The sequence below is a fragment of the Cryptomeria japonica genome, unplaced genomic scaffold (assembly GCF_030272615.1).
Source record: "Cryptomeria japonica unplaced genomic scaffold, Sugi_1.0 HiC_scaffold_843, whole genome shotgun sequence".
Lineage (NCBI taxonomy): Eukaryota > Viridiplantae > Streptophyta > Pinopsida > Cupressales > Cupressaceae > Cryptomeria > Cryptomeria japonica.
In genome coordinates, this window is record NW_026729578.1 from 1 (window position 1) to 54539 (window position 54539).

A 54539-nucleotide genomic window follows, 5' to 3' on the forward strand; every position below is an offset into this window, starting at 1 on the left:
AACATACAAAACATAAAAAGCACTAAAAACTTGTAATTGGGTTTTAAATTTCCAATTACAATTCTTAAAATAAAGAAAAATAAAAGGAAAGTAGGAACCTAAAAGAAAAATTACAAGTTCTCATAAACTTGTATTTTAAAAATTCACTTGGAGTATGACCAAAAAGTTCCTACAAAACAACATAAAAGGCAAAAAGGGAAAATGGAAAAGAAAAGACAAGTTACAAGTTATACATATCTTATAAACTTTCACTTGCAATTGTTTGAAAAAGCTCCTACAAAACAACTTAAAATCAAAAGTCTCTTTACTTGAAAAGGAAGGAAAATTTCCCATTGGCAGTACAGAGAACAAAACCCGATTTTGGAGAAAAGACCAAGCAAACGAACTCAGAACGTGATGCAATTTGAAACGTGGAACAAGGATGAACTGAAGATTAATCCAGTTCAGAAAGGAGCAATAAATTTGCCTCGAAAAGCATGCCTTAGAGTAAAATCTTCATTTTTGAATAAAAATTTAAAAGGGTTGTCCAAATTTATGAATACAAAATTACGGACAACAACATCTTCATTTTGTCATGTGCACATGTAGAGATTGCAATTAGAACGCTTCTTGGGAAAGATTGACTTCTTACTCATCCAAATTCTCTATATGTGAAAATAGCATCTTTGTTATCATCCAATTGTATGGAATTGCTATTAGATAGGGCAATGGTTTATGCCATTGCCAACTTATTTGTCCAGCCTTTCATATTCAACCTTTCAGAATTGGATTTGTGTCTTCATTCACATTGCTTGTTCATGAGTTCGTTGTTGATTGGAGGTTTCTTAGATAAGCTTGATTTGTATTCTAATGCAATATGTGCAGAGCTTATGTTCGCTATCTGCTCCGAGCTAATTTGTGACACTTTTGAGGATACCATTTGATCCTTCCTTCATCATCGTTTAGTCATTGCTCAAAATATTATAGATGGTGCATTTAACAAATTCACAACTTTGCACCTCCTTCTAAGGGTGAGGTTCCATGGAGGGGGGCTTCCTAAAAAATAGAGGTGGAGTTGCTGAGATTTTTTAGGAAAATTTTAAATTTGTTGGTCCCATGATTTTTGTAGTGTGGTTCAACTTAAAAATTTAAGCTCCACGATTTAAGGAAGCTAGTGGTCTCAAAAAATATAATATCCTTGTCTTTTATACTATGTGCATAATAAAAACAAGTAGAAATAATTCATTTCCCTCCTAAAATAATTTTTAATAGAAACTACATTTAGATGTTGACAAGTGGCAGATAACATCCCTAAGCTAGTGGGGCAGTTTCTATTTTCCACCCCTTTTTTCACTCGCTCAAATTTGAAGGCCTAAAGACCAGGGGCTTCTATTTTTTTGGAAAACATTCCAAATAATCCCACAACACAATTTTTTTATTCATGGGGCCACCTCTTCCTTAAAAATAGAGCTTAAGCCCCCCTCATGGGACCCCTACCTAAACCATTGTGTACCCATTTCGGTCACCCCAATCACCTCGACCTCACTGATGAATTCAAGTGTTTCTATTCATCCTTCTACTTCTTGGTCTTTATGTCTAATTTCCTACTCTAAGTTCGCACCATTTGCTATAAAAATTTGCTTCTTCTTTGCCTTGATTCACTGGGATCTGTTGTTGGTTTTCTTTGAATTGGTTTTAAAAGTGATTGTTTGAACTTTTACTTATAGGCCTTCAACGTTGCAATCACCTATACCCTCAAGAAATTCAGCTAGGAAGAAATTTATTATTTTTCAAATTGTTTTATTGAATTGCAACCAAGTCGGCTATCTCCTTCATGATTTCGAATCTAAATTGGATTTTTTAGAGGGAAAATTCATTGTTTTTTATTCAGGACGAATTTATTGAAGAGGGGTTTTCATTAACCTGAATGTTATAAGGTGAGTGCTCACCTTAGAATTCACACCTCAAACCCTAATTTCCCATTGGAAATTTGACCTAGGTTTGCCCTTTCGGCGAGATTCTACCCTACTTTACACATTTCACTTTAGGTTTGGCCCTAATTTCACACACGTTTCATTTCATTCTTGCCTTCACACGTTTTGTTTTAGGTCCTCAAAATCTAAGCCGACCTCTCCTTGATTCACTACATCAAACGTTTCACTATAAAATCCACACACCTTGAGCAGAAATATGACTTATCCTAGGACTCCTTTGAGCAAATTTTTTACTTTTTATCCACAGAACGATGCGCACATTTCGACTTAGGAGAAGGAATTTGTGAGCACATTTCCTTGTGAAGAAAGGATAAATAGATAATAATAATAATAATGATAATAATGTCTCTTATAGTCCACGATGCTAGCCATTTATGTATGGGTCTATAGAAGGGTTAGAGCAGTAAGGGACTACCTCATACTCCTCGCGGGAGGTACCTAACTGCACTACAAACGAGGTGTACATACCTTACCCCCTTGTTGGATTTGAACTTGGGATTAGTAGAGCGGGATTTCATGCTTGACAAGGACAAAACAAGGGCAAAATTCTCTCGTTGACAAGGGCAAAACAAGAGCGCTAGGAGAGGGTAGTTATGGACTATGGGACCTATAGTTCTAGATTATAGGTCCCATGGGGCCTATAGTTTTGGATTGAAGGGCAATATAAAAAATGATTTAAATTTTTTTGAGTGCACCTCTAATCAAACTAAGGATCATTTCAACTAAAGCAAACTTGCAAGAACTAATCCAAGACACCTAGGTGCTAGAGATGATGAGTCTTGGACTATGGGCCGCTAAACACATTTTGATAAGGAATTCCAAACGATGATTAAGGTTGATCATGAAGTTGCAAGCACTAAAATTATGAGCGCGAGGAAAATTGAGTGCTAAAATCATATATGCAAGGAATGTGGAGCACTAAACATGGGTATGCATGGACAAAATGACTTTGTGATGAAATTTCAAATGTAACCCATGGATTTTCTAAGGAAAAAATAACTTTGATTGGGAATCCACGTTGAGACCTTGCCCTAGAATTTTAATTTGAAATTCCACACTTCACACAAGGATTTGAACTTGAATTTTACATTTTGACTAAGGATTTTACAAAAAAAAAATATTTTTCCCTCTTGTCGAGGTCAAAAAATCCAACCTTGACAAGGAATTTTTCTTATCCAAGCACTGACCTTCATCATTTTCCACACTTGATATTTACAACTTTGACAATATTTACAACTTTCAACAACTGTCTCGCTCTTTGGCATCAATTCTCACTACTGATGTTCCATTTAGGGATTCTAGACCTATAACTTGAATTCCCAACTTGATTGCACACCCTGAAGGACAAACTTTGTATCCTAAGTCATTTCAAGGACCGATCAACACACTCTTTCCTGAATTGACAAGACAAAAAACACCTCTCACAAACACAAGCAAAAGACTACGAAATTATTTCCAAGCTAAAACTAAGCAAACATGACTAAGCTAGGAAGGGAAAAAAGTGGGGGTCCCCAATTGCAATGGGGAGTGTATGTTTGCAACATAACACTATGGAAAACAAGGAGCAAGCGAGTGAGCGAGAGAGAGAGAGAGAGAGAGAGAGAGAGAGAGAGAGAGAGAGAGAGAGAGAGAGAGAGAGAGAGAGCAAAAAAATATGGAAAATCTAAGAAGGGTGGATCCAAATCTAGAGTAAGGTTGAAGTGTTGGAATTGTGGGAAGAAAGGGCACTTTAAGAAAGGTTGTTGGTCTCAAAAGGAAAAACAAGGAGATGGACAACAAGAAAATAAAAAGGAGGCAAATGTAGGAGGTGATGTGTTGCAAGATTCTTTAATTTTTTATTTATTTTTAAATATTACTAATTCTTGGGTGTTAGACTCAAGGGCTTCATTTCATGCCACACCCATAAGAAATATTGTCTAGACTATGTTCAAGGTGGTTTTAGATAAGTTTATTTGGGTGATGAGAAACCATGCAGAATTGTTGGAAAGGGCAAGATAAAACTATCAAATAGAAATCAATAATTGCTAGAAGAGGTGAGACATACTCTTGATTTGAGAAGAAATATAATTCAATAGGAAAACTGGCAAGTGAAGGTTTTAGAGTTACATTTATAGACAATTAGTGGAAGGTCACAAAAGGATCATTAATAATAGCAAAAGGAGAAAAGGTAGGTACGTTGTATTTATCTATTGGTAATTTTGATTTTTCTATTTCCTTAGCTTCCAAAGGAACAAATATAGCATTATGGCATAATAGACTTGGGCACATGAGTGAAAAGGTGATGATGATTATCCATTCAAGGAATTTTTCGCTAGATTTGAGGCAAGTTGATTTGGTTTTTTAATAAAACTATGTTTATGAAAAGAAAAGAAAAAGAGAGATTTCTTATTGGCCCTCTATAAATCTAGTATCAATCAACTTGTGCTGACAATATCTACTTCAACCGCAACATGATCTCTTGTGCCCTATGGCAACTATAAAACTTGTAGCCCTTGACCTAGGTCCCTAACTTGACATGAAGATGATCATCATCATGCACATCCCATCCTTTTAGCCATTTATACTACACCATCTCAAGAATACTCAACCACATTGATCCATGCCTCAATGATAATTTTGTATCTCATGTATGGCACATCTCACCTAATGTCCAACAACTCTAACTACTTTATAAACACATCCTATCTAAAGATTGATCAGAGCTAAAAAGTCCTTTCCCCCCAATACTTGAGAGATAAGAAGTCTATGCAATATAGCACTACCAAATAACTCATCTACTCCACATTGAAAAACCAAAATCAAACACATTGAAACACACTCTAATACTATATTAGAACACATACCACTAAAACTATGAAAGAAAACCATCTCCTGTAAAAAAATGTTATTCAAGCATTTTAGCCAAACTCCGAGTGAATAGCCAACTAGAGAAGGGAATAATCCCCCATCCTCCTAGTAGGTCACCGGCCTCCATTTTGACCCTTTGATTTTGCCGATCACATTGATTCTAAGTGACCTACAACCCAAAATGTAATGCATGTTTGGCTAAAGTAGTACAAGAAACAAAAAATGTGATACAAATTAAAACACACATTGCAAAAGATAGGGATGTCAATGCACACTTACAATAAAATTTTCATATTACAATAGACCATTATATCCCCATCTCAATTTTTTTATAACAAATATTTTGATTATGTATAAATACCAACCTTATTTCACCTATCCTAGAAGGAAATTGTTTGAACTCTTTAACTACCCTACTATAAAATCTCTTATTTAATATCATTTTAGCACTTGAACTATGTATCTATTTAAGACACATTTTATGAAACTAAGATATGACACACTCCATGTGTACTTCTTTCAAAAGAACAATAATAAGTTTGTGATGTTCCCTAGAGGAAACCTTCTTCCTTGATTGATTGAAGAAAGGTAAAGCGAAGATGACAGTCCCAATATAAGTCATTCTTGAAGATTCTTACAATTTAATTATATTGAATTTGAAAATGAATGTCCTTATATACAATATAAATGCATAATACATGTAGTCACACAAATCTGTCCAGCTTAATTAAATAAATATTCGCTATTTATTTGATTAAAAATCCACTAGCCATCAGTTAATTAAATAAATATTTAATTAATTCATCTCCAAACATTCTTCTATTAATTAAATAAATTATTCAATTTATTTTAATTAATTCATTAAATCAAATTCCAATCAATTAAATAAATAAAATCTATTTATTTAATTAAAATCCCCCTATTCCTCTTTTAAATAAATTAAATAAAACATTTATTTAAATCATTATCTCCACCCCACTTGCATTTTCCTACAAATGCAACTTGCACACATTTATTGAGATAAATGAATTTTTATTTTAATAAAATCCTATTTTCCCTCACCCACCAAATCCACTTGTAAAATCTAATCCCCTTCTAGATTCTTCTAACCCCTTCCTAATTAGCCTAATCCATCCCCTAATTATTGTCACATTCTTAAGCAAAATGGAGTCACTTCTCAAAGACTCCAAAGTCTTTGAAAAGCATTTAATGCTTTGTGTGTTCAACAAATTAACCCCCAAAGTCTTCCAAGACCACTAATGGCTCTTACATGACCATTTATGGCTCTTACATAACCATTTATGGTTATTTCAAAATTGTCTTCCCAAACATTTATTGTTTTGACCATATTCATCCATTTCACATTTGCACAAGAGTTTATCCATTGGATAAAAGCTTTATTCTTTGAATAAAGAGTTTATTCATTCAACCAACCTTGACTTTAACTCCCAAGGTCATATCAAGCATTTAATGCTTATTCCCTCCCCTCTCAACCTATCTCACATTGACACTTGTCATCCTGGGATTGGGTTGAAAGCCCTCACATGGATTTGAAATCATTCAATCCTGACCCTTGTTGAGATTGCTCAATCTCAACCATCCATTGCTCCATTTTTCCTATAAATAGAGCCCATTTTTTCATAATCCAGATCCTGAAAACTTGTATGCATTTAAGCTATAGGCATTTTAAGAGAGCATTTTTAGCATAATTAACTCATGTATTGTCATTTTGGATAAAATATATCATTTTAGCATCAATAGATTAATATTAGCTTTTCATTTCAGATTTGGAGCACAATACTACAATCTCAATCCTCCATAAGCATCCATAGTGCAAAAAGCTGCTGAGAGCTACACTATTTTGGAACTTGGAGAGGAGAGGAACAAGGGAGAAAGAAACTAAGAGCATGTTAGGAAGTATTTGGAGATGCCTCATCATGTTTGCTTTGATAGTTAAATATGCTTGCATGTTTTTAGTGTCTCTCTTGGTATGCCTTTTTAGATTAGTTTTTGATTGACTAACACTAACGATCTTTTGGTTTTTGTGTGTTGTTTGTCATTTGCTAACCTTGTCCATTTAGGAAGGCATCAATACATATATCGAGTCTCCAAAGAATAAGATTGTTCTGATGTTTGTTTCAGATTGTCATTAACATGTCCAAATCAGTTGGGCTATGGCAGCGATATGATTCCTGCTCCACTCTACGTATTATTGGTGTTGAGTGTACCCTTAGCTTCTTATTCCTTAGACACAGATCGGTCTTAGTCTTAATTTCTTTGACAGCGAAGTTGATTTTCTGGATCCTTTCAGCATTTAACCCTATAACCTCTATGATTCCTCCTTACCTTCATTTGGCACGACCCCCTCTCCCTAACTACTTATTGAATAGATACATTCCTTTGTTTAGAACCTTCCACAGCACCTTTTAGTGTAAGGAATAATTAATGTTTGTTAATTCGTGCCTTTTTCATCACCACGTGTTTCTTAAGCAAATTGTGACTCTTCTCCTTCAATCGTTTTAGTTCCTTTATCATTGCTAGGGAAAGGACCCAATAGTTGAACATGTACCAATTGTTGTGAGGGTTGTTGATACCTTTTGTTCCAAAAATTGAACAAATAAAACCTATTGTTTGAAACAAAAAATATCAATTTTTGTTAGAAAATGTACCAACAATTGTTAGGAAATGTACCAATAGTTGTTAAGAAATGTATTAATATTGTAAAAATTAACCAATCAGGTGATGCCATATCAGCTGCACAACTATTGGGGTCTCTTTTGCACGCCTATTGGTCTCACTTTTTTTGGGGGCTGTTTTGGACACCTTGGCAAAAAGCATGCTGATGTGGCATCATATTTGATGATGTGGCCCTGAAACCTTAGTTATAAGCAGGGGACTTGCCAAGTAAGCTGCTGTAAAAAAATCAGAGTGATTTGAAATTTCCAAGGAGGATTTTGAGAAGCGCAAAGTGAGGGTGCACAACTACTGGGTCCTTTCCCCTAATCTATTTTCTTTAATCTAATTGCTTACCATCATGTCTTAGTCACTGTTGTTAACCTATCCTCCTTAATCCGTATGAATCACGTCCTAATTAATTTCGGTCTCCCATAGTGGCCATGTGTTAGGCAGTGACTGTCCAATTTCATCTCTTAGAGACTTCACGAAATTGGTTTGCAGGCTGCAAGAGGACATCACAAAGTTCCAAGTTTGGTACCTCTTTAAAACCTACCATCTTCAAGCATTTTGTATAGCCTATAGTGACATTTATATCAAGTACAAAGACAACCTAACTACCTTATTTGAGACAAGGCTTGCAGGCTTTCTAATCAAGATCCTCAATAAAAGATCTCGCAACAAAAGGAGTATACAAACTTCATTAGGCTTTTAAGTGGCCCTTGTGTTTTGTGGTTGGGTGTGCATGGTGCTCTTTTGTTGTTTCTCTTGATCTCATGGATGTTATTAAAATTTAACAGTCAATTCATTATTTATTTCAAATAATATAAATAAATCTAATTTGTTTGACCTCTTAAAATCAAAATCAAAATCATTACTCATACAACTCCAACATGGATTTTTTAGTTTGGAGCATCTAAAATCAAACAAAACTATCTTTGCTCCCAATGCTTTCCACCAACATAGAATAATGCACATCCCAACATCAAGTCTCAACGGATTTTTCATTAAAATCAAATGTCTAACAGATTTGCTACATTTAATTTGCCTTCTATTAGCAAATTACAGCCAACAATTTTTAATGCCCAACAAATCTACAAATAATTTAAGAAGAAATCATACCTATCCTCCTTTTTGTTGCCTCTTAGCAAATTTTCAAGTGCAACAAACCTCTTTTTTGCTTCCTTTCAACAAAAAATACTATTTATTTTGACAGTACTAAATATTCCAATGCCTCCAACAATAAATATATAAGAAATTTCAATCTTACCAATAATTTAATGGAGGCTCTTGCCATTTTGTATGTGGTTGATCGTAGCTGTGCTCTTGGCTGGAAACGGAGTATTTGTGAATCTGATTCTTAGGTGGTGGTGACTCTGTTGAATGAGTGACAGTTAGACAAGGTTAGCTGGCACTTGATTGTGGTGATTAGGTAGATTCTTTGTTTTTGTAACTCCTTGGAATCTGTTATGTTTAGGCACATTCCTAGGGAGTGGAATGGAGTTGCTGATTGTTTGGCCAAATGGTTTCTGATCATGGGCAGGGTTGGAATATAGTGGATAAGGGGCAACTTTCTCCGGATATGACTCAATTGTTGGACCATTTAGTAGATTTTGATAAGAGTAGTGTAATTTTTCTCTGCTGGGTGTGTGGTCCTTCTTGCTTTGTATCCCTTTCTTTGATCTAATAAATTTTTGCCCCTCATTTAGTAAAATAAATATAGAAGAAATTTCAATTCACAAATAATTTTTGGTGCCATTTCACACCTCATTCAAGAAATGCTAAAAAACCACCAAATTTTGACACCTCACAGCAACAACACTTTCCAAAAATGAATTCCAATTCTTTTCTCTTGACTAACAACCCCTCTCTTGTCAACAAACAAACAAAGTTTCACCACTCGATCCTTCCTTGCCAACTAATTTTTCATTTCCATTGATCTGGAACCCTCTGCTAGTGTAGCATCATGAAGGCTTTGATACCATATAACGGTTACCCCTGATTTTTCTTTTCTTTTCCTTTTTTTGAGAAATTATCTACAAATGAACTCATGCAAAATATGCAAAGAGAACACTTGGCTGCAATAGTTTGATATTGATTTTATTTCAGTTCACAGATGCATTATTACATGCTCTTGGTGAATAAACAACTGCCAAGGTATGTTCAACACATGGGTTGAGAAATACATAAAACCAACATAGAAAAGTACCTTATATTGAAGACGAATTTGAATGTTGCAGGTTTGATACAAATCTTCTGAGGGCTGCTACAAGCAATGGAGCCAATCAACACCACCCAACACTCTTCCAATTCACCAATTTCACACACCAATAGACTGTTTTGAGGTTGTACCACTGAAATATCACCTTCACACCCCTAGGAAATGAATTGATAATATGTGGTTAGGTCTACAACATCAAACTAAGTTGATTTTCAGGTCTACAACAGCTACCCAAATGCCTTATTCCAACCCCCAAACACTCTGCTATCACCCTACCAAATATAACCAATAGGTAAGAGTACCTCCAGCTCAGTGGAATATCACCAAAATGACAAATGGAGTATTCAACAAATCTGGAAACACCTCCAGCAAGATACCCATAAAATCTAAACCCTTTCTAGCTTCTTTTTTAATGCCAAAGAAGGTTCTACAACTAAGGCATCGTTTGAAACCCTTAGTTGCATGGCCAGCAATAAGAGCACCTAAAAAAACACCCCAAAATCTTTGCTAGTCACCAAAAAAAAAAACCCACAATCTGCAATCAAAATACCTTGTAAATTTTCATTTCCTTCAAACCCCGATTTCAAAAAATGTGTAAAAACCAATGTGTTTCTTGTGTGAAAACACTGAACCAGGTAGGGAGAGTAGGCAAAACTAGTGATTTGATGAGGGTTTCTATCTATAATGAATCTTAGAAGAACTTTACTTTGTCCATCACAACCACATTTCATTAAGTGTGCAAACTTTTAATAATACAAATGAGAGTCCCAATCCTCTTTTTATAACTTTTGAGAGCTATTTTAGGAAAAAAATAATATTTCTTTTTTTTTGTTTTTGGCTACATTAAAAAAAAAAAATGTTTTCTGCTTTTTTGAAAAAACACTTTTTGTTTTTTTAGCAATTTTTTTTTTTAATGCTATTTTTAGAGGTGTTTTTGTATTTTAATTGCTTTTTAGAAAAAACACTTTTGCGGGGATGCATCCCCACCCTTGAACCCGCATACCCATCCCCTGAGGCATTTCAGGGATAGGGGAACATTAAGGACGTCCCCTAGCCATCCCCCCTGATATGAGAAAAACTAGAAATGTCTCAAAATGCGTCCCCAAAATTAGAGATGGCAAGAAACATGTAGGGGATGTCTAGTCGTCCCCAAGGTGGTCGGGGACATCTCAGACATCCCCTAGCCATCCTAGGGACAATTAGGTCTCCCCTACAAAAAGCATTTTTTTGTAATGTTTTAAGAAAAAACAATTCATAACAATTAGAAAAACACTATTAAATATATCATGGCAACATTATAACAACAATTAGATTAATCATGACAGTAGTGAACAACAACTATAGTATAACATTAATAAATATATGACAATTCAAATTCACAGTTGATGATATAAGTTATATAACAATTAATAATAACAACAATGATTTGAATTTTTTATTACATTGTTCAAAAAAGTTGCAAACTTCAAAATTCTTGATATAGTATTAAAAGAGTATTTGCTATAGTTTGGTAATGTGTGAGAAGTACAAACAAATAATTTATTTTCGAAATGTAGTTGGCATGTAGGGTTCTGCAATCATCGTTGACATTATTTTAACATTGGCATATTGTATTATTGTTGTTATACTGTTATTTATTGACTAATACAAAATTTGTCTCTCTCTCACTCTCTTATATATGTACATACATACATACATATATGTACACACACACACACACACACACACACACACATGTATGTATGTATGTATGTATACCATTCCCTCTCCATCCCCAAAAAATGGCCCTCCAGCTGCCATCCCCAAAATGCATCCCCTATTGTTCCCCCATCATCGTCTTCGAAATGTCATGGAACTAGATTTTTTGGACCTCTTTGAAATATTAATAACATTTTGAAAACTAAAACTAAGCATATTGAGACATTACTGGTGCTGAAGAATGATGCCCAATACCGGAATGAGCACATACTATAAATAGCAATGTGCTTCGAGAACCAAAGAACCCAGAAAGATCGATGTTGTGCAAGAACTTATAATAAATAACAACCACTTTTGAAACCCACTAAAACTGAGAACTAAGCTCACTAAGAACACTAAAACCCTCTTAATGCATCAAGAAATCTATAGAAAACCTTGAAAACTAGCCAACACTTGTTGAACAAGATGGTGTAAAAATGGGGACATTACATACCATTGTTAAGTTTTCCATGAACCAGCTAGGACTCAAACTTAGGACCTCCCTTTTGTTGCTCAGGTGCTCTACATTGAGCTACTCACCCACTTTGTAACTGGTCCTTTTACAGTTTGGATGCTCAAGGCTCCTAGCCTTGCTATGATACCAAGGCCAGGATGAAAAATTGAAGAGCATAACATATTAGAATATTTTCTTATTGTCAAATGAAGATTTACAATCTTATTTATGGGGCAGTGATGAAACATCAAAGTGCCCCCAAATAAACTGAAAAAGTAAAACTACCAAAACTTGCAAAACTGAATGCTATGTCAACCCATAGAATTAACATTACAACAAGAGTCCGATAAATCATCTCATACCATGACATTATTAAACGGGCACACCAGTCTATTCATATTTCATTCTTGCAAACTTCAAAGCATCCTTCTAACCCTAGGAAAAAAGAAAATAACTTTAGATGTCCTCTAAAAATTGGCAACCTTCTTTTCTAACCTAGCATGACCAAATATTTAGAATTTCCCAACCAAGTAATTCACTTTTGGAATAAACAATGACTCGAAGCTATGCCACAGTTTTCATATGGCGTACCCCCAAAACTATGTTTGACAAAGATTTTCTCTCCCATCCAATTACTATTTACAGTTTGGCCAATTGCCGCTTTGATTGAGGATTTTGATACAAACAAATACACTTCTAATTGTTCTCTTATAAACAAGAAAATTAAATTGTTATATCTATTTTATATTGTGCCTTTTTCAAAATTGGTTTTGATGAGATGGTAATCAAATTTGACTTTTGTTTGATGATTAAATTACTAAAACCAAATTAAAGAATGATAATTGAGGACTAAGCCAATTATTTTCTCTATTCCCCAAATATGAGAGATCACATTTAGATTTGAAACAATAAGAAATGAGAAAATTAGAAATGCTGTAACACAAATAATCAATTTTACCCATCATCGCTTGAACAATACCTGCATAAAATATTAAAATGAATGTGAAGGAGAAGATTACTAGACGATGTAATACAATAATCAATTTTACACATCATCACTTGAACGATACCGGCATGAGAAATCAAAACAAATGTCACAAATTGCTGATAACAAACTTTATAATGCAAGGCATATGTCAATTTGTCATTGACAATCACAATTTCTTTATTTCCATTTGTTTGCTAAGACGAAAATCATCATCAAGCCTGTTTGACCTTTTATAAAGGCTGGATAGTGTCATATACAGATCCTTTTTACCAATAGACTCATCCAGCAATAATTTTTCAAACAATGACACAGCTGCCTCTAAATTGCCCCTAGCTGCGTGGAGGTTCATCATTTGAAAATGCACCTCCTGTGCAAAAATGCAACCCTCTTCTTGCAGTTCATCATACAAGGCCTCTCCTTTTTGGAAAAGTTGAAGCTTCCCATAAGCATCTAATAGAATCGCTACAGTTTTTGAACCTGGCAAAAGCCCAACCTGTCTCAATTTCTCATACACATCAACAGCATTAGAATAGTTCTTGTTTCTTGCAAAAAGGTCAATCAGAAACTCAAAAACAGATATATCTTTTACTTCTCCAGCATCAAATTCTTTGCAAAAAAGCCAGCCTGCTTCTTCCACTTTACCAGCCTTTGCTAAGATAGTTATAGCTGTCTCTCTTGAGACATCATTACACTGTTTAAGCTCTAAAAGGAGGCGATTTGCATGGCTCACTAGGCCTGCCTTCTCATATACGACAATCATGCACTGATAGAGAATTTCATCTATCTGGACTCCAGATGACTGTAGCTTCTGAAAGATATATGCAGCCTTTTCATGTTTCCCAACCTTTCCATATAGGGGGATTATAGTGGAAAAGGTAATTGTATTTGGTTCTATACCCTTTTTCTGCATCTCCAGTAAAAGATTTGTAGCCTTCCCGTCATCAAGGATTTTTGCATGGATGCTGATCATAGTATTATATGTGATGATATTCTGCTCTATATCATTTCTCTGCATGAGATGGAACAAATGAACTGCTTCTCTAATAAGCTCTGCCTCTCCATACACTTTCAGCATGGTATTATAAGTTACAATATTAGGAAGGATGCCCATTGACTTCATGCTCTGGAAGACTTTTTCTGCCTCATTTACCATATCCAACTGTCCAAACACATTAATCATGATATTGCAAGTTGTCAGATCTGCAGCACATTCTGCAGACTTCATCTCAAAGAAAACATTCCCTGCTTCAATAAACTTTTCATTTTCTGCATAAGCATTAAGAAGTGTGCGGTAACTCTCAGTATTTGGGGGAATTTCATGGTCCTTCATCTCCTGAATAAGATCCTTAGCTTCTCTGAACAATTTTGCCTTCCCAAATACTTTGATCATTGTATTGTATAGAATTAGATCAGGACAAAGATTCGCAGCCTTTAATTTCGAGAAAAGTGAGACTGCTTTTAAGTAGTTCTTCTGCTTTCTAGCTAACTCAATAAGAGTACTATATGTTATGAGATCAGCAGCAATTCCTTCTTGCTCCATCCGTTGTAGCCACTTCAAGGCAGAATCAAACTTACCTACCCTAGTAAAATTGCTGATCAATGTGGAGTATGTGAACTTATCAGGTGAAACATGTCTCTCACACATCTCATCAACAAGACCTTCTCCTAGACTCCATTTCCCTGCTCTCAATATATTTCTTAAAACTATATTGTAGGCAAAGATAGAAGGTCTGTAATTCCCCTTCTCAATCATCCAATCATGTAATGCAAGTGCTCGCTGCCAGTCTCTTTCTCGATTCAGTACCAACACCATTAGCCTCAAAGACAACTTCCCTTTCCAATCTGCCATCAATTGATATAGTTCTTCTTCACTGCACACACCTTTTAAAGACTTTAACAGCTCATCAATATTGATATGATGCTCAGGTTGGACGGATTTTTTACCATACTTATGTGCAACCAAATTTCCCTCTGGAAGCTGAATACTCTTTTCTGTTGATGAACTAGATCTGCACCATAATTTTCTCCCAAGAAATCCTATACGAGCACCTTCTCTGTGTGTTAAAGGTTGAATCCCTTGGCCAGCATGAGCAGCCTCTGTTATCATGCTCATATTTACTACCAAGAAACCCAGGCAATAGAAACAAAAATGTTAGTCAGACAGTAATGGTCAACTGCTATATTACAAATCCATGCATATGAACACAAGAAAATGTGGGTTTCTTGACTGTACCTCTAATCTCCTGAGTTGTTGCTTTTAAGGAATTCTCATGACCTAAAACACAAGTTGAATGTGCCATGGGATTAGCTGTGAACGCTGATGACATAATGCAATTGTCCACTACCACAAGGGATTTCTCATGTAACACAAAATAGCATGGACCCTGTGTAACTATTCCTAGACAACACTAAAGAAAGCACCCTTTCCACTATCAAGCTAAAGCTTACAAGAGATTGAAATTTAGATTTTGATTTAGAGGGATTGTAGTACACCACTCATAGTGGCCCACAAACAATAAGGTCGCTGAATAGCCATAGAATGAACCTATCAGGTTCATCTTAAATTCCATAACCTGGCAAAACATGCATTTCTCTTTTGATACTGCTGGACTCAAATTTGGTAAACAAGAATACTTATATTCTGCATCTGCATAAGATACTCCCTGCAAAATACAAAACACAACATTATTTATTTATTTCAGATTTTTTTTGAGTATTAATCAACAATTTCTTTGATACAATCCTATTCTAGAAATTATATAAAAAACTATTTCTCAAAAGTGTAGTCCTCGGAATGTTACTCATATTGTTAAGGAGTAGCTAGAGAAGACTCTACAATTTATGAGCTAGAGAACTTTCTTAAGTAACTAGAAGAAAATACCCCAGCCTGAATGGCTTTCCTTGTGAATTCTTTAAAATAATGTACTATGTTCTTGGAATATATTATTCCAGTCAAACCTAGAAGAAGACCAACAGTTTGCCTCAATATGCTTATAAATGGTTGAATAAATTAATTACCAAAGATGATAAGAGAGATCAGATTGCCAGATGGTCATGCATCTCCTCAATGTTTCCTTTAAGATTATACAAAATAGCTAAAGCCATTGTTCTTAGGATTCAAATTCTTCTCAAAAACTTGACAAGCAAAAACAAATCGATTTCTTCAAGAAAGATATATTTTAATTTTTGGATAATATCCTCTCAATTTGGAATCTTTAGAATGCACGAAAGACACTTGGATCACATCCGTTAATAGTCAAGCTGGACTTTGCTAAACCATTAAACAAAATAGCATGGGGCGTCATCATTGACGTGGACAGACTAGCTAGCCTACCTGTTAGGCATTTAATATTGTCATATGTTGTGGCTATACATTTTGTATCAGGTCAGCCACAAAGATTGAATAATGATTATATTAGAATAAAGAAAAGTAATATAGCTAAGTTTAAGTTATGATAACGTACAGAATAGAGCCACAACAATTGGCCTTGAGTGCATATATGGTTGTGGCCTAGACTCAAGGTAGGATCTCTTGTGGGTACATTCTCCCTGGCCTATATCATGATGTGCTTTGCTATTTATATAAGACAATCAATGTCACTTTTGAGTTGTGCTTCTCTGTTATGTGTATTCAGTATTGCATTGCTGTTTATATTTGTCTGTATGCTACATCTATGTTATTGGTTTTATTGTACATTTATGCTAAGCAACCTATATTTCTAGCAGCATTGCCTATACAATCCCTGAAAAGTGAAGATGATGTACAAGAGACATGTCTGATAAAGAGTTGAAGGATGGCCAAATGAGAGTCTTTTGAAGAATTTAGCTTGGAATCATACCATCAAGAAATATAAGACAGCCTAGCAGAGGACATCATATGGAATGTTACTGTTAGACAGTTGACGTATGTATCTACAGGAGTATCCTTGGGCCGATTCCACCAAATGTGCAACTAGCCTTCGGCTTTGCACATTTGGGGTTGGCCGACTATTATGGATGTGCGACTTCATTTTTTTGTAAATAAATATAATAATTAAGGGGGGGCGACTTTTGGGAAAGTCCGCCACCCTTATTAAAGGTCACCATAGGGTTAATGAAAGGTGGCATTGGTTTGAAGGGAGCCAACCCTTGGTGAAGGGTCACCTCCACTAGGATATAAAAGGAGATCAACTCTCCTCACTTTGAAATGAATACACTCAGCAGATCGTACTCCTAAGGCAGATCGAATATCTCCATCAGCAGTTCTATATCCTCTACAGCAGTCCATGGATCATCCTGAGATTATCGATTCATACACACAGCAGTCTGCACATTCAGATCAGACTGTGTATTATCAAGTGTACTTATCTAGCTTCAGGTAGTGAAGCAATTCAGATTGTAGACACATCTTACTATTTGACATATATAATATTAGATACTTGTTGCTGGGTTTTTCTCCCTCATGTTGGAGGGTTTTCCCAGGGTATATCCTGTGCAAATTTGATTGAATTATCTTCTATCTGCTTTCTCCTAATCTGACCATAAAATTAACATAGACAACACATAATACTAGAAGCCAAAGAACTGCAAATGGCATCAGCAAAGGTCAAAGACAATTTCAGCTTTAGCGAACCTGCAGAGGGATTGACTGTCAACCTGCCCAATATTTGGTACATCACTATGTAAAATTGAAAGACATGAAGAAAAAAGATGAATGAACAATAGAAAGCAGATATTTAGCATCATCATGACTGAAACTGACAAGAGGAGCAACAAAGGTAAGAATAGTGGTGTTGAGGCAGCCAACAATAAAAAAGCAACAAAGAAAGTCTAGCGACCCATCACTGGAACCTTCAGGATGTGGGTTTAGATTCAAAACCCAAATCATTTTGCTGAACAAGGACTCTTGGTGACATCGTTATAAAAAAATAAATTAAGCATGTGGTTTAAGATATGCCTCTGTTTGCATACTATCAATCTTAATGACTTGAAATTTGGATGTTGATGCCTAGTAATATGTCATAGGTGAGAACCAGATGAGCAAGTAATGACCTGAGAGATCAACTGAGCTAGACCGATATCATATAGAATCATATTACACATGATGTTGTGAGCTGTTTGGTTCATGTAAGAGCATAGTTACAAGACTCGAACTCGGCTCGGACTTGACAAGATGATTTTTGACTCGGACTTGGACTCGGCGCCCAAACTCCGCAAAGACTCGGCAAATTGAAAAACCCAAGAAATTCAAATTTTTTTGAGGATTTAAAACCTGTTTCATGCATCCTTTAATAAATAACATTAAAGACACAATAATCTCATCAAATAGAAGCACATACACAAGTTTACATTGATCACATAAGTATAAATTCAAATCAACAACATGGACTGTGGAAATCTGATGAATCTAACTCATAAGATCTTCCCGATATTTGTGGAACACCTGCAAACACTTTATAAACTCTATATTGAATTCCTCAATGTGATTCTATTTGGACTTCATCTTTGTCTAACAACTGCAACTCTTAACCCGACAGGTTGGCAAGGTCAAATCTCTGATACCTGAAAGATCCCTGATGGATCCCCTTGCTGATCTGCTGTAATTTTTAAAATAATAAACTATATTTTCCTATGATTTTGCTGATGGTCTTACAGAATAGAGAGAAGTTGTAGAATGTTTAGTATCTTTTTGTATTTTTTTGAATATATAAGCAAGTAATGAATAAAGAACAGCAAATAAGGAAGGAAGCTGAAACAAGTAAGAACATTCAATTAAATCAGAATTGATACAAATTGTACCAGGCAGATTTCTGATTTATAATATCCAGATTATTCCCTACGCATTGGGGATGTGCTTACATCCAATAATGGCGCCAACTGAAGGGTAGATGATGAACACAAACCAAGAACACCAGCTATGGCTGAATGAAAGTCTTCACCACTTCCAGCGTAAAGTGTACCTGCTGTAATGGTGGCATCAAGCTGAAACAATCACGCCCCAGCTGGGAAATTCAACCACCCTGCTGAAACCCTCACCAAGCAATCTGAATCTCCACAAGGAATAGCGCTTACGCTCTGACCAATAATGCCAATGCCAAAAGAATCCACTGCCAATCAATAGCTGAGGGCTACATCCCAGCCAATACCAATCATGGGGTTTGCGTCCCAGATTGAAGAATTGCTCTACCAGAGCAATATCGCACCAAACAAGTTTTCAATATGTAAAAGATTATGAGAAATTAGGTTTCCTTCTCCTTATATCTCTTTCCTTCCAAATCGAACCCTAAAGATATATGAAAAGTGCACTTTAATATAAAGTCATATTTCCCAATATTGGGCGCCCAAGTATAGAAAAAACACCACTTTTTCAATATAAAATAACTCCAAGCGCCAAAAGGACCCTGGCAAGTGAAAATCATTTAGAAAAGTTCAAGACCTTTCCAACGAGCTATAACACATGGGCATACGAATCCAGATGAAGCCAAAAACCCCTTATTACTCCGAAATGGCTATAGACATAGCCTTATTTAAAATATTAAAACGCTAACTTAGGAAATATTTAAATATATTAAAAATATAACCCAAATAGCTACAGAAAGCTCGAAACGCACCAAAAGCCTGAAATTGAACCTGTCACCTGTCTGTGACTGATGTCGGAAATCATGGATCAACTTGCAGTCTCATCCCTAAAATCTAGGGATGCTCCTAGAAACTAGGAAACACACCCAAATCTCCTGAAACTGAAACCATCTGAAAGGTCATGAATAACCTCACGACTGGCAACTGTCACGACCTCCTAAAATTTAGGGATATCCCCTAAAATCTAGGAACTGCTCCAAACTGGCTCCAAACTACCTGTAAAGCCAAAATCTAGTCACTATATGCACTGAATGAGTCCCAATCAACCTCTGCTAGCCTACGAGACTCCAATGATAGGCCAACTCCTCCGTCTCTGATGTCCACTCTAGAAAGGGGACATGACAATACCACTGTGAGATACCCTTATTGATTTTACCCCAAGTCCTTGTAATATATTCCGAACAATTATAAAAAACATTTGCAAAATGTCTAATGCTCAGAAAATAATATTTGCAGAGCAGACTTGGTTTGTAACCAACTTGACATTTTATAAGAACTCGGAGTATACAACATGGTGCACCTTATCAGCTGTGTCTTCCAACATATTTGCATTCAATCTTATTCAACTAAACAAAGATATTTGCACACTAAATAGCAACTAAATCATAATAAATGAACAACTATTACTAGACAGATTTTTAGAAATAACTTTAATAGAGAATCTCATAAATCTGAGTTTGATATAAATATTGACCAATGTTGGTATATGGATCCTAATCAATCTCGAAGGTTAAATTTTCTCCCCTTTTATCAGCGCAATTTGCCCCCAAATTATTCAACGAGGGTTTGGGGGTAGCGCCCCTTACGAAGTCCAAGGGCTGATATCTAATGCTCAGAAAATAATATTTGGAAAATATCCATCAAACTCCAAGGTTTGCGTTGGCTTTATCACTCCTCACGTCCTTGAAATTTGTCTCTAATGGAGACTTCACTGACTTTTTTATTTTTTTTGCCCTTTTTTTACTTGTTGGGCGGCAGAGTCCAGGGCTCGGGACTCAGCGAGTCTGCCAATACCCGGCCAGACTCGGCCGAGTTTGCCAAGACCCAACCAGACTCGATCGAGCCCGAGTCCAGGGTCGCCTGGCCTCGGAAGAGGTGACCCGCCTCGGGACTTGCCGAGTCTTGTAACTATGTGTAAGGGTGACAGGTACACCAGGGTGCCAAGCATAGTCGAAGTGAAGCGCCTAGATTTGAGTGGGTTAACCAAGGTGGCAGGACGCTTGCATACCAATCAAGTGAAAGGCAAGACAATCAATTGATGGCACACTGGATGGTGCAATCAAAGCCACGAAAGGAAATTATTTCAAAGGATACCATATCACATAAAACACCAAAATTGAGACAAGGGGATTACGAGAAAATCACCTAGAGGTATAAGCGTGACCCAAACAATAAAATCCAAGAAAATAGGTGGAGGAATAGAGAGTGAGTCAACAAAAAATCCATATGGTCAAGAAATCAGTGGAGTGTCAAATGTTGCACAGTGAATCCAAGAGCGATTTAGAAAAAACCCAATGAAGATCAGACAATTTAAGAAAAGTTCCTCAAAGGAATTAAGGTTTCCAAGTCCAAGGAATCCAAGAATGATGGTAATACAGAACAAGCAGATTAGTTCCAAGATGTAAAAATTGTTGGAGAAAAGAGCCAATGGAAACAAAGAACATGTCCATGAGAATTAGAGGAAGTATGCTATAAAGCCATGAGTGCCAAAGGTAATGTAGGATTGCCATTTTAGATCATTAGCCAAATGTTAAGTTGCTAGGAGGGGAGAGCTAAAGTCTAAGACAGTAAACTTACCATGAAGAATTCTTCCAAGAATGCATAGAGAGAGGTTTAGATGTCAAGATATTATAGGAGGAAGTAGATAGGGAGAACTTTGGATTGGTTGAGAGTTGCTAACTCATAGCAACACTCAATTACCAGTTCAAGTTACTCATTCTTGAGTTGGGCATTCACTATGAGGGTGGAACGGTAGAATAACAGACTTTCTTCCTTTGGTTGGCTGCCAACACAAAAGAAATTCAAGGATGGGAATGAGACCATCAGTTATATAATTTCGACCTCCTTTATCTATGATTAATATGATAATAACAATGTGGTCTTTTGCAAGGTGATTCTAGCCCATTGTGTAATATATGCCATAATTATTAAATGCTAATGTGCAGGTGGAATTTCAACTTAGACTGACCTGGTGGAGATGACTAAGTAGATTTTGTTAACGCAAAAGGGAAATACCATGGAATGCGAACAATCCTCAAATTATAGTTAAGGAAAAAGGGAGATAGTGCAGTAGTTGCACAAAGGGTTTAGATATTAGGCTTATAATCTTATGCATCTAGAATGATTGTATTAAATGAGTACATGTGTTGGAATGGTGAGCATATTGCAACTAAAGATCCTACCATTGCCCAAAAAAAACAGTAAACTGAAATTGATATTCAAAAGATTCATCTTACATTGCTTTTCAAATGGCTTTATAAGGCCTTTATTTTCCATGCAAAACTAACTTATGGGAATGAACTTCCTAACCAGCTAACTAACCTAGCTTAATTTATTAAATGTAATAAACTGAAATTGATATTTAAAAGATTCATCTTACATTGCTTTTCAAATGGCTTTATAAAGCCTTTGTTTTCCGTGCAAAACCAACTTATGGGAATGAACTTCCTAACCAACTAACCTAAATTTATTAAATGTAAACCTTATTTCCTAACAACTCCTGTCCCTTTCTTAAGGTTTACATTATGAAAAAAGAAACTAGGAAAACATTTGCATCAACATTAACCTAAACTTCCTAGTCTAGGCAAATGGCCTAATTATCCAACTTTGCATCACATTAACCCAAACTCCTCTTGTGTAGGCAAATGTTCTAACTCTGCAACAGTATCAACCTAAACTTTTCTATCTAGGCAAATATCCTAATAATCCACAAGCATACCACTCCTCTTGTGAAGAGACAAATTCTATCATCCACAGTAACACATCTACAAAACTATGAACCGAGACAAACTCAATGATCCATAGGTACCACTCACCATGTCTATAGATCGAGACAAACTCAATTATCTACAAACTAAAACAACTGCTATGCAAATCGAGACAAATACAATTATCTATAGCCCAAAATTACTGCTCTGTTGAAATATCCCCTGCAGTAGATAGACTGAATATACAAGGAATATTTGCTAATAGATAGCTGTCAAACTGCGTGTTATGCGGTTTGTGTAATTTGTGTGTTATGCTGTTTTGTTGTCTCGGAGTTTTGAGAATTGTTTAAGATCAATGGATGACTAACAAACAACTTCTAATAGATAGAATAACTGCCTAGATGATTATGCAACCAATTCATGATGTCATTACATTCATTGGACACAAACATATATCTTCAACTAGCTGACATTTCATCAAACAATTGCCAAGTAACCTTTAGACAACATACAATTAAGATGCAGCCTTATTTCTCCTTTTTATTCAAATGATAATGATCAATAAGCTCATACAATAACTTCACTAATGACCAAGCTCTTAGCATACATTACTTAGAAATTCTGAAGACATTAGACAGCCATTGACATTAACCATCTGAAAAAGTACATGAAGTGATGCCAAAAGAACCTACAAGATCCCCAACAAGTTTTTTTGTTTGTTTTTTAACAGCTTTACAAACACACCAATCACCCATTACGGTTAGAATAATACGATCCAAACCAACTGAAAGGAACCCTACACCTTTTGATCACCGAGAGCCCAGACTAAGAGGTTGAGAGCATACGGTGATAGGGGATCATTAGATGCAACACTGAAAAACTGATTACAATATTGGGCGGCAAACCAGCGCCTTCCACTTTCCAGCAGGTAAAAACAAGGAAACTTGGCGGTAAACCAGCCAAGGAAACAAGAACACAAACAAACACAAATCACTCTACCGCGATATTTCAGCGGGAAGACTTATCACTAAACGAACTCAACTCAACCGCTTATGTAGTAGGAGGACAATTACAAACAAAAATCACTCAACCGCTTATGCAACGCGAGGAGTGAACTACAAACGAAATTACAAAAACTGAAGGCGGCCAAGCCAGCCTCTTCCACTTATGCAGTGGGAGTTACAATGAAGTTCTTTAGATATGATAGAGGTTAGTACTTAGTACTTCTAACCAACAATTACAATGATGAGTACAATGAAGTATCAATGAAGAAAACACTGAAAACTCAGAGAATTACAAGATAAAACACAATTAGACAAATCTGATATAAATATACCAGCACTCCAGCGAGAGTCCAGCAACACTAAAAAGCTCATCAATTCCTCCAAACAGCTCCGAATCGCATGCGAACACAGGAAAACGAGAGATATGATCTAGGCGACCAAAAGAGGAGCAGAAAACCACACCAAAAACACTGACAAAGAGTGGCACACAACCTGAGGCATCCCTAGAAAGGGACGGCTAGCAGCAAAAGTTCGATTTGCCACTAAAAATCAGAATGCACACCAAAAGCCATGCCAAAATAGAAGAATGATCGTCCTCCAAATAAGCTTCCAATAAGCCGATACCCAAAATGATGGGTCGCATAGGCAGGGAGATATGAACAATTCTTTGCTTCAGCCACACCAAACCGGCAACATAGGAAAATACTCAACACTCTGAAATTCTGAAACACACACTGAAATCTTCACCAATAACACACCACTCAGCTAGGTACTATATCTCAAGTACAAAACTGTGCAAGCTAGAAAGCCACAACTTCGAAGCTCAAATTTATTCACCATTCCGACAACATAACGGTATATTTTCTCCAAGATGCCCAAATGAGGTGCCCAACCTTGTATTAATAGATTTCTGAATCTGAAATGCAAATGCAAATGCAAATGGCATCAAACTCACTTGAAATTCATTTCATTTCATCACATGACCCCCTCAAGACATGGCGTCCACTTTTCCAAGTATGCCTAGTCGCACATTTCCCAAGGCATACACTTGCAACATAAAAAATATTAAATAAATGAAATATATGCATTTTGACGCCAATACCTGACTTAGGAAATATGATATGACTTAGGATAAATGATATTATTTTTCCCTCCTAAATCATTCTACCCAAAAATAATCAGTGAAATAATTAAATATCAAACTTTAGGATAAAGTAATAATATTTAACTAAGCAATTATAAATCAACCACTGATTGCTGCCAAATCAACCATGTGAACTGAAATGCAGAAAACACTAATCTAAATTGGATTGGAGCTCTGCTCAAGACTGCCAAAAATAGCACTGCCTGAACTGACACTTACTAAAAATAGTAAGTCATGAAAACAACTCCAAAAAACATGCTTGTCGAACCCTGAGAATGTGCTCGAAAAACCAAAAAAAAACTCAAAATCCAGTCAACTACCACCAACTTACTAAAAATAGTAAGTTCAGAAACCACTTCTAAACAAGATGCATGTTATACCTCTGTGAAGTTCTCAAAAAACCCAGAAGGAATCCACAATCAGAATCGAAGAATCCCTACCAGATCATCATCAATTTGCTCACGCAGAACTCCACAAAAATAGGATACCCTAAATCCTCATTCCAGTTAGCCTACAGGTTTTCGAAATAGGCTAATGGACCACTGGTAACTTGCTACTGAGAAGGGGACATTACAGTCCGCCCTCCCCAAGATTGCTTGCCCACAAGCAATCGCAAGCCTGGATACTGCAAAATCTCCTCATTCTCTCAAGTGGCATCCTCAACTGGTAAGTTCTTCCGTTTGATCAAGTACTCCTTGATCACCCTTTTTCTCAAAGAATGCTCCCTGAAGTCAATGATAGCTTCAGGAATCAAAACCAACTCTCCCTCCTCATCTAGTGGAGGCAACTCTGCTGAAGCTACTACATTATGTCCAAGAGCCTTCTTAAGGCAAGACACAAGAAATACATTATGAATTATGCTGCTCGTCGGAAGTTCCAACTCATACGCCACTTCCCCAACTCTCCTGTTAACTCTGAAAGGTCCGTAGAAACGTGGCTTCAGTTTCGTAGCTCCACTCTTCTTGAGAGTAGACTGTCTATAAGGCTGGAGCCTCAAGTAGACCATGTCGCCCACCTCAAAGGTGCACTCAATCCGCTGCTGATCAGCATACAACTTTTGCTGATAAAGCACTGAGAGGGGGGGGGTGAATCAGTGACAGCAAAAACAATACCACTTTAAACACAAACCGGTAAAGATACTTAACCAGTTTACTTAAAACTATGCATGCAATCCAAAATGATATTAAAGCATCCACAAGTAGTAAAACATCCACCATAACACGAGTTTATATGTGGAAAACCCAACTGGGAAAAACCATGGTGAGATGGGACTCACAAGTTAACTATCTGCAGAAATAGGTAACTGACCGGTTAAGGTCTACAAAAATGCTCTGCTAGGAGCGAATCCTGTTAAAAATCCCAAAGCTCTGTTAGGAGCTATACCCTGTTAAAGGTAGTACCCTGTTAGGAGTAACCTTGGTAGAGGATTTCAAATCCAAACTAATGGATCACCTTGTTAAAGGATTTGTACAATGAAGCTTGTTAGAGCTTACCCGGTTAGGAGATTTGATTGTTGTAGTGATTAGAAAACAACAGGTGGTGTGATCTAGAAGTAGCACAACTTGCTTGAATAGATCCTCTTCTACTCACTCAAAACTGCATCACCAACATACTTTGCAACGCCTCCAACAACTTAACACTTCTATCTTGCATCATGAAAAATATATTTCATCATAATGTCATTATATAGACATTAGATTTCATGTTGGCTTAGGAATCATATCACAATTTCCTAGGTGCAGTGTATCTGGACAATCTAACATAACTCATCACAGATTGCCGCCAAATCTGTCGGTTAGGGATAACTCATCACGACCGGTGATAACTCATCACACAATCAGTGAAACCGATTGGAACACCGATATCGGTTAAGAGTTAACCACTTCCAACTCATAGACCGATTGTCCTCCTTTTGCTTCTTTGAAAATCTTCGCTGAATCTCCATGCTAGTGTCAAGCCATTCTTGTATATACCAGTTGTCTACATATACCGGTTAGACACCCTCTAAACCATTTGAACTTAACTATACATATAATACAGGTTTTGCAATACAAAGACTTGGGAGTAATACCGGTTTGTCTTAACTAAGATGACTATGACAATGTGAACATATGTGTGTGTATACATGTGCCATCAATGACAACACATGAAGTCATCCATTACAATCATCATCAAGCCAATAGGAGATTGTTCCTCAAGGACCTCAAAATATCCTGACTCTGTTGCATCATGTCCTTCGCCTGAGGGGTTTTGTAATCACCAAATATCAAATCAGCGAAGCTAGGAGCTTCATAACCATATATTGCCATGAATGGTGACATTCTAATGGACATGTGATAGGAGTTATAACAATACTCCCCGAAGTGAAGCCATCTCACCCATGCGTTCTACTGCTCCGAGACATAGTTTCTGAGATAGTCTTCCAACCACTTATTCACAATCTCAGTCTGCCCATTAGTTTGCGGGTGATAACTTGTGCTTGGAGTGAGCACAATACCACATAATTTGAAGATCCCCTGCCAAAAGGTACTTAGGAACTTGTTGTCCCTATCACTTACAATGTTCTTCGACAATCCATGCAATCTGAACACCTCGAAAAAACACATCAGCAACTTGAGCTGCTGTAAATAAGCTGGTGATGGAAAAAAAGTGAGCAAACTTGGTCAATCTGTCCACCACAACATATATACAATCCTTCCCCATGGCCCGTGGCAACCCTGTGATGAAATCCATGGATATACTTTCCCATTTCTGACTAGGAATGGGCAAAGGTTGTAACAAACCAGCTAGTAAAGTATTCTCATCTTTGTTCTTTTGGCATGTATGACACTCCTTGATGTAGCTCAAGACATCATTTTTCAATCCTTTCCAACAAAAATCTTTCTCAGATCTGCCTGTATGTCTTGAAATAACCTTGGTGACCAGCAAGAGGAATGTCATGGAAGGTCTGGAAAATCTTCTCCTTGAGCTTAGATTCGGGCACAATGAAGATCTTTCCCTTGTATAAAATCAACTCATCAACCAATTTGTACTTTTCATCATGAAAAGTACCCTCAATAATGCTGGTTGCAAACTGATTTTTGGCATAATCAGCAAGCAACAAGTCCCTCCAATCTGCAGTAAGCTCACACAAAGAGCTCAAGTGGGGTCTTCTAGACAAAGCATCAGCCACAATGTTATTTTTCCCTTTGACATACTCAATGTCAAAGTCGTAAGCCTGTAGCTTACTCACCCATTTTTGTTATCTTTTATTCAGGTCCCTCTAGTGCATGAAATGTTTAAGATTGTTATGATCAGTCTTAACAACAAACTTACTCCCCACAATGTACTATCTAAATTTCGCAAAAGCATGCATTATGGCAAGCATCTCTTTGTCATATATGGAATATAACCTTTCAGCTCCTCTCAACTTCCTGCTTTCAAAGACAATAGGATGCTTGTCTTGCATGAAAACCACACCAACACCTTCTCCTAATGCATCACATTGTAGCTTGAAGGGCTTGGTGAAATCTGGTTAAGCCAAAACAATGCACGAGCTCATAATCTCCTTAAACTGATCAAACACCGCTTGTGCCTTTTCTGACCATTCAAAGGCTCCTTTCTTAGTGAGATCCGTGAGGGGGGCAGCCAACTGAGAGTAACCCTTCACAAACCTCTAGTAGAAACCACATAGACCCAAGAATCCTTTCAAATGTGTTATGTTTTCAAGTGGAGGCCTATCAATGATAGCCTTTATCTTTTCAAGATCAACCTTCACACCCTCTGCACTGATAATGTGACCAAGATAGAGCAACTCTCTCATGCCAAATTCACATTTCAACTCCTTTGCAAACAATAACTCAGACTCCAGGATGCTAAGTACCTCATCCAAATGTTGTAAGTGCTCGGTCCATGATTTACTGAAAATAAGGATGTCATCGAAAAAAATGAGCACAAACTTCCTTAGCTACTTCTGAAAAATCTTGTTCATGCAAGACTGGAATGTGGCAAGAGCATTAGTCAAACCAAAAGGCATGAATAAGAATTCAAAATGCCCAAAGTGGCATTTGAAAGTTGTCTTCTCAACATCTGATGCCCTCATTTTGATTTGATGGTAGCCTGATCTAAGGTTAATCTTTGAAAAGAACACGACACCATGTAGCTCATCAATGAGCTCATCTATCCTCGGGATAGGGTACTGATTTTTTATAGTTTTCTGATTGAGTGCTCGGTAATCCACTCCCATGCGCATGGTCCCATCCTTCTTCTTAACCAAAACTACAGTCAAAGCAAAAGGGCTCTTCCTTGGCCTAATGTATCCCATGTCAGGAAGCTCCTTAATGGCTTTCTCAATCTCATCCTTTTGCTTCTTTGGGTACCGATAAGGAGTAGTCATAATAGGCTTAGCTCCTTCTTCTAGCTCAATGATGTGTTCAGTACCTCACTCAAAAGGTCTACCAGGAGGTGGATTCTCAAACACCTTACTCCTTTTTGTAATCAAAGCTTGAATGTCATCGGGATAACTTATTTTCTCTTCAAGTGAACTAGATGGCATGATCATGCACTCAGGAGGTATACCAAGAGGTGGATTCCCAAAAACCTTACTCTTTTTTGTGATTAATGCTTGAATGTCTGCAGAATAGCTTCCCTTTCCTTCAAGTGAACTTGATGGCATTATCATACACTTTGCTTCCCATTCCACTTGGTCATGGCGGATCAGTCGCTCCATCCTCTTCAGTGATACAATTCTTAGACCACCAGTAGACATTCCTCGCAACACTACCCTCTTCCCATCGGACATGAATTTCAACACCTAGAGATCTCAGCCACTGAATGCCAAGGACTGCATCATCAGTCCCTCCTATGCTCACCACAAATAAGTCATCTCGAATCTCATGGTTTCCCAACTTCAAAGACGTGTTGGAAATCATCCGATTGCATGATATGGTGGAGCCATCAGCTACCATGACTTTGAATCCTTCAACTTCCTCAATTACTAGCCCACTATTTGCAACAATTCTTTCATCAATGAAGTTATGAGTGGCTCCTGTATCAATAAGAGCTATGACACGGTGCTCTCCCAGCACTCCCCGGACTCTAAAAGACTCATTCTTGTGAAGGCTAGTGAGTTGAGCAACCACGCCTCTATCATCTTTTCCACTTTCAGGCCCTTCAGGAGCCTCTTCATACTCGCTGTCCTCATTTTCATTCTGTTGTTCGAAGATTTCAGAATCTGATCCATCAACTGAATAGGACTCCATTTGATGTAAATTACCTTTCCCATGACACTTATGTCCCAGGGCCCAAGGTTCTCTGCAGGAATACCACAAATTCTTCCTCTGTAGCTCTTGGTGGAGCTCGTCATCCATCCAAGAAGAAAACTTCTTGGTCTAATTTGAAAACTTTTTTTTGTCCTTTCAGAAAGGGAAAAGCTTGGACTGAACTTTAGTTTTAGGAGCAGCCAACTCCATACTCCTAGACTTCTTGATTGCTTCAGCTAAGGTGGGCGGATCAAATGCTTTAACCCAACCTTTCAAGGGCTTTTCAAGTCTTTCAGTGAATAGTACCACTAGCCTCTTCTTAGAAATACTATTGACCATAACTAAAAGATTCTAGAGTTCAGTTATGTAGTTGTCCAAGGAGCCTTGTTGTTTGAGTTGTGTGAGCTCTCTGAATTTAACCTTTGGGTCCTTAGAATCAAACCTTTCAATCAGCTTGTCTGTGAACTCAACATATATAGTTATCAAATTATGACCAAGGGTGACCAACCCATGGTACCACCATTCGTGAGCAATACCATCCAAGTGCAAGGTAGCAAACTTGATGGCGTCTTCTTTGGGCATTGGCCTTAAAGACAAATAATTGTACAACTTCTGAACCCAAGCTCTAGCTGTGCGCTTATTGCTCCCATCAAAATGTGCTAGAGTGACCTTCCCAAGAGCTTGTTGATAGTCTTTTGGGGCGGAGTATCGGTTATCAAACCTCCCTTCCCTTTTCTTCTTCTGAATCATGAATTGAGCAAGAGACAAAATGTTTCGGATCTTCGTGGGAAGTGATGCATACTCCATGTAACATGCCCTTATCTCATCATCTACTGGGACTTCTACTACAGGTGGCGGTGATTCCTTAGGAAGGAATGCAGGTTGCAAGGGTCTTGACACCGAACCAGCTGGTATTCCACCATTGTTACTACTATGGTTGTTGCCATTCCCATTACCTCCTGAATTGTTAGAGGTGCTAGCATTGTATCCATTGGTTTTTGATTTTGACTTCGACCCCCACTAGTATTCTGATTCAGTGTGGCCAGCAACTGGGACATCATGTCCATCATAGTATCGAACTTTTTTTCAACTCTCTCCGCAGCCCCATTGGCATAATTTTGATATGATGTTCTCTCTGCCATTAAATCCACTAAATCGGTTGAATCAACCTCTTTCTCTCTGTTTCTCAAAACCTCGAAAAAGGTCTCTTCCACTGCCACTGATGGTATCTAATACTGCTGCCTTCTCTGTTCTCTGTTGTAGTAGCTAATATCTCTATCACTCATGGAGAGCCCTTAACACATAGGCTGGCAGGAAGAGTGGCTCTGATACCACTGTAATATCCCCAACAATTTTTTGTTTTGTTTTTTAACAGCTTACAAACACACCAATCACTCATTAGGGTTAGAATCATGCGATCCAAACTAGCTGAAAGGAACCCTACACCTTTTGATCACCGAGAGCCCAGACTGGGAGGGTGAAAGCATACGGTGTCAGGGGATTGTTAGATGCAACACTGAAAAACTGATTACAATATTGGGAGGCAAGTCATCCCCTTCACTTTCCAGCAGGTAAAAACAAAGAAACTTGGCGGTAAACCATCCAAGGAAACAAGAACACAAACAAACACAAATCACTCTACCGAGATATTTCAGCAAGCAGACTTATCACTAAACGAACTCGACTCAATCGCTTATGCAGTGGGAGGACAATTACAAACAAAAATCACTCGACCACTTATGCAGCGGGAGGACTGAACTACAAACTAAATTACAAAAACTGAAGGTGGCCAAGCCAGCCTCTTCCACTTATGCAGTGGGAATTACAATGAAGTTCTTCAGATACGATAGAGGTTAGTACTACTAACCAACAATTACAACGATGAGTACAATAAAGTATCAATGAACAAAACATTGAAAACTCAGAGAATTACAAGCTAAAACACAATTAGACAAATCCAATATAAAAATACCAACACTCCAGCGAGAGTCCAGCAACAAAAGCTCACCAACTCCTCCAAACAGCTCCGAATCGCACGCAAACACAGGCAAACAGGAGATATGATCTAGGAGACCAAAATAGGAGCAGAAAACCACACCAAAAACACTAACAAAGAGTGGCACACAACTCGAGGCATCCCCAGGAAGGGGCGGCCAACAGCAGAAGTTCAATTTGCCACTAAAAATCAGAATGCACACCAAAAGCCATGCCGAAATAGAAGAATGATTGCCCTCCAAATACGCTTCCAATGAGTCGATACCCAGATTAATGGGTCGCAAAGGCAAGGAGATATGAACAATTCTTCGCTTTAGCCACACCAAACCAACAACACAGGAAAACACTACACACTCTGAAATTTTGAAACACACACTGAAATCTTCACCAATAACACACCACTCAACTAGGTATTGTATCTCAAGTACGAAACTGTGCAAGCTAGGAAGCCACAACTTCGAAGCTCAAATTCATTCACCATTTTGGCAGCATAACGGTATATTTTCTCCAAGATACCCAAATGAGGCACCCAACCCTATATTAATAGATTTCTGAATCTGAAATCCAAATGCAAATGACGCCAAATTCACTTGAAATTCATTTCATTTCATTACATGACCCCCTCAAGACATGGCATCCACTTTTCCAAGTATGCCTACTCGCACATTTCCCAAGGCATACACTTGCAACATAAAAAATATTAAATACATGAAATATACGCATTTTGATGCCAATACCTGACTTAGGAAATAAAATGACTTAGGATAAATGATATTATTTTCCCCTCCTAAATTATTCCGCCCAAAAATAATCAGTGAAATAATTAAATATCAAACTTTAGGATAAAGTAATAATATTTAACTAAGCAATTATAAATCAACCACTGATCGTTGCCAAATCAACCATGTGAACTGTAGTGCAGAAAACAATAATCTGAACTGGATTGGAGCTCTTCTCAAGACTGCCAAAAGTAGCACTGCCTGAACTTGATAACTCAATGATGAACGGATAGTACCAAACCGATACTGAGAGGGGGGGTGAATCAGTACAGACAAAAACACATTCCTAAAACCGGTTTGTCAGCAGACATTGTGCTTTGGCAAACAAACAATAACACCGGTCTTAAACAAAGTACAACCGGCAAAACCCAGAATAACTGAGACAAGCATAAACCGGTTGACACTTATCTTTTCATACAATCTAATACATCATTTCCATTTCACCCTAGTGCATGAACAGATAATCTATCATCAAAAATATAAATAGCTAGATCAACATGATTTACCTTCAGACACACATCACTTAAACCATCACATGAATAACACCACACATGACACACAGATTTTTCACGTGGAAACCTAACTGGAAAAAACCACGGTGGGGATGAATACCCACAAGCTATTTTTGAACTCTTTAGAAGTCCGCTCTGTTAGGAGCCTTGTCCGGTTAAAGACTGATACAATAGGTTCTGTTAGGAACCGATCCTGTTAGGGATCACCCGATTAAGGGATGGCTAGAATACCCTGTTAAAGGTTACCTTGTTAGAGGATTTCAAGAACTCAATGGTTTTGAGTCACCCTGTCAAAGGATTTACAGTAAGCCGGTTAAAGCTACCCTGTTAAAGGATTTCCCAACTGTTGAAGTGGTTAGAGATCAACAGGTATTACAATGATTTGGTAACAGCACTCAATGCCAATGCAGATCTGCTTTAGCTCCTCTTCACCTTCTGCACTTACACTCTGCAGGTATCACTTCTCTCCTCTGGTCTGGCAAGAATCACGTATCTCTTCACTTGGATACACACACACAACTTTTGCCAACAACTTCAGAAATAAACACAACATCGACCTTATAGGAAACAGATAGGTCGGTAGCATAAACCCTAAACCCTAAACCTGTTAGGTTAAGCAATTCAAATGGTTCAATCCTGACCGTTGAGCACATTGCATTAAATGCAACAGTCTTGAACCGATCTCAAGAAGTTCTCCATCGTTCGTTTTTTCACCGCTTTCATGGCGGCTGATAACCCTTCACGCGTTTTCACCATTTACAGACTTTGCACATTCCTGAGGTAGATAGGAACAATCTCCTTCATGCAAGATCCTTCACGCGCACAAGGCTGACGTGGCAACACGATCTGTTCTTCGTTACAATGCTAACTCATCACACAAAGTCACCGATTGAGTCACACAGGCTTGAAGCACTTGAACCGGAAACCCTGAAGTTAAGACTACCAACCGGTAGTCATACAAAGCTTCCATGTACCGGTTTCCATATCAACATGCCGGTTTACCTTGAACAAACACACCGCTTCACTTTGGCACATATACCGATTCACAATGTTATACCGGTTCTCACATATACCGGTTCTTGGTAACATACCGGTTCTCTCTTCTTCACCAAATTGACATCAATGACAACATACAATGTCATCATGTCCTCATACCGGTTCACATAATGCCAACAGAACTGACACTTACAAAAAGTAGTAAGTCATGAAAACAACTCCGAAAAACATGCTCGTCGAACCCTGAGAATGAGCTCGGAAAACCCAGAAAAACCTCAAAATCCAGTCAGCTACCACCAACTTGCTAAAAATAGTAAAATTTTGTAAACTTGGGGAAATATACAAAATTGTGATTTCAACCACAGTGTGTGAGTAAAACTCTCTTAATTAAGGGAAGGCTCCCCCTATCTAACTACAACTTTAAAAATAAAATAGGATGAAACAACAATCTTTCTTCTTCTTTCAAGAAAGACAATATCCTTTTCTCTAAACAGAAAAGTGATAGCGATTTGATATAAAACAACAGTAACAACTTTTGAAATGAAATGAGAGAAAGGAAATGAAGTTTCCTAAAAGCTCAAAGACTTCCGTCACTTCCTTCGGGACGGGAGAGCATTATCAAGCTCAAAGACTTGATTATGTGAAGTCCTATCTACCCTTTTCTATACTAATTTGATTAAGAATTATAACATCACAAAGACTGAAATATCTTATCCTTTCTATATAAAACAATGGGAAGTAGTATAAGCTCAAAGACTCACAGCTATTTCTCACAAAATCTACTCCTAAATTCTCTTAAGAATAAGTGCAAGCACAAAGACTTACAGCTTTTCTCAAAAGAATATTTATTCTAATCTATATTAACCTCAAATATTTGCAGCACAAAGACTGCAAATCAAATTCAATTAAGTTCTTTGAAGAAACACTTGCAAGAAAGATAATATAGAACACAAACTCAAGAATGTAGCACAAAGACTCAAAGCTTGAGAAATTTCCTTATATTTCTTTCAATTCTTGAATTCACACATGAAAGCTCAAAGACATCTTTGCTGTAAATTTGGTAGAGTTTTTGCTTGCTTTCCCAAAAGATAAAAATTACAATAGACCCCTCAAGTATTTATAGAAGAGGAGTCTTGAGGAAAAGGTGGGAGGATCCTAACTAACTTGAGAGATTCTCTCAACCACCAAGACTTATTCGATAACTAACTAAGACTTATTCCAACTACAGTCCTAACTGAACACAACTTGTAGTTGTCTTACATGTAATTACAAAAGTGCAAGTAAAGACTTAAATTGCATTTTACAAAAAGGCTTTTACATGCAACTTGTCAAAAGAAAAACTACAACTAAAAGATTACAAATCTGGAAAAATACAACTAAGTGTTGAAAAACACTTAAGCTGCAGCACGTGAAAACATGAATCCTTCGAACTTTTGGATGATCATTTGTAGCTCATCAAGGTCCGGTTCATGGGTGTTCTTGGCAACGATCATGGTTTTGACGACAACATCGCTGCAACGAAGGATTGTGGCATTATTTCTCTCAAAGGAAGACTGAATCTCTCGTAAGTAACCTTGATAAGTCACTAAGGCTTGAATGGATGCTGCTGAAAATGGTTCGCTTTTCCACTCTTGACGGATCTTCAACTGTAGATCAGAAAGAACCTTTTCTTCTATCAACAATTCTCCATCATGACCTATGATGGTGCAAGAAGCTTTCTGACAATGAGAGACCATATCCTGAAAAACTTCCATTCGCAGCCTCATAGCATCATCAATGTCTTCAATAAGTGACTGTAAGTGTAAGTTATATTCATTGAGAACATGATTGTAAGAAAAATATCATACTTTAATTATAGAAGTTTTAAAATGCAAAATAAGGAATTATGATGCAAATTGTTAAACAATATTTCATTCCATTAATTTAGCATTGGACTGTGATGATCAAACTTGAATAAATTTGGTTGTGATCAAAAAGTCCTGAGCATTAATTTATGACCAATTACAAATTCCTTGATTGAATGAAGTAACTCGTATGCACTAGGACACAAATTTGTTTCATGAAGTGTTATAATTCAAGTTGTAATAGTATACATCTTGAGAACTTGTTGTCAAATTTTACAAAATGGGTCATAAATAGTTGGTGAATAATTGGTGAATAATCAGATAACACAGTAGTTCCTGCACGTACCAAGCATTCATGGAACAGAACAATTGTACATCGTAACATAAATGACAAATGATAATAATTAGACCAGAAAGTTATATCTTTATTCCAATGTCCAAAATTGTCCATACATCATCTCCCCCTGCTGAGGTTCCAACCAAACAATATATAGACCCGACGATTGGCCAAGTTGCCAACCGTCACCAACTCCCAACTACCCGACGGGAACCTCTCGGCAACAACAAAACATAACCACACATAATACACTTATAATTATTATTCATACTAACATACGTTTTTACCCCTAACATTAGCCCCCCCAAAAATGTAGTCGTCTTCCAGACGACTCAGACAAGATAACCGAAAAACATAACTAAGACCGAGAAGAGGGAGGAGGCGTCCCTGTAGTGGTCGTTGTAGGAGGCTGCTGTCCGGCCTGGAGTTTCAGGTTCTTTTCTGCCGTTCGCGAGCTTTCTTTACCATGTGAGCAACTTCCAGTAGCTTTTTATCCTTTTGTTCCAGCTGTGAAGTGAGCGCCGCCACCTGGGCTGCTAATGCCTATGCCTCCTTCTCCTGTATGCTGCAGTGGGCCTCATAGGTAGTCATCTTCATTTCCATCTCCTTCCTCAGACTCCTCTCTACTGTGGCCAACTCTGCCTGCTTCTTACCCTCCTTTTCCAGGGTTGTTATGCATGAGCCTCTTTCTCCACTTGATGCTGCCGCATCTGTAAGTACACCTCTCGAAAAACCCCCTCCATGCTGCAGAAGGTGGTGCCTAAAGTGCCTGTACCTCCTATCAAGTGCCTGTGGGTCCAATTCTGAATCATATCGGGCGTACTATGGTCCGGCCACCCCTGCTGCTCAAAGTGTTGTGTGAACTCATCCTTGCACCCCTCAGTCATGAAGTGACACAGCTGTGTAGCATCTACTGAATTGCAGGCCTCCATCTGTCCAATATGCTGAGCCATGCTGCGTGCAACATCAGAGAGCCCTTGTAGCTCCTCTAAGAATCATCTGAGTGAGCCTGCTGGGTCATTCGGGTCGGGTGGTGTGATATGAAGTCCTGTGAAAGCTCCTGCCCTCTGCTTGTCCCTTCCCTGCTGCCGTTCCTGATCAATGGATCTCTCTCCTACCAGATCTGGGACAGAGGTCTCTCTATCTGTGGTCATGCTTGGCCCAATGGCCATGTTAAGTGGTGCAGGAGAGGGGGGAAGGTGAGGGGCGAGGGCGAACTGCCCCAGCCATCCATCCATCCAGTGAGGCGTCTATATCGTCATCTGTCAGAGTATCCAAGGCTGCCTCTAAGTTAGCTGGTACCGTACTGGTTTCTGCTAGCACCGTACCTGTTCCTGCTGGCACCGTACCGGTTTCTGCCGACACCGTACCAGTTTCTGCTGCCACTGTACCAGATTTTGTCGCCACCGTACCAGTTTCTGTCGCCACCGTACCAGGTTTTGTTGGTACCATACCGGTTTTTGCCTCCAAGTCATCCATACCGGTTTGTGCTGGTACTGTACCAGTTTGTGATGGTACCATACTAGTTTCTACTAGTACTGTACCGGTTTCTGCTAGTACCGTACTAGTTCCTACTAGCATAGTACCAGTTTCTGCTAGTACTGTATCGGTTTGTACTAGTACCGTACCGATTTTTGCTAGTACCGTATTGGTTTCTACTGGTACCGTACCGGTTCTTGCTGGTACCGTATCGGTACATGTTGGCACTGTACCAGTACCTGTTGATGTTGTACAAGTACCAATTACCTATACGGCGACATCGTTTTTCCCTAGTGCGGCCTCCTCTACCATTGTCTGGTTTGCCATACTGGTACGGACCATTGGGCCAACTACTACCTCTACACTGTACGGGTTAACTCATGCACTTCCGCTCCTTGGTCGTACGACCTCTTCAACCTGTGCCAACTCTTCACTCAACTCCACATGGATGGCACAAATCTCTGCACAAATACCCTCAAACTTTTCATACAACTGCTCCCTGCGTGTACGAACGTCGCGAAGGAGGGGATTGTACGGATCCTGCACGTACGGTATGTCTATTTTCTGACCGTACAGTATTTCTCCTTTATCCATTGCTAGTCGTACAAGATCGTATGGCTTAGTTTCCTGTGGGTGCAATGTTTCGCCGTACGATATTCTTCCCCTTGCAAGTCGTACACCGTACGAGCTATGCCAGTCTCCCTTCTTTGTCAACCGTACGTCGTACAGATAACTCAAACACTCCCTCGACTGGCGTACGTCGTACGAGTGATCCAGTACAAGGTTTCAGTCATCCCCTACGAGTATCACCTGCGGGTCCTCGTCCTTGCCTAGATTGATTTTTTTCACATCCCTTTCCTCGTACTTGATGGGTTTATCCCATTCAAACTGGTGGGTTGGCGTGTCGTACATCCGTGCCATTCCCTCTTGGTATCTACCGCACTCCAAGGGAAAGGGTTGTTCTTCCATCTCGCCGCTTGATTCTCCTATCTCACATATTTGAAGCATGTGACACTCTAAGTGGAAGACCTCATAGTCCTCCATTTGCCAATGAAAAAGTCTCGCCAATGAACTGGTTCCATCCTCGGGACATCCGTCCAGTTCCAACACTCCTTCCTCGTCGGGTTCTTTCCCTCCTCTGTCTCCTTCAGAACCCCACTCCCATATATTTGAATCTTCTGAGTCGGAATCCGATGACGCGAGCTCTTCGCTAACGGACTGGTTCCTTAGATCAATTACATACTTATGACCCTCAGAGAGGGTCCAGGGCGAAATCCTCAAGAAGTTTCATTAAGCCTTGTTTTAAAAATTAATATTCTCCAAATTGCATTAGATCGCCAAAATTGCTAATTTTGAGGCATTTGAAAAAATTAAAATTAAATTGGCATTAAATAAAAGACATTTTGGCATTTAATAAATTAATTTTAAGCCTTAAAAAATCGAACTTCTATCTTGGAGGCATTTAAAATTAATTTGTATTAAATTAAAATTAAATATAAAGTGCTTAAGGCCTTACTTTCATTTATTTTGCCAAGTCGGCCCCTTTTGTGGAATTTTATTTATTTTTTTTAACCTCTTTTTGCCAAGTCGGCCTAGAGGGAGCAAAAGGGTGAGCGCTCTATATATTGGAGGTGTTTTTTCACAATTCAAATCATTCAATCATTGCTTCAAGTACGAATTTGGAAGGTTAATTGAAGGTGCGAAATCTGGTTTGCTTGGAGCGAATTTATTTCAAATGTTGGAGACTAGAAGGAAGTGGAGTTGACTCTTGTGAAGGCTAAAGGAGGTGCATTTTATTCAAGGGAGAGCTTTGATCTACATTTTGCTTAGCGAAATTCATCTATTTTTGCATCATTTCTTAGAGTTAATACTCAAGAGGAGGTATGGCAAAATCATCTTAACACTCTTGTTCAAGGTTTGATTTTTGGACATTTGTTTTGAAAAATCTAAGTATTGCATGGTTAATTAGGAAATGATAACTCAAGATTTATCATGAAGTTTCCTAATTAAAATCTTAAATCTCCCTTTTAAGTTTAATTTCTACACTTCAAGATATATTACTAATTTTGAGATGTTGTGTAGGTATCAAGATGGCGACTCCAAGGATAGGAGCATCTACAAGTCGGCAGGTTCTCATCAAAGAAGATCCGGCCCAGGACAAAGATGACCTCCTCCAGTCTAGCATCGACAAGGACAACCTTCTTCGGTCAAGCATCATCATGACTAACCTCTTCCAATCTAGCATTCCAAGGCGAGGTACATCAATCACCCTGCACATCAAAGACAAAGAAGTTAGAGCAAGGGTTCGTTGAAGAAGCAGATAGTTTCAGAAGAGTTAATTAAAGCTAGCTTCTCAGCAACATCAAATTGGCATCAACCAAGTGTCAGACGAGGTGGCATCCCAGTCATCACTTCTCCAGTCGATGTGGTCCACCTCAGCGTGTCTAGATTCAATGTACCTAACTCATGGGAGGTGGCACAAACTTCTATGTACCTACCCCAGCTATCTATTGGTCGATTTTTCCAGAGAAGACATGTGTCCTAAAGATGTAATTTTATCATTGGTCAAGCATTAAATGTTATGTAATGGTTGTAACAAACCCTAATTAGGGTTTTCATTGTTTAATCCTGGCCATTGATCTCAAATGGATCTGAGCCATTGAATTGTATTGTGGGCACTATATAAGCCCCGACTCTTCATTTTGTAAGGCAGTTAGAAAGAAGTTGGAAGCAGTTAGAAGGTAGGGAGTGAATAGTTAGAAGCTGATTAGCCAGTTGATAGAATAGCAATTAGAGTAGAGTAGAGAGAGAAGGCAAAGATTGTTGCCAAGATGTTGTTGTAAAAGACTTGTAAAACTTCATTGAAGAAATGGTGAAATTTATGGGTCGATTCGACAATTTGCATGGTCTCTATACTTCTCATATTTGATTTCATGTTATTAGATGAGTGGAAGAAATGTGCTTGATTGATGGTGAAATTCGTATATCCATACTACTAGCAGTTTGTTGATTGCAAACTTGCCTTGTGTAGTCAACTGGAATCATTCAACTTAAGCTTAACTTCAATTGTCGCTTCTTCATTGATATGCATCAGCTTGATGGTGTCTATGCCTGTAGTGATGATTTGAACATCATAAAGTTTTCCTTCGAAGATCGCACTAACCTTGTGGAGATGGTCCTGTGATGTCAAAACAAGACTTAGTTAGAATTTCATCAAAGATCATTCATTGCTCCTACATTCTTAGTATCAGAATTAGATCCTTTCCTCACCCTCCTTTTTCCTTTTTTTTTCAAATCTAAGCTAGTAAAATCCTGTGATTCCAGCAAATCAGACGTTCAAGTCATCAAGTGTAAGTCCCCTTGTGATTCCAGCAAAATCACATCATACCATAAAGAGCTTATCCACACGTAGAGATCCTACAACAAAGAACCTTGAAGTTTCTCCGATTGATCCTTTTCGCGATATCTTCAGCATTCCGAAACTTTACTCAAGAGAGGATAAGGTACCTTTAGGTATTTTATTCTGTGTTTGCATGTGCATAAAAAACACATCAACACGTACCAGATTCCTTCACCGGGTCCGTACTACATGGTTCCGCCACCGTTTGGTGTTCCTGACCGAGGGTAGTGCCCATGGTTACATTTGTCAGAGCCATCCTTAACTGTGGCATGGTCTGCAGAAGGTCATACACCTGTATGGGTATTGTGGTTTGTAACATCTGCTTAATGATAGTTTTCTCTGGTTTTGACCGGACTGGTGTACCGGCTGCCACGTGCGAAGCCCTCCGCTCTCCAGCCATCGCCCGCTCGATATCCGCCCTTGCCTCCTGGAGCCTTTCTTTTTCTGTGCGAGGGTCAAGATACATGGCTTTCTTGTTTTGCAACCTTGTGATTGTCAGTACGTCTTCTCTTGATCCCTCCACATCAAGCATGTTCACCCCTTTTTGTTTTGGACAATCTATGTCCTCGTGATTTCCTGGACCGCACCAACTGCACAACAAACTTCCTGTATCACCTCCGTTTTGGCATTCTTGAGCAAAGTGACCCAATTCGTTGCACTTCCTGCACTGAATCATGGGTCGCCCCTTCCCGTTGTATTGAATTCTGCTCCTTGGTGTGTTATTATTGGATCTGTTGTTATCCCTCCGATTATTCCTGTACCCTTCAGGTGAGGCGTCAGAGTTTGCTGTTGGCTTCGGCGGTGTTGCCGACAGTGTGGTTTGGTCGGGTTGGGCGTAGAGCACTTGTGTGCTCCATGCTTTCAAGTTGTACGGGCATTCCTTAGTGGAATGTCTTGTTACTTGGCAGATGTCACAGAAAACTTTACGTGGACAACTTCTTTGAGTGTGTCCTTCCGTCTTGCAGTCAGTACACCATAATTCTTTTCCTTCCCTACCACTTTCTTTGTCACCTTTTAACTCCTTCATCATCCTCATCATATCCTTCCAGAGTGCTTGCACAGTTTTGGATCCCCCGTCGCTGTCTTCGTCCGTGCTGTCACCATCACTGGTCCGTTGCTTCCCCCGGGATGTCTTGTTTTCACTTTCAATATCCATGGCGCAGTTGTATGCTTCATCGTATGATGGCGGAGGGACTACTTTCATCGTCCTTCTCAGGGATGGTACCAATCCTTCCACGAACCACCACTTCTTGAGGCCATCTGTCGACTGGTTCTCCATTTTGTTAAGTAGTTCCCTCAGCCTCCCGTTATATGCGCGCACACTTTCGTTTTTTCCTTGTTTGGTATTGTAAATTTCCGCCACAATTTCATTGTCGTCCCGTAGGAGTTTGAATTCTTCCTCGAAGGCCTTCTTCAGATTGCTCTAGGATGTTTTATGCTGAGCATCAAGGTTTGTGTACCAGTCAATAGCTATTCCTCGCAGAGTGGCCGGAAATGCCTTCACCCAGTAGTCCCGATCGTCCTAGCCATTTGCTTCCCAGATGGTGACGCATGTCTTGCAATGCCATACGGGGTCCTCTAACCCATCGCCCATGAATTTTGCAAGTTTTTGTTTCTCCGGGGTGTGTGCCATCGTTCTTTTCTGTGCGGTTTTATGCAGTGCCTGGAAATGGCTATATGCCGGAAAGGTACGATGTGTCTGAAGGGTACCGTACGCTCTTGGTTTGGTTGGGCCCCTGCCAACCGAGCTTTGGTCACCTTCACTTCTATCGTCCCTCCTTCCCGGGGTTTCCAGATCCGATCTTCCTATTTCGATTCTCTCCGACAAGGACAAGTTTTTAATGCCGGACAACGTTGCTTCGAAAATAGTGGCGATTTCCTCGTGCAGGTCTCGTACCACCTCCTCTCCTTGTTCGGAAAATTCCGATTGAGTGCTTTGTGATTCGGCTCTGGAGTCTTCTTCACTTGACGTCAAGTGTGGGGCCTGGTCGGCGAGATCTTCTCCGCTACGTCTGGAAGTGGCAGGTTCCTGGCGACCTCAGCCAACTCCTTCCACGTACACGGTTTTTGCCTCTCCCAACTACGACTCTAACTCACACTCCGACTTCACCTGTGCTCCGGACTCCTTGAGTCAGCAACTTCTCTTAGTCGCCGTCTCCTGTCGGCCTATTCTTTTATACAAAGAGATCTCCGTACAGTTCCTTCGTTTACTCCTTCGGTAGCAGTGGTACGTCTGTCTTTGTTCGACCGTAGGGGCATCAAGTGCCAGAGGTACGGCGCCGATTGGCCTCCCTCTCCTCTTCCTCCCTACAACTCCATTCCTCGTACCATCAAAGAACTTGTTGCCGCCAAAGTTCCTTTGTCGTTTCCTCCCTTTGGTCTTGGCGTGCAATCAAATTTCTGGCGAATAACCTTGGAATACTCCTGAGTAGGTCAAAGACGAGGGTGCTGATGGTGAGTTCACCACGTACCCTGCCTTCCGAGACGGCTCTCTCCTGAGCCTCTCGCTGTACGTACTGCGTGACCGACACGTCCCACAACTCCAGCAAGTCTGTCGTCAACTGATCCCCTCGTTCCTCTTCCGCGGTACTCTCTTCGTGCGTGTCGCTATCCACGACAATTAATTGCTAGTTAAACAGTCGGCCCATTGATTGCTTCCGCCTGCCGCCATAGTTATCTCCAGGTTCGTTCAGGCAACGGCGCCAAAATGTTTAGTCATAAATGTATAGTTGGTGAATAATCAGATAACACAATAGTTCCTGCACGTACCAAGCATTCATGGAACAGAACAATTGTACATCGTAACATAAATGACAAATGATAATAATTAGACTAGAAAGTTATATCTTTATTCCAATGTCCAGAATTGTCCATACATCATCTCCCCCTGCCGAGGTTCCAACCAAACAATATATAGACCCAATGGTTGGCCAAGTTGCCAACCGTAACTAACTCCCAACTACCCAACGGGAACCTCTCGGCAACAGCAAAACATAACCACACATAACGCACTTATAATTATTATTCATACTAACATACATTTTTACCCCTAACAAACCTAGAAAAAAATTCTGTTTTGTTGGGGTTCTTACACTGGTATCAAAGCCTAGGCTCCAAGCTCTATTGGTTTCATGAAGTTTTATGATTCAAGTTGTGACAATATTGTTAGCTTTAGATCAGACTGAAAGCAAATAAACAGAACAATAACACAATGCACACACAGAACACAAAACTATCCTGGGAAAACCTATCTCTTGGAGGTGAAAAACCCAGCAAGAAATCCTAATCTTAAATAGGCAATAATCAGCATGTAGTTTTACAACTTTGCTTCAACTCTTGAAGCAACACATGAATCGGAATAAGGATTCCAAGCTAGGGCACAATCAATGGCATAACAACTTATCTGCTATATCTCAATGCACAGCAGACCATGTGCTGATCCAGAGGATTATTCGCTGATCAGAAGTGTGATGCGCTGCCTCTAAATTCGGATCACAGACCAGGGAATTGAATTGTTGCCTCAGTAAGATGATTTGCTGAACAAAGGAGATGATTCGCTAGAGTAAATCGCTGACCATAAGCAGAGGTAAATTCGCAGACTGTGAATGGATAATTCGCTGATGCTCTGCTGAAGGTTTTCGCTTAGTGAATGAAGGATGAAATGAACTTGTTGAATGTGTGTTATGAATGACAAACACATCTCCTTTATATATGAGGAAAATACCTATTCACAATAGGTCGGCCAGGCACCTATTCACAATAGGTCGTCTTACAACAATAAAATAGTTCTTTAATCTTGGCGCCCAATAAAGGGTCAGCCCTATCCACACATTACATTATTTATCATTTAATTGCACATAAAATGTGACTAAGGCCGATAGGCCAATTAGTCACCTACAAGTGTTAGGTTGGCCCTAGAAGAGATCCAACCTAGCTACAAATATCAACACTGCCTCTTAGCTAGGGAGGAGACCTTCTCAAGATCTAAGTCACATAGTGACAACCACCATGGCTATTCCCAGAGGGTGGGTCCATCATGGCTACTCCCATGGATGGAAAACAAATAAACACAAGTGCCCATCACGAAATCCTCAACGTGATGTCGTCATCTCATCATGACGTTCACCATAGCTACTCCCAGAGGGTGAATAAACACAAGTGCCAAGTCATGGAGTCTCTCACATGACATCCACCATACCTACTCGCAAAGAAGAATGCATTAACAAGGGTTTGCACCTCAAACTTCTCTCACAGAGAAGAATGCATTAACAAACTTGTCAAGACGATGTGGCTCCCTCTGAAGCTGAAATGTTATTTCCTCCTTTTAGAATAAGAACCCTTCCGAATTGAAATTAGACCTTGACTCCTCCCGAGGTGTCCCTATGTCAATTTCCGCAAAAGAAACTAGATGAGTAGACCTGAATTTGCAATCTCAAGCAATGTGGCCATACTTGTCACATTGAATGAGAGATAAATCCTTCTTTTCGGTTCTGAAACAGAATCTGATTCTCTATCTCTATCCCTCTGAATAGGTTCTTCCTCATTGAGAGGTGTCTCTAGATGTGCGTTGCCAACTTAGTCCTATGGCAGCAAGCTGTGTCTCCATTTTTTAGTCTGCATGACTTCATCATCCTTATGCTCCTCGATCCATCCTGGAAGCATTTAAGAGAGATTACTAATAGTTCATAGAATCAAACTATCTCGAATTAGACACATACATGATTCACTATATCAAAGCATGAGTTAATAACTTCATAGAAGATTCATGAACATTTACAGGAATACTTATCTCTTTATTGATGGTAACCATGGAGTTAGTCCTGCAACTGTATCTTATCTTTTCTTCCACTTAGACACTTAGTTCAGGAATGTCGCCTGTCAGGTCTGGGGCATGCCAACCCTTTTCTTAAAACTCATGCCAACGGTCACAATGATACACGAAGATTGAATGGGACGCCCTCAAATCTTCAAATCGCTGACACAAAGTTAGCAAGTCAGCAGCTTCAAGAACTTTAACCAAGAGATCTAGAGCTTGTCTTGCCAATTTCTGCTTCTCTTCAAAAAAATCCACAGCAGTGTTAGCTCTATGCGGACACTCATAATTTGTAATCTGATTCATTGTAATAGCTTGGGCATCCGTCCCTCAATTTGAAACTCATGACATCCATACATCTTCTACCATTTGGCCCAATATAATACTGCATCAATGCAGCAACTAATTTGTAGCAATCAGGTCACCCTCATCTGAACAAAGCCAAAAATTAAACATGCGTCTGGGACAATCAGCAGCAGTATGCCAGTTGAATAACATCTTCAACAGCTACAGGGCATATCCACAAGGGATAGCATCCACGAGCCCAGGAATATATTTCAAGACTAGCATCCATCACAGGCTGCTAAGATTATCATTCAATTAACCCATTAGCAACGAGAAAAATTTCACCATTAATAACTTCTTCAGCAAATTCCAGGATGGGTTGTTTCAGCCCATCTGAGAAGTTTGATTGTCTTGATTCCGATTTAGCACCTCTGCGAAACTGGATGAACAACCCAAACATTATTTTCGAATTTTTGGATTTAGGAAGCGAATCCCATTTAGGAATAACCGTGACTGCGATATTCTGATTAGGTGATGCATTAACCACAACGCCCTTGAGAGAAACCCCTAGGTACAGCGAAGAGCATGGAGTATCCGCATTAGTGTTAAAATCCATCCGCAATCCTTAACCACCACCATGTGCATTTGAGCATACAAAATATGTCTTTCATTATCAACTACTAACTCCATAATTGAATCTACAGCTCCAAACTTCAAAATATTAGGCAACACCCATCTTGAAACCAGGTTGTCTAGCCCTCCTGTCAATCTGATTGGATCTTTCCTAACCTAGCTCTGATACCATGTTAGTTTTAGATCAGATTGAAAGCAAATAAACAGAACAATAACACAATGCACACACAGAACTATCCTGGGAAAAGCTCCCTCTTGGAGGTGAAAAACCCAGCAAGAAATCTTAATCTTAAATAGGCAATAATCAGCATGTAGTTTTACAATTTTGCTTCAACTCTTGAAGCAACACATGAAGAATAAGGATTCCAAACTAGGGCACAATCAATGGCATAACTACTTATCTGCTATATCTCAATGCACAGCAGACCATGCGCTGATCCAGAGGATTATATGCTGATCAGAAGTGTGATGTGCTGCCTCTAAATTCGGATCACAGACCAGGGAATTGAATCGCTGCCTCAGTAAGATGATTCGCTGCACAAAGGAGATGATTCGCTGGAGTAAATCGCTGACCATAAGCAGAGGTAAATTCGCTGACTGTGAATGGATAATTCGCTGACTGTGAATGGATAATCGCTGATGCTCTGCTGAAGGAGTTCGCTGAGTGAATGAAGGATGAAATGAACTTGTTGAATGTGTGTTATGAATGGCAAACACATCTCCTTTATATAGGAGGAAAATACCTATTCACAATAGGTCGGCTTACAACAATAAAATAGTTCTTTAAGCTTGGCGCCCAATAAAGGGTCAGCCCTAACCACATGTTACATTATATATTATTTAATTGCACATAAAATGTGACTAAGGCCGATAGGCCAATTAGTCACCTACAAGTGTTAGGTCGGCCCTAGAAGGGATCCGACCTAGCTACAAACATCAACAAATATACATCTTGAGAAATGGTTGTCAAAAATTTCAAAATGGATTGAATCTGAAAAAAAGTTTGATTCATTTTTTGGGGGTACTTACACTGATATCAAATCCTAGGTTCCAGACTCTTACGAACTCTACATAGAATAGTTGTTGAAAATCTAGCGTCTTCTACTCTGTGTTCTCCTATAATGGTGAGCTAGGTGTAGTGTGTAGTGCAAGGGGAGAAGAGTCGGAAGAGGGGGTTGTTGAGCACCATTGATGTCAAAGGTGCAGTCAGTGTTGCCGTCAATGTCAAAGCATCCGAAAGATTGCAATTATCGTCATGTCATATCATAGCATCTATGTTCTAGAAAGACAGAGTCAAGTATGTTTAATAGCTCTATTAATTTTATCATTATGCTTCTGTTTTAGTAGTTCCTGAGTGTTTATCACATGAAATATTACCTGGAAGTATCTATGGTAAGTTTCTGAGGTTTGTTGTTGTGCAATCAGTTGCACTATCCTGGTGTTTGGTTCCACATTCCGCTGCAGTTGAGTTTTATGGCTTGTAGTTTGGAAGTTAAATAATACTAAATATTAAGTGTCATATTCCAAAGTTTCAAAGGTTGGGCTTCAACATACGGAAAGTTAGAAGTGACAGAGTGTTCACTATGCTAGCTGACCGACTGTGCCAATGTTCCAGTTTGATGTGCTAGAGGATTGTAATGTGTTCCAGCCAGAGGCAATGTGTTGATGTATTTTGGGGCCAATAGAGTATATGTTGGGTAATTCATATCATGTCCCTACACCAGGAGTAACATGTGGTCTTTTGGACCGAGTCTGTTACACGTTTGGTTTAAGGTTTATTCTTATGGCCAACTTGTGGATAATGTACTTATGTTCTAGGCCAACTTGTGAATGTAATTATCATTGTAATACATTTATATAGTTGATCTAGCTTCATTCCTAGAGTGACCGTTGATGTGAGTATTTGAAAGGTGTGATTGGTGTGCAAGTATGTGGGCGATGTTGTATGAATAGAATCTCAATCATTGTGTGTGGTTTCATTTGAAGATCTTATGCATAGTATGAGGAAGTTCTGAAGTTGATCAGATTAGGAAGCTGAGCATTCAACCTTGAAATCCCACATTTCATATCTCTAATTTTCTAATGAGATTGGTGTCTCACATGTTGAGATGGTCCTCAGATCTTGGATTAGGGGATTGGTGTCTCCTATAGGTTGGTGCCTACAAATCAATTTGGGGGTCAGGATCTCCAGTAGGTTGGTGCCTACAATATTGTAAATTCCTTATTATATTCCTGTGAGGCTAGATTTGGACAATAGATCCAAGCAGCTTTTCTCACCGTGGTTTTTCCCTTCCGGAATTCCGCGTAAATCTAGTTTCATTTGTGTGGGGATGTGTGTATGTGCTGATAAGTTTCTTTTTCATTAAGGAAAAAATAATAAATGCTACTTTGATGAATTGAGTTTGATGCTGGAGAAGTTATAATTAATTTTTAATCAATTGGAGACTGGCATATACTAATTCAGCATCCCCCCCCTCCCACCCCCCCTGTGTGCTTTATAGGGGTCATCAAGATAATCCAACTAATCCTCTTCCACCACCCACAAATGCTAATGTCTTGGCACAAGTACTTGAGTCCATCAATTCAATCAAGGTTCGATTGAGCAAGTGAGAAGCTCGTATGGTGGGATGGAAGTAGGAAGGAGTGTGGAACTTGTAGATCTTGATGAAGAAGTGGAAGCACCACTAGGGCCTAGAGTGCTAGTTCCAGAAAGGGGAGTTGCAGAACACTTCAAGCTGACAATAGAGTGGTCTGGTGCAAAATCAAGACAAAGCTCGTAGCCACCCCCTAAACTTTGTGGCAAGGAAGGTGGAGATGTAGCCAAAGCTTGGCTCATCAGCCTAGAAATGTATTTTGGACTGCAAGAATCATCGCCCAATGCATGATCTCGCATTGGGGTATTTCAGCTAAATTTAGAGGCTTCTCTATGGTGGAAGCACTTGAAAGCCAAAAAAAATTATGTCATACAAAATCTTACTTCGTCAGAGTATGAGAAAGAATTTCAGAGGTAATCTTTGGTAATCATAGGGAGAAAAATATTTTGGAATTCCAACTTCTTTACCAAGGTAGCATATCTGTGGCAAACTATGAGGCCAAGTTTACAAGCCTTCTCCGATATGTTAATTACATGCCAAATGAGGAGACTAAGGTCACTAAGTTTAAACTAGGTTTGCAAGATAAAAGCTCAATAGTGTGAAATAGCCACATCTAATAGAAAAAGTCAAAATCATTCCGAGTATAAGAAAAGTTTCTCAAAACCAACAAGAAATGATAAGGCTAATGCGACTCTTAAGAACTCTGATAAAGCAATTAAGTGGGAGAAAAGTGCCACCAAGTATCAGATGATTCCAATTACAGGAGATAACCAAGTTCCTATCAATTCAATTCCTACCAAGGGATGCTGGAATTTTGGTGGTGCTTACTATGAAAGGGATTGTCCTAATAAAAAGTAGAATCAAGAGGTAAGTCATAGGATCTATGGCGCAGTGCATAACTGGAAAGCAGAATATCAATCCACTCCTATAGAGCTAAGAGGTACGGTATCCAGTACTTCTACTATTCTACATCTATTTTGATCGATTTTGGGGCTGTAGATACTTTTGCATCTCCTAAATAGTTGATGTTCTCTTGGTGCATCTAATCTAAGAGAGAGTTGGAGGGAAGACACTGCCTCAAAAAAGCACAGTTCTATTTCAGAATGCTTGAATGGCATGGAATTGGATCTAGGAATCTTCAAAACTAAGGTTGACTTGCATTTGGTTGAGTTGGGGTTTTATGATGTTATCCTTGGTATGGATTGGCTATAATATCATAGTGCTAAGTTGGATTGTATGGCTAAGAAGGTTCAATGCCTCGATGATTCGGGAAATTGGGTAGAATTGCAAGGTGTCGATCCAAAAGAAAAAGTTTGAGCTCAATTTTACCCTTCAACTAAAGAGGAAGCTAGGAAAGGTTTTCAATTATTTGAAGTTGGATTGATGGACCTTCTAAGGATAAGGAGGTGGCCTTTCTGTATTTTCCCATACTCCGAGAATTCAGGGATATATTTCTAGAAGAATTGCCTAGGTTACCACCAGCTCAGGAATTTGAATTTTCCATTGATATAATGCCAGGATCAGCACCTACTTCTAAAGCTCCTTACCGTATAAATACAATAGATCTTCAAGCGTTGAACGTGCAATTGCATAGTTTTCTAAGTAAAGATTTAATAAGATCTAGTGTGTCACCATGGGGAGCATACAGGTGATAATTTTACACAATATGATTAGAATGGAAAATTTCAGAACCATCTGCCTCGCATTCTGGATGCACTGTATGGAGCGGTATAGCATCACTTCATTCACATTGAATAGCATCTGGACTGCTCTAAACCGTTCCAAACCATAAAGGTGCATCCAAAATGCTGGATTATGCTGTGGCAAACCATCTAGGACAAAGTATTTCAAGAAGAAAGCCATTGCTGATTAATAAGTGGACAGTGATTCAACCATTACAACAATAAGGGCAGAAAGAGACCATCAAGGGAGGAATTGCATAAGTCTAGTGTGCAGAGGATTGTCACTGATGGCGTAGAAGGGTTTCCTCTCTTCTCACTTATTAAATAGTATCATGGGCAGTGAATTTCTCCTTGTGTCTCATCATGAAATAGCTGGGTGACAAAGAAAAAGAGAGCTTCCAAAACCTCTTGGAAACCCAAATGCATCAATCATGAAGACCATCACACAATCATTTTACAACAAAATTGAATTGTGTACGAGAGACCGAATAGTTGAAGTACAACTCAGCTGCTAAGTAAAAATTGCATTTATGCGTCGTAAATCATGGACTGTCATCGATATACATGCTGCACATTAAACTCGCAGTGCTATGGAAGACAAAAATAGAAATTTAAAAATTTGAACAGAAAACTCATTTTTTAGAAAAGACCATGCAGAACTGCAAGTTATTGGGATTTGGGGTTCTCTTTTGGAGTCCAGGCAAAGCTTCCACAGAAAAAAAAATTAATAGTTGATCTTGAACCAGAGAGTCTTTGGTTGCTTCATGATTATTAGAACTGTGTGGGAAAAAGAGGTTGCTGAACTTACTGAAAAGAGGGTGTTGCTGTGCATTAAAAGATTGGCTGCCTTATCCCGTCTCCCTCCCACACACTTTGATATGCTGTGGTTGGGTGATGGATATGAAACTGTGTAAAGCAATCATATCCCTCTTTGGTAATTTTACATTTTGGCATATTAATTTTGGACCTTTATTTTTATTTTTGTCCTTATGGTTGTGGGATTAATTAAGGAAAATATACACTTGCAAGCTAATGTGCTCCGCTATGTAGGAAAAATGTTTATTTAGTCTATCGATCCAAAAAAAAATGTATGTTTTGGAGGATGTTTTGGATTTTATTTAGTGTTATATGTATTATAAGGAATATATTGTATATCAAAGTGGGGTATATATAGTTTTTTTTTTAGGTCATGTCAAAGTAAGTCATTGAGGTTTACTTGATATTTCAAAGAAAGAACTTAAAACTAAATTTTAGCAAATATATAGGAAAAATCTAATGAAAGGGAACTCTCAACAAGTTCAATTAAGAAAGTCTGGTCAATGGGCTGACTAAGCAAATGTTTACAATGTTTAAACAATGTTTTCTTGTGTGTTTAAAGTGGTCCTACAATGTGATCCAATTCAAGCCCGAGCATATAATCAAAGAACAACTCATAACCTTTTATAAACGATGCAAGTCATTTAAATAGTATTATGATTGTAGAATATGCAATTGGATATGTTAGACAAGATGCAAAAAAATAACACATTCTAATAGAGAAATTAACAGAATTGCTACTTTTAATTGTTTGAGAATAGGGATGAATACATTAGTATATTCATACAAGAAAAGGTGAGAAAGATAATTCTTAAGATCAAAAAAGGGATGAGATCTCTCATCTAATTTGTTTAGCCAATGAAATGCATGCTAATGTGAGAAAGTCAAACTATCAGGTTGAAATGTTGGATTCACTAGATTGGAGTGCATAATTGCTAAGTTGAGTACACTAAAGGCTTTCTTATTGTATAATGTGTATAATACCAAAATTTATATTTGGAGCTAACAATCAATAGCCATGTCTACATTGACAAGTGTCACACATGTATGCTCGCATGATATGCATGGATAGGATGTTGCCAAGTGTAAGATCTTATGGTATATTTTACATAAGACACTATCATGGTGCCAAATGAGAAACTATTGTGGAGCCAAATTTTGAGGCATGGAACTTTCTAAGGTCAGCCACTTGCATATGGTTCAAGTATAACATGTGGATGTCAATGTTCTAGGTGTCACACACATATATGGTTCAATACAAGCATGTAAAGGTATAACATAATAGAAATATGAGGCATATGCAAAGCATGATGCTTTAAGGAGCCAAAGATAGTTTGAGGAAGTTTTAGTGGCTTGTGGTTAAAGGACTCCTAAGTGCTAAATATACAATTTAGAAGGTTAATGTCTGTGAAACTAGGTACAAAGTGGTGCAGGAGCACCCTTCAAAGGGCTCCCACCATTTGTTTTTTATTGTGTTTTTGCTTCTCAATGAAGCCATTGTATATAAAATAAGAGCCATGTGCTCATTGGTCCTAGTTAAGGTCCTAGTTGAGGTCTTAGGGTCATAAGTCAAGATTGAGATTTTCTAGAAAATAGAGGGTATGTGTACCTTTGAGGTGTTTAGAAGTCCTTCATAGCATGATGGTGTCCTTAGGTTAGCCCAATATGGGTCTAGGAGTCAAGAAAAGCAACATTGAGAAAGTTGCTCAAAAGTTGCAAAAGTTGCATGACAACTTTTAAAAGTTGTCAAGCAACTTTTCCACCATGAGGTCAAAATCTTTAATGTAGCGTGGACAACCCTAATATGGGCACACAGACCAAGGCAAAGGTGCTATAAGTAATTTCAAACCTAAGTTAATGGGTTGGATGTCAGATATTGTACGGCCCAAGCAAAGTGACTTGACTGTGACTGCAATTTTGTTGCCAATCGGCACAAATGGAGTAAAGGAAGATTGTCAATGGATTGATTTTCATGCAAAACTGTGTGGAGTGTCTTGTATGGTGTCTTTACTATCATTGTGAGAATTTAGATTAGGTTTTTATTTGTAATTGAGGTGTGTTTGTAAATATTTTGTAAATTGCATTCTCTTTGTCCAATTTTGGACTGGTTTGTGTCAATGGGCTCATAACTCCATTCCCCATTGTGGAATCACCATGAAACCATGGGGAATGAGAGTACAGACCCTGTACTATAATCCAAAGCAAGCAGGGCCCTTGAAAATGCAAGGAGGCCATTTAAAGACCCACTCCTAAGCGAGACTGGACAGTGCCCGGCTAGGAAGGGTTAATTTGCAGAGGTCTTGGAGAGCAAGGAAGGTCAAAGGAGGAGGCACCCTTTGGAGGAGTTGTAGAGGGGTGAGTGAAGCACCATTGGTGTGAAGGAGGAGCTTCCACCAATCCAGACAAGGTGGCAAAAGCACCAAACCTACACTGTGACCTTGGCAGGCCTGAAAACCCTCTTAAAAACCCTTAAAAACCTTAAAATCCACCTAGGGCAGTGTACGGACACTTGGAGGCCTAAAACTTGGAAAATCCTTGAGTCCTTGCC

At 38.6% G+C, this 54539-nt stretch overlaps 1 protein-coding gene across 2 annotated transcripts; it reads right to left on the minus strand.

Annotated features, from left to right (window-relative positions):
* Positions 1–12933: 12933 nt before the first annotated feature.
* Positions 12934–52138, minus strand: LOC131069476 (pentatricopeptide repeat-containing protein At5g39980, chloroplastic-like). Of its 2 annotated transcripts, XM_058004914.1 has the most exons (4): positions 51984–52138; positions 15342–15556; positions 15127–15168; positions 12934–15011 (listed from the first exon to the last, which is right to left on the minus strand). In XM_058004914.1, the coding sequence occupies exon 4, from the start codon at positions 15004–15006 to the stop codon at positions 13060–13062; it is 1947 nt and encodes a 648-aa protein (XP_057860897.1). In that variant the 5' UTR covers positions 15007–15011; positions 15127–15168; positions 15342–15556; positions 51984–52138; the 3' UTR covers positions 12934–13059. The 2 variants fall into 2 exon arrangements, with proteins under 2 accessions (XP_057860897.1, XP_057860896.1); XM_058004913.1 differs by having other exon boundaries at positions 15127–15556.
* Between the last annotated feature and the right edge of the window lie 2401 nt (positions 52139–54539).

Excerpts from the sequence above, each read along its gene's own strand:
- LOC131069476 (XM_058004913.1), bottom strand. The coding sequence starts at position 15,220 with ATGTCATCAGCGTTCACAGCTAATCCCATGGCACATTCAACTTGTGTT. Across the intron at positions 15,012-15,126 it reads AACAACTCAGGAGATTAGAG|TAAATATGAGCATGATAACA; the intron begins GTACAGTCAAGA and ends GTTTCTTGGTAG.